At 50.3% G+C, this 68,620-nt stretch overlaps 4 protein-coding genes across 6 annotated transcripts; 1 reads left to right on the plus strand and 3 right to left on the minus strand.

The window, feature by feature from the left end:
* Positions 1 to 3,074: 3,074 nt before the first annotated feature.
* On the minus strand, positions 3,075 to 16,544 carry LOC103817491 (LON peptidase N-terminal domain and RING finger protein 1-like). Its single transcript, XM_018915508.3, has 12 exons — positions 16,142 to 16,544; positions 12,387 to 12,505; positions 11,866 to 11,988; positions 11,533 to 11,658; positions 10,747 to 10,882; positions 9,872 to 9,965; positions 8,635 to 8,749; positions 7,890 to 8,011; positions 7,329 to 7,487; positions 6,720 to 6,882; positions 6,488 to 6,634; positions 3,075 to 5,347 (listed from the first exon to the last, which is right to left on the minus strand). The coding sequence occupies exons 1-12, from the start codon at positions 16,503 to 16,505 to the stop codon at positions 5,150 to 5,152; spliced, it is 1,866 nt and encodes a 621-aa protein (XP_018771053.3). The 5' UTR covers positions 16,506 to 16,544; the 3' UTR covers positions 3,075 to 5,149.
* Positions 16,545 to 25,789: 9,245 nt separating this feature from the next.
* Positions 25,790 to 29,146, minus strand: LOC108962268 (glutamic acid-rich protein-like). 2 transcript variants are annotated; one of them, XM_050979803.1, is made up of 5 exons: positions 28,982 to 29,146; positions 26,800 to 26,878; positions 26,580 to 26,710; positions 26,079 to 26,132; positions 25,790 to 25,959 (listed from the first exon to the last, which is right to left on the minus strand). In XM_050979803.1, exons 2-5 carry the CDS (start codon positions 26,816 to 26,818, stop codon positions 25,915 to 25,917), a joined length of 249 nt encoding a protein of 82 aa, XP_050835760.1. In that variant the 5' UTR covers positions 26,819 to 26,878; positions 28,982 to 29,146; the 3' UTR covers positions 25,790 to 25,914. The 2 variants fall into 2 exon arrangements, with proteins under 2 accessions (XP_050835760.1, XP_050835759.1); XM_050979802.1 differs by having other exon boundaries at positions 26,079 to 26,135; positions 28,982 to 29,143.
* Positions 29,147 to 33,369: 4,223 nt separating this feature from the next.
* On the minus strand, positions 33,370 to 42,384 carry FAM114A2 (family with sequence similarity 114 member A2). Its single transcript, XM_030229409.2, has 14 exons — positions 42,245 to 42,384; positions 40,913 to 41,118; positions 40,603 to 40,699; positions 40,087 to 40,182; positions 39,684 to 39,796; positions 38,606 to 38,740; positions 38,280 to 38,438; positions 37,810 to 37,933; positions 36,762 to 36,841; positions 36,023 to 36,151; positions 35,669 to 35,808; positions 34,885 to 34,957; positions 34,291 to 34,344; positions 33,370 to 33,575 (listed from the first exon to the last, which is right to left on the minus strand). Exons 2-14 carry the CDS (start codon positions 41,114 to 41,116, stop codon positions 33,477 to 33,479), a joined length of 1,503 nt encoding a protein of 500 aa, XP_030085269.2. The 5' UTR covers positions 41,117 to 41,118; positions 42,245 to 42,384; the 3' UTR covers positions 33,370 to 33,476.
* MFAP3 (microfibril associated protein 3) lies at positions 42,301 to 52,781 on the plus strand. 2 transcript variants are annotated; one of them, XM_009091476.4, is made up of 3 exons: positions 42,301 to 42,431; positions 46,970 to 47,430; positions 48,790 to 52,781. In XM_009091476.4, exons 2-3 carry the CDS (start codon positions 47,151 to 47,153, stop codon positions 49,533 to 49,535), a joined length of 1,026 nt encoding a protein of 341 aa, XP_009089724.1. In that variant the 5' UTR covers positions 42,301 to 42,431; positions 46,970 to 47,150; the 3' UTR covers positions 49,536 to 52,781. The 2 variants fall into 2 exon arrangements, with proteins under 2 accessions (XP_009089724.1, XP_018771056.1); XM_018915511.3 differs by having other exon boundaries at positions 42,351 to 42,467.
* The last annotated feature ends 15,839 nt before the right edge of the window (positions 52,782 to 68,620 follow it).

Genomic DNA, 68,620 nt, shown 5'->3' on the forward strand with positions numbered 1-68,620 from the left:
GGGGGTTAATCCCTCCTCCAGGTGCTCCCAGGGGCTGAAAGGTGGCCCTGGATCAGGTGGTGTGGGAGGGCTGGGAGGCAGCCCCTTGTTGCTGTCCCAAATCCAGAGCTTCTCAGTTGCAGGTCGGTAGCATTGCTGGTGTGAGGGAGCTAAATGGGTGTGGAAAAGCCTTTGGAAAAAGGCTGTCACTGTAAATCAGTTTATTAATGGAGAAAATTACCAACAGTCATGCTAAGGCAGCTCCACCTGATGCATCATCCCAGATCTCCTGCTCCTGCTTGGATCAGGGCTTGGCTTTGCACAGTTCCCACGTGCAGCACAGCCAGGGAATGCCAGTGCAGCACCCCCAAAATGCCACTGCACAGGAGACAAAGGCATTTGTCCAGCTGCCACTTGATCTCTGCCCTGGGTCACCTTCAGCACCTGCCCAGGATCACCCTGCTCTGCTCTGAACAGGACAGGGGTGAATTTCACCCCCTGATGCAGCCTGGCCAGAGGAAGGGACAGCAGAATCATGAGATCCCAGACATTGTCATGGTGTGATTTTTGGGCTGGGCAGGGCCAGGAGTTGGACTCGATGTTCCTCATGGCTCTCCTCTAACTAAGGGTATTCAATGTTTCTCCAGGTGAATAGGCAGGTCCCACTCCAACTTCTTCAGCAGTGACTTTGAGTCACTTTTTTTTCATCACTTGTCATTTTCCAGCTTTGAATACATCCCGTGGGTGACTCTCTTGAAAGAGACAGCACATCTGTCTTCGTTGCTTTCCTTTGCTTTTTTATTTTTTTTTCTGAAAAAGCAGGAACAATACAACCCATCTTTCATTGCACCAACTGGTATTGCTAAAGGGTGGAAAAAATTAGGTGCTGTTTTTTTCCTTTTTCTTCCCACCTTCATTAACTTAACATGTACTGTGCTCCTCTTCCATTGCTAGAGAAGAAAATCTTGGCTTGAACAATCTTGTGTTGATTTTCCGTTCTCTCAAGTACTGGCTGGTCTAATTAGTTTGGAAATGCACCATTTGTTAAAGAAAGATGAGGCACAGTCTGACACCTGCTGTATTAATTATTTACCTCTTTATCTAATTGCCTGCCCACGCTGTTAGGTGAGGGAAGTTGTCACCCATGTCTCAATTTGAAGGTGTGGAGCAGGAAGGGAGGAAGTGGTGCTCTTGGGGAGGTCACATTTTGGGGTGGTGGAAGTGGGGCCAGTGCTAGCAGTGGTTTACACCTCAACTAAACCATGGCACCCAGTGCCACATCCAGTCCTTTTTTAAACACACCCAGGGATGGGGACTCCACCACCTCCCCAGGCAGAACATTCCAGAACTTTATCACTCTTTACATAAAAAACTTTTTCCTAATATCCAACCTATATTTCCCTTGACACAGCTTAAGACTGTGTCCTCTCCTTCTGTCAGTGGCCTGGAGAAAGAGACCAACCCAGCTGAGCACAGCCACCTTTGAGGAGCTGTGAGAGTGATGGGGGCACCCCTGAGTCTCCTTTTCTCCAGGCTGAGCACCCCCAGCTCCCTCAGGGCTTCCTCTCAGGGTTTGTGTTCCCAGCCCCTCTCCAGCCTCGCTGTCCCCTCTGGATGTGCTCAGTGTCCCAATGTCCTTCCCAAACTGAGGGCCCAGAGCTGGGCACAGCACTCCAGGTGTGCCTCAGCAGTGCCAGTGCAGGGGCAGAGTGACCTCCCTGTTCCTGCTGGCCACACCATTCCTGATCCAGGCCAGGAGCCCTTGGCCACCAGGACACACTGCTGGCTCGTGGGCTGTCACCATTGCCCCCAGTGCCTGGGCACTGATGATGGGGAGCAGGACACCCCCAGATGCCCCAGTGCCAGCTCCAGCCCCCAGAGAGCAAACTGGCTGGAGCAGGGAGAGGAGCCTGCAGCACAGACCCTGGGGAGCTGGAGATGGACTCACAGTGACCTGCACAGGGCCCCAGCTCTCCTGGGCTGATGGAGAGCTCAGGGCAGCCCGGCTGGGGCCAGGGCTGGGGGAGAAAAGCCAAGCTATGGCAAGAGCCAATGCTGCACATCCCCTCGGCTGTGCCTCCCTCCTCGCCCGCACTCAGCCTCTTCTGACATCTAGTGGGAGCCGGGCAGCACGGCAGAGGGATCCCGGGCAGCTCCTGGGCACACAGCATCCCTGCCAGCTCCAGCTCCTGGGCACACACCATCCCTGCCAGCTCCCGGGCACACACCATCCCTGCCAGCTCCTGGGCACACACCATCCCTGCCAGCTCCTGGGCACACACCATCCCTGCCAGCTCCTGGGCACACACCAACCACAGCTCACAGCTGGGCTTCAGGAGGGCACAGCTGCTTCTCTGGAGCATTGTTGGGGAGGAATTCAAGGTGTAACTCCTCATTAATGGGACAGCAGGGACACTGCTCTGAGGTGCGGGGTCTGTTTAGGGTTATCTGCCATCTCAGCCCACTTGAGCCCTCTCCCTCTCTGCTGCTGTCCCAGGAAAGGTGCCCAGCACAGCTGGGCAGTGCCCTTCTCGTCCTTGCTCTGGATGGCACCTTTGGGAAGCAGAGAGAAGAGGCAAGATGGGAGAAAGAGACAGCTGAGAGCTGTCCCTGCAGGACATCACCTTCCATCCAGGACCACCCTCTCACCTTAGATCCCATGCACACCTCCCTGGATCATCTCTCATCCCTAATGCCAGCTGCCAGGAGCTAACCTGCTCACAGCCCTCGGCCCACGGCTGCAAAGGCAGGACAGGGACAGATGCTGTCCTGGGGACATTATCTCCAGGGTCATCCCACACTGGCCAGCATCTCTACTGGACTCTTCTCCCACCCCATCCTTCCCCACAGCCTTTAGCTGCAATGACAGGCAGGAGCTCGTTCCTCGTGTCTTGTTTCAGACACATTCTGTGAGCAAAACCACCTTTTGTCTTCCCCTAGTTGTCATCTGCCCTGGCTGGACCGTGGTCACTGGGCCCACCTTGCTGTCTGAAGGCCAAGGTGTGACCTCTCCACGTGTCCCCAAATCTCCCTGGGGATGCCCAAGCACTTTTATTAACGAGCAGCTAAAAGTTAAACACCAGCAACAAAACAGCAACAACAACAAAGGTCTTTATTTCAATGACCTGAAAGAAAATGTCATTCCAAGAGCAAAGACAGTAATAAAAACCACAAACGTGCTCCAAGCAAACTGGAGCAATTTGCACGGATCCCTTCCCAAAGCAGCCAGGCAGAGGTGGCTCTGGGCCCTGGCTCCTCCCCAGTGTGACAGGGGATCTCCTGCATCCCCCCCTGCCAACCCCTTGCTGGAGAGACCCACAGGGACCTCTCAGCCCTGGGGAAACAGCAGCTCAGGGGCAGGGGAGTGGCGTGGGGTGGGGATGTCACAGGGTGAGCCCACATTGACCCTGGGGAAAAGAAAGGCACTTCCTGAATGTCAGTGTCACCCTGCCACCTGCCCTGGGACTGCAAAGCATCCCTCCATCACCTGCCCCAGCCCCTGCCAATCTGACATCCCAGGGATGTGGCTCCTTGGGAGTCATGGTGCTCCTGGGCCAGCGCAGTGGCTCAAAGGTGGAGGAGCAGACCCAGCTCTGAGCTGTCCTCAGCTGCCCTGTGCTCACAGAGGTTCCTGGGGAGCCAGCCCTGAACTCCTGACTGCTGCTCCAGGGAGGCACTTGGATGGACAGGAGGGACAGGGACTTCTCACTCCTGGAGACAGGACAGGGAAAGGTGGTGGCCCTGAGCAGGGACCTCTCTGGAGCCAGTGTCCCACCCAGGCTCAGCCCAGGAACACCTGCAGTAATGATCAGTGCCCTGATTTTCTCTCCCACACACGTCCAACAGCCCTCTGAGGGGGTGTGGTGCCTTTGAGAAATGCAGGGATAAAATTCCAGTAGCAGTGTTAATCCAACAACCAAGTGGATGTCACTCATACAACTGAACCCAAAGCCACTGCAATTGTGGATGAAAGACAAAAATCCCAAATCTTCAGGATTTCCATGGAGGCCTGGTCTGTCCAGAGAGTCTTTGCCCTGTGTCTAGAGACAAGCAGCAGCCAAGCACTCACTCCTCTGACATGTGGTTCCTGGCCTGGGTCACTGATCCTGCCCCCTCCCTGCCTCTCCAGAGATTTGGATCCCTTTGACTTCACTGTGTTCTTTTGGGGGATCCTGAACTATTCTGGGTCCCAAGTGCAAGGTCCAGCCTCAGCTGAGATCCTGATTTTCTCCTGAGGAAGCAGAAAGTTCACAACAAACACAGAACAGGGGGAAATTGCATTAGTCAAGGAACAGAAAGTCTCACAACAAAACTTCCAGACTTAACTCCCTTGTGCTATCATCTCCTCCCAGCCCCCAAGTCCAACCCTGTAACCTGAACCCAGCCAGGGTCGGGAACAGCAGCCTTCGGGTAGGGGGAAAGCACCAAAGCTGACAAAATTCCCCCTCCCACGGCAATTCCAGCACTGGAGCCAGCAGGGCAGGGAGTGGCTGGCAGCGTTCCCAGGAAGGGTCTGGCCAGCAAACAGCACAGCACCGAGCACAGCAGTGGGAAGGGGGTGTCTGGACCTGAGAGCATTCAAAGAGAACCATCTCCTCATCATGTGGCCATGGAGCTGGTTGGGAGCAAGACCATGAGTTTGAGATTGTTTAATTTAACCTTTCTTCTTGTTCAAACACAAAGCTGTAAGCAGTAGCAGAGCCGTCAGCGTCCTCCAAAGGAAGCCTTTGGAACTTCTCTGCTTCCCCAGTGCCACCCCTCCCCAGCCTCTAAATTTCCTGTGTGAATGAGGATCATCTACCAAAACCCCTAAGCTGTCCTTCAAAGTGGAAGAACCCAAACTGAGGCAATGCCTGCACTCAGTCCTCCCCCTAAGGAGAATCCTCCTCAGCGCAGAAGCCACTCAGCAATTGATTTTGGCTTTGGAGACACAGCCCAGCTCTGCAGCCCAGCATCCCCTTGGGTGGCATGGCACAGCAGCAGTGGCACCAAGCAGCTCCAGAGGTGGCACGGACGGCACAGTGTCGCTGCCAGCTGGGCACAGCACCCAGCTCATGGCTGAGGTCACTTTTTGGGGGATGGAGGGGAGGGGCTGAAACCACACTCAAACCCTGGAGAACAGACAGAGGAAGCCAAGGGCGGAGGTGAGTCCGAGGCGGGGCAGGGCCGCTCAGAGGCGGCGGCGGGGGCTGCGCTCGGGCAGGAGGTGGCGCGGCGGGGGCTGCTGCAGCAGCGCCGTCAGGACGCGCTGCAGCTGCGACAGGCGGGCCCGCAGCGACGTGCAGGAGAACAGGCTCAGCTGGTAGGACGGGTCCAGGGGCAGGATGGAGATGAGCCACCAGCACCACGTCGGGCCGTCTGCCGAAGCCTGGAGAGGAGAGAGGGAGAGACCCCCACGTCAGGAGCTGCGAGGTGGATACAGGGGTGGCCTCCAGGTAGCATCGCTGGTGGCAAAGAGTTGCTCTTGTCAGGATAGCAGCACCAGCTTTGGCCAGGTACTCATCTGAACAGCCCTTCTGTTGTCCAAGCTCAAAACTGCTGGACAAACAAATTCAATTTCCAGACAAGCATTCCCCAGGGAGCCCCCTGGCTCATCTGCATCTGCATCTCATCTGTAACTGGTAGAAAGTCTATCCTAAAGAGACAATGAAATATCTTGTGCATTTCCTTGTTTAAGCCAGTGCTTTTTGCAAACACAGGCCAAATCCTGCATGGCCAATGTTTTTGGGACATTGGCCATCACTTGAAGAGGTGAGGTGCAAGCCAGGCAGGCACAGCTGTTGGGCACTGCTTTTGTAAAGTGGCTTTTCTACAACCTGAGCCAAACTAAGACAGAAAAGCTCGATTCAGCTGAAGGAGGGTGAGCTGTTTTGTAATTCTTGAGCACATCATTAAAATGACTGCTGGCCAGGACAGCCTTAGTCTGGGACAAGCCAGCAAGAGTATATTTGTAACGATCCAGAGAGGAGACACTTTCTTAAAGGAGTGAAAATTAAATTTTGGGATTTTTTTTCCCCTTCAGAATCTGAATTTGTCAGAGCAGTATAATAAGCAAATTGGATCCTGTCCTTTTAGCTCCTTACCTCTGGCCAGCTATGGCTGTCTCCAAGGACCACAGTGAGAAAGGAGACTGCAGACTCAACAAGCTGCAGGGTTTGCCTCTTTGCCAATTTGTTTGGTTTCTTTTTCCCAAGAATTTTTCAAACATGCACAGTTCAGTTTCTCAGATCTCATTTAGGAGAAGACTCTGGGAAAAATTTTAGAACTCAGTGCTGATTTTAGTGCTCAGTTTCCAAGAACAGTTTAAAACCATAAAGAAACATCAAGCAGTTTTACAAAACAAACCCCTACCAACTGTCTGGATAAGAAATGCTGTAACAGGGGTGAAAAACTGGATTTTTTTTGTTCATCCAGGGGGGAAGCTGAGTAGGAAGCAGGGTGGTTGGTGCAGGAACAGCACTGCTCTGTTGATACTCTGTTTGGTGCATCCCATCCCTCTGGGCATTACCTGGATGTCCTCCTCCTTCTCTGGCAGTGGTCCATGCTGCATCAGAATGTGCCTGGAGGTGAGGTCCCCGTGCTCACAGAACCGCTGGGCCAGGCGATAGGTGCTCTCGTGCAGGCACTGCAGCTCCTGCAGCTCCTCCCCGGACACCTGAATGGAGCCAAGAGGGACACAGGTGTCCGTGGGGAGGATCTGTCCCACTGCAGCCCGGGGTTTTGGCCAGCCCTGCCCTCACCTTCCTGTCCTCCAGGAACTCGATGTCAGCGGTGTGGTAGCCGTCCCTGTGGCCGCGGCTCAGCACGCGGAACCGCTGCCGGCCGATGGTGTCCACCAAGGACCTGCCATCAGCCAGCAGCTCCACCTGACGGATCTCCAGCATGCAGCCGTAGTCAGCAAAGCTGCAGGGACACAGGGACAGAAAACAGGGGCTGAGCTGGGGTAATGGGTGGCAAGAGAGCTGCTTCTCCTAAAGGTACCGTCTCCAAAAGGCCCAGGAACAAGATGTCAGGGCAGGGGCAAATTCAGAGATTCAATCAAGTCTCCTCCTGGTGCTCACTAAGAGGAGCTGGAGGTCACAGCCAGAGAACCATGGAGCTCAGAGACATCCTGAGTCAGAAGCTGTTCCAAGAGTTGAATTGTATTTGACAGCTACCACTGGCTCTGTCCAGCTCCAGTGCTGGCCTCATTCCTTAATCCCATTTCACACTGCACTGTGGGGAAGACACCACCTCCCTGCTGGTTTTATCTGACAGGAAACCTTTCAGAACTGTATTTTAGACATTTGGGGCTGGAGCAGAGAGAGGCAAACCAGCTGGGGCAGGGGGAAGCTTGCCCAGGAGCTCACCTTTTCCCATTCTCATAGATGCACATGCCAAACCTCCTGGTGCCGCTCTCCTGGCACCGCCGGATCATCAGGCGGTACCGAGGCTCAAAGACGTGCAGAGGGCAGGGGATGCCAGGGAAGGACATCGTGCACACAAAGATGGGGATGTTCTTGGTCAGGCTGAGGGACAGAAGGAGAAACCACTGTGATGCCTCCCCAAGCAAATCCCATCCCTGCATCAGCTGCTCTGCCAAACCAGGTGTGTCCCTAAGCAAAAGAAGTGATGCTCCAGCACAGAGCAACACTGAAGTTCCACTTGGCTCACCAAGAGGCCAAGGACAGATTCTGCCCACAAAACAGCTCCTTGCAAAGATGGTCCTTCACCCCCAGGTGCCTCATGGGGCACATCCACACCCACATAGCACAGCTGCAATGTGGTCCTGGAGGTGGGACAGACATCACTTGAGCAGAACCAAGCCACAGCAGTGGTATGGGGTGTGGACATTCCTCTCAGAGCCCCTTCCAGTCCCCATGTGCACCCCCCCCCCCCCCACACACACACACAGAGCAGTCCCTGCTTACTTGGAGAGCTCTGCCATCTCTGCCCGGTGCAGCTCCCGGCGCTCAGCCAGCTGTGTGGGGAAGGTGGCCAGCATGATGTCCTGCAGCAGCACTGTGGGGCTGTACCTCCCAGCCTTCAGGTACTGAAAGGAATTAGACCCAAAAATAGGTTGGAGAAGAGCAGGGAGGAAGCCCTGAGGCCCTGCCGGACTCTAAATCATGCTCACTTTTATTGGAACTGAAGGTAATTTTAGACCAGAGAAAGTCAAGGATAAAACCTTTTGGGGGATGTTGAGCCATTGAGCAGGATGGGATGTCAGCTCCACCGAGACCTCCAGACACAGCTCAGAGCCAGGGCCCATCCAGCACAGCGTCCTGTCTCTGACAGTGATGCAGTCCTTGTATGACAACCTAATTTCCCTGATGGTCTCATCCAAATCCCTTTTCATTAAAGATTAAATCAAATCTCCAGGCTAGCAGGTTTTTCATCCATTTCCATTTTTTAAAGTCATTAGCATTTGCTTCTCTCTCTCTCTCCTGTTTACAATCACTAGATCACTGTGGCATCTTGTGGAAATGAATCTCTTGGTCTTAATTATCAACTGTCTGGTCATTCCCATGTGAGTGGAGCTGACACAGCCGTGCCAGGGAGCCGCCAATGTAAGAGCACTGCACCTCCCCAGCCCAGCCCTGGGCAGGCAGCCAGCAGCTGGAGCTGGTTCCCAGCTCTCCCCTGGGCTCCATCCCGTGGCATTCGTGCCCTCACCTCTCTCAGGCTCTGTTTGCAGAGGGGGCAGTTGGGCCGGTGGTCCAGGCAGCGTTCCAGGCACTCCTTGCAGAAGGTGTGACCACAGGGCGTCGTCACTGGCTCGAAGAACATCCTGCAAATGGTGATCAGAGTCAATGGAATGCAGGGAGCAACAAAGGGAAAGGAGCACAGATAAGTCTGGCAGAGTGAGACTTTAATTAGCCCTTTAATTAGAAAGTCTGGGCTTAGACTGCTGGGCTTGCACAATGATGTAAGATGAGAACTGTTCCAGTCCTGAGCTCTGCTCCCCCTCTCTGCAGGGTCTCCATGGAGTCCCAGCAAACCCCATCAGTACATACATGGCACTCCTTAGTCCTGCCAGGTCTGTGGTTCCCCAGACACCCACAGTGGTGTGTAATCCAAAGGGCAGTGACCTCCTTCTCCCCTTCTCCAGGAGCAGAGCCAGCAGCAAGCACTCAAGTTGCTCACAGGTAGCTCCACGGTCAGAAATTAAATTAATGTCTCGAGAAAGCCCTGACTCCTCCTAAAAACTGTTTTAGTCTTTCAGAAGACACCCAAATTCACATAATTCAGATCAGATGCAGCCTCAATTTCTCTCCCCCACGCACAGACCTGGAAAAAGCTGCCAGAAGGACCTTGACCAACTTGCACATCTGGCAGTGCAACACCCACCCAGCTCTCTGCCAGCAGCCACTTGCACAACTGCTCTGTGTCCTGGGACACACCAGGAATAACAGCCTGGTTTCAGCATGCCCTGTGGCAGTGCAACACCAGCTCAGAGCCAGCAGACAAACACAGGCTCTGTCCCATTCCCTTTTCCACCTGCACCAGGCAAAGAGCTCTGAAATGCTCCCCTCTAGGTCTGCAACATCCCCATCATGGAGGGAATTTCCCTGTGCAACACCTTCCTGTCCCAGCCTGCAGGTACAAAGGGCACCACTGCTTTTGGTCTTTGACCCCACACAACATCCCCAGCTCCACATCTCTGTCCCAAGGGATCCAGCCCCAGTGATGCTGCAGCCTGAGACAGGGTGATCTGAGCTCCTGCAGCCTAGCAGGATGTGCCATGGCCCTGCCTTCCCCTCTTATCTGTACCCAAACCTACATCTCAGCAGTTCTCAGGACTGAGCTTGCTATTAAGATGTGACGAAAGATGTACACCAGTAAACCAGCAAAAAAAACCCCAGCAAGTGCCAATTCTTCATTCTAGAAGCTCTCCTGCAGGAGAACTCACCGTATGCAGAGGGAGCACTCCAAGTCAGACATGCTCAGTGACTCCCCAAGGCATGGCTGGGTACACTTTGCTGCTGCTGTCTCCTCCTTGTTATCTAGTGGTAAAAGAGAAGACAATCCCCCATTTCAATATAGGAAATTAATCTTTGCATTCTGACCTCATTCTGAGGCATAACTGCCCCACAAAGTGCTTTGAAAGTGTCAAAGAAGAACAAGACCACTAAGAAATTCAACATAAACCCCTCTATTAACTCATCTGTGTCCATCCATAGCTGGTGTGTCAGTGGGTCTCATGATCCCATGGTAGGGGAAGGTGGTATCCCCTCCTTTTGCAGGCAGGGAAACTGAGGCACTGGGCAGTAAAGCAGCCCAAAAAGCTCCATGATGGAAGTCTCTGGAAACCTGCCATGAGCCATCACTGCTTTATGCAAACCCAGGGATGTGGCAGTCCCTTGGCTAAACACTGATGGCAAGTGAATGCTGATGGAGGTGCTGCTTGCCCAGCTCACGGCATGTCCTGTTCCCCACACGGAAATTCAATCTAAACCAAAACCCATCTAAACACATGGGAACCACAGAAAGCCTCTCCTCTCCACACAGGGAACAAGTGATGCCTGGCTTTAGCAAGAACGTGTCACCAAGCTGGAGGCAAAGGTTTGGTGTAAGTTCACCTGCTGACACAGGCAGATCAGGTGGATCCTCCCCACGTGCATGAGAAGCAGTGAATGTCCCAGCCAGAGCTGCCCCATCATGTGCCCCTGGGATATTTGTTTGTTGAGCTGGACACAGGGCAAATACCACATTCTCAGTGCCAAAATGGATTTCAAACAAGTAATTTGCATGACACAACACTGTGGTACCTGTGCTGACACTCACCCAACAGGCACTGGCCCTGAGTCCCTGCTGATGTCTCCAGTTCTGGCTGTTGTCCCAGCTGGGGAAGGGTGGTTCTGTCCTGGCTGTGCTCACACCCAGCACCCCCTTGGCCATCTGCCAGCTCTCCCTTCTCATCCTAGGCACAGCAAGATGAAATTGAGCCCAAACCCTCTTCTCCCTCTGAATGCACAGCCCCATCTGTCCCACCAAGCCCTGGGAGGTTTTCTGGTGTGTCACTGAACATTAACAGCATCCATCTGCAGGACAGCAGGAGAGTGAACTTCAAACATTGCTGCCCACCACATGGTTAAAACATGGTTCACTCTGTCCAGACTACCAACTGCTATTTGGGTGTATCTGAGCCCATCTTCTGAATTCCCTCCTCCCTCCAAGGCTGCTAAATTTGTTTATAGAAGGCAAAGAGGAAAGTAAAAGCTTCCTTAACAGCTGCTAATGGTCTGAACTATTCTCAAGTATGTCTTTTAGATGAAAAAAAATTGAAACTCACTTTTTGTTTTCCTTTTTTTATCCCCTGTATATAGTGAGATGAATAGAGAGACAAAGTCTCCTCTGTTTCCTGACTTCCCACAGCATCAGCCCTGATGACACCTGCTCTCCCACCCTCCACCAGCTGCAGATTCTTATCCCAGCACACAAGCAGGTAAGCATGGCTACATGTCCTGCACAACCTCCCCTTATCACGCCTCCTTTCCCATTACTGGGCAACTGGGATATCCCAGAGGGACATGAAGTCTCCCTGCAGACTCAGATATTGCAGGCTCTTACCTGAGCTTGTGTGGAGGATGGGAGCATTGGGCTCCCTCCATCGACCTGGGAACCAGCTGAGCTCAGGTGAGCATCACCCAGGTGTGCAGCCGTGCATGGCTGAGGAGCATCAGCTTCCATGATGATCTGCAAGGACAAAGCAAGGGATGGGGGATGCTAGGAAGAAAAAGCAAGGAGGTGGGAGGGCTTCAGGCTCCCTGTTTTCCCCAAAGCACCCTTCTGCTCACTGCAGGAGGTGTCTGTGCTGGCTGGGCATTCTCTGGAGTCCTTCAGAGGACAAGGACATCTCCCTGTGTGATGTGAGAGCAGAGGGACATGGCAGAGCCCACGCACCTTCTCCATCTCTCTCCGAGCCAGCTGGAAATGGGGACTGAGTGTCAGGCAGTGTTCCCACGCCAGCAGGGCTTCAGCTCTCTGCCCCATCTCCAGGAGCACCTTCCCTTTCCTGAAGAAGGCCTGCAGAGCAGAAAATACATGTGATGACTAGGAGACAGCGACCAGCAGAGCATGTGCCCCTTCAGCTCCCATGCCAGCCCCAGGGGAATGTCCCTTTGCCTCCTGCCTGCTCCCACCCCAAAGCACCTGGACACATCACTGCTCCCCGATCAGATCTGCCTAAAAACCCCAGGATTCTCCAAAGTGCAGCAGCTGCAAAAGCCAAGCCTAGGGAGAGTTGGAGAAGAAGTGAAGGATGGACACAGTGCCAGACCTCTGCTGTGAGAGCAGCACAGCACCTGCCACCTTGATTAGCAACCCAGTGGCTCTGCCAAGTGCATTTCTGAGCAGGATGAGCCCAATGGAGAATGCAGGAAAGGGGAAGCTGCTCCTGTGCAGCCCATGTGGACTTCACTCACCTCGTGCTGCCCAGGCTCAGCCCTGCACACAGCATCCAGGTCCTCCAGTGCCTGTGGGTACTGCCCCAGTGCCACCAGGGCCTCTGCCCGGCACAGCCGCAGCGAGCTGCACTCCAGGGCTGCAAAGAGAACGTGGGACATGAGCCCTGGTGGGGCTGGATCAGCCTGGGGACAGGCCACCACAGTGGGACAGTCCCTGTGCCACTGCCTCACATAGAGCACAGCCTGCAGTGCTCTTCATCAGGAGACACTGGCTTTGTAAGCCTCTGCAAGGAAGTTATTCCTCCTAAATACCCAGTTTTAAATTGTTTGAGGCTCTTCCCTTTGTTTTTATCCCCCATCTTCCCTAAAACACCCTCAGCCAAGAGGCCCCACCACTGCCTCAGGGCTCAGCCATGCTGGGATCTGGGCTTTCATCCATCTTTTTGGGATGTAGCAAAAAAAGCTCTACCATACACGTACAGGGCTGTGGCCAGGGCAGGCTCTGTGATGTGACTCACCCAGCAGAGTCACAATAACATGTTACCAAACAGGACTGCAGTGCTGGATACCTGAATTCCCAGACCAACCTGGCTGTCACTGCTCTCCTGGGGCAGAGGAGAAGCCAAAGGGGTGTAAGAATCTGCCTGCACCACATGACCCAGGGTTCCCACAGATGAGAAAAGGCTGAGATTCCCCCAAAAAAGAGGAAAAGAACTGAGAATCCAGTTCCTTGTCAGCAAGATGTCACTGCTGGGACATTAGGGTGCTGGGGGCGGGGGCACAGGTCCCACAGACATTGCTAGTCATGACACCAAGCATTACAAGCTCCTGCCTTTTCCTAAAAAACTGGCAATGAGATCCTCTTTTTTCCTGCCTTGGAAAACCACATAATGACCTTCCTTCCTATCAGCACAGCCAGTGGCAGAATTGGGTTGGGAGATGCTGGGGAGAGTGAGGAAGCAGCACCCCAAGAGCCCACACTCATGGAGTATCCAGGTGTGGCAATGTTTGTGGGTTTTGAAATGCAGAGATGCCCAGACCCACCCCGTTATATCACAGCTCAGGGAGGTGACCTACATCCAGAGCAGTGCTGGTATTCCAGCTCAGATAACAGGTCTGTGCATCCAGCCCTGCATCCCCCCAGCGCTGAGCATCAGCTCAAAGCTGCTGAGGGTTGGGGCTGGGGACTTGTTGCTTCTTGGTGCATCTGGGGAGGCCTCCAGTGTCACACAGGGCACTGGCTCCCAGTTCCCTGTGGGATGATGGCAGGTCTAGCACAGGTAACTCATGGTGACCCTGCAGGATGCTGGCACTGAGGCCAGCCTAGTACCATAAATTAGGCACCATTTGCAGGCACTGCTGTTGCATTGGCAAATGTGGTATGGGTAACATCACCTTGCTGAAGGGCCAGGAGCTCTCCCAGGGGCAAGCTGGGTCCCTGGGCCTTGCTGGCAGCTGATCAGCAGTCCCCAGGAAGCATCACTGTTGGTGATGTCTGTCCTGCACTTCCAAAGCCAGCAGCATTTCCTCCTGGCCCGGTTCAAACACGGTGCTGACACAGTTCTGCCAGCAAACTGCAGGTCAGGACTAGCAGCTCCATGAGAGCCGGGTGCAGGAAGCATCTGCCCTTTCCCTGTCACCCTGCCCAGGCATCCACCACTTCTTATCACAGAGGAGCAAACTCTGCCATGGCTATTGCCTCCTCATGCCCAGCATGGAGTACAGAGAGACTTTGCTCCCTGCCTGGTGTCACCCTAAGCCAGAGAGCAGCAGAGGCAGGCACAGCCACTCCTGCACCAAGAGCTGCACTGGCCATGCCGAGCTGTGCAGCACAGCATGGTCCCTGGGAGCTTCTTTTCCTTTATAATACTAGCCAAGACCTCAGGGATCGAGTGAGGAAACACAGGAATTTGCTGCTCAGTACCCCATCCCACAAGAACCCATCCCAGCCCCTCACAAGGTAGGGATGAGCAAATAGGTACAAAGTCTAGAGGTTTATTTTCCATGTGGGCAAACCCATTCAAACATTTGCACAGCCCCAGCAATAAAGAAACTGATTTGGCAAACAAAAAAAAAAAAAAAAAAAAACCAACAAACACCCCAGATGTGTAAAACAGGGCAATGAATTCTGCATTTCTCTGCTGCTGCAGTTATTTTTGATCTATGATATCATTACACACCGGGGCCATCAGCCAGCTGGCAGCCTCAGAGACTCACCAGCCTCCACGCTCCAGGCATGTCAGAGGGCCTCCTGTGCTACACATTACACTGCATTTTTCTGATGTTCACTCAGAAAGAATGAAGATAAAAAGTTGACAGTTTATTTCCACCCAAGCACAGCGAGCAGCTCTACAGGCTGGGCTGAGCAGGGCACTGCAAACTCACCTATCACACCACACTGAACCACAAATAAAACATCCCCATGGGTCAAACATTTATCAGTGCTTCTGTTCCAAAGTGAAAGGCAGCCCGTAAAAAAAAGCGTGCAGCTGAAAGCTGGCTGCAGGAGCTGGAAAACACATCCTGAAAGCACCACCCACGTGGCTGAGCCTGGCAGCCCCAGCAAGCAAAGGTTCACTGGAGCTGAGGCTGTGACTGCAATTTCCTTGTTGCCCTCAGCCAGACTTTCCTGTCTTTCGGGGAACAGAACGTGCAGGGAAGAGTGAGGGCAGAGTTTGCAATGTTTCCTCTTTATGCTAGCAAAGGATTTTTAAAGCAAAGGGTAATTGTACACCCCAACCAGGCAAAAGCCTGGCAAATGAGTACCGGAGGAGTGTGCATGTGCCTTTCCTGAGAAGGAGGGTGTGCAAAGAGACGGATGCCTCTGGAGGTTGCATAAAAGGACCAGTTTTCTGCTGCCAACACCAGGATCGACCGGTCCGCTCAGCCCTTCGTTTCCAGGCTTACCCTGGACCTCTGGCACTTGTCTCGCAGCAGGCGATGAATAAGAGCCTTCGCTGCGGGAGGAGAGCTCCGTGCTGTCATAGAAACGCCGCGGAGAAAAGAAATTCTGCCTCCGTCGCCCCAACCCCCTGCTCCAGACGCATTGTATAACCCCTTTTATTTACTTTCCAAGAAATCCACTTACAGCCACACATTAAAGCAGCTCAAACCCCACCTCCCCCCCCGGGCCCGATCCCGGCTCTGCAGGCAAATGTCTGGCCAGGGCCGGCTGCAGAAGGGGCCGGGCCGGGCGCTGACCTGCACGATGGGGCTGGCACAGGAGCTCTGCCAAGGCTGTGTCCTCGCCAGGCTCTGGGGGAGAGGACGTGTCCATCCCCGACTGGACGAGTCCCAACCGCTTTACATAATGGTCACCCCCTGGGCAGAGCTCTCTCTCTGACCCTGAAATACTGCCGGGCTGCAAGATGTGACTATCGGCTGCTCGTCCCTCCCCAGGAGCACGTGGCCGATGGGACACCGGCGGCGCGGCCAGGGCAGGGGACGAGCCGCGTGGTTTGTCGAGCGGCCCACGGCCCCCAGCACCTCGGGACATCCACGGATATGGAAGAAATGCCCAGCATCCCCCCTTCCCATCCCCATCCCCACCAGCTCTGCCTTACAACACTTCCAGCTTCCCACGTCTTCCCGCTCTGGACCGTGCAGGCTTGGAGCGCACTGAGCCGCAGGGACACGGTGACCTACATTGTCACCCACACTGGTACTCGCCTGCTGCAACAGCCCAGCCCGCGCATCCCAGTCTCTCGGGCTGGTCCCTGGCACCCCGCAGCCCACCATCCGCACTCCCAGCCCCCGAGCCCGGTGGTCCTTACCCAGCTCGACCCCTCTCTGCGCCATCCTCAGCGCCTCCCGCGCGTCCCCGCGGGCGAGGCGGTCGCGGACGCGCTCCTCCAGCCCTGCCAGCCGCAGCTCCCGCGGCACGCATCGCTCCAGGATCCCGCACAGCACCACGCTGCACCTCGCTGCCCCGATGCCCAGCAGCTCCAGCCGTTCCTGGCACAGCGGGCAGCGGGACGGCCCGGCCCCGCCGAGGCACGGCTTGCAGAAGGAGTGACCGCAGGACGCGGTCACCGGCTCCCAGAGGAGCAGGCGGCAGCAGGGGCAGCGCAGCAGGTCCAGCCCGAGGGGCTGCCCGGAGGGGCTCTCCCCGGGCGGAGGGGAGCTCGGGCCGCTCATGGCGGCGCTCGGGGGAGCTGTCCTCCCTAAAGCCGGCGGTGCCCGCACGCCCCGGCCGCCGCCGCGCCCCCGCGCATCGCCCCGCTCCGCCCCGCGCCGCTCCCGGCCCGGCGGAGGCTGCGGCTGCCGGCCCGGCCCGCCGGAGGGACCCGGGGCAGGCGCCGGTGGCGGGGCTGCCCGGCCACCATTGGCCACCGCCGGCCGCGCCGCCCCGCCCCGGCCGCGTTTCGTAACGCAGCCCGCGGTACCGGGGGCGCCGCGGCCGGCGAGGGGCGCGGGGAGCGGGAGACGGGCCCGGCTGGGTTGGTGTGCCGGCCCCCAGAGCCGGGTTGCAGGGGTGCCAGGGGGCTCCGCTGCCCGTCCCCGGCAGGCGGGGATGCTGGGGGGCCCCGGAGCGGCCGGGTACGAGCCGGACACCGGCTCTGGAGCCGTGAGCCGGGCGAGGAGAGCTCTGCACCAGATGGGCACGGGGGCGCAGGGTATCTGGGGTACCCCGAAGCAGGACCAGGATTCAGAGTGCTGGCGGTGTTTCGGGGAGCCCCAGAGTGCGGCCAGGGCAATTTGGAGCCACTCACGGTGCGGGCTCCTTGGAGTGTCCGGGAGGCTGTGGAGCAGGGCTGGGGCACAAGTCCTGGGGACACAGGGTGCTCCGTGGTGGGGACAGGAGGGTGGGAGGCTCCAGACCGGCTGGCACAGGATACCTGGGGTCCCTCAGCTGTCTGAGGCTCTCCAGAGTGGGAGTGGGGTGCCAGCTGTTGTGGTGCTCCAGAGCAGGGCAGGCTGGCGCCCGATGCCTGTTTGCATTACCCTCCACGGAAACCCATCATGTTTGGGGGCAAAGGGGAACTTCTCCAACGTACACGGGAAAACACATCTCTCTCAGATGCTCTGCTTACCCAGAACTGAATTAATTCAGACCCTGTATGTGGACAATCCCCTTCCCACTCACAGACCCCCAGGATTTACCCGGTGTCACAAGGGAGATGCATCCCCTCACCACAAGAGCAAAAAGCCAGCAGCTCTTGCACTGCAGGTGCTGAGGAAAACAGCTGAAATCTATCATTTCTGGAGCTTAGTAGATCAGGATGATGCACATTCCCCAAGGGCTCATTTGTGTGTCCCCAAAAACAACCCAACCCCACGCACACACTGTCAGGGCTACTCGGGGAGGGAGATCACCAGTGGGACGTCAGTGCTGGTGAAACCTGTGCCCCACTGAGGGAGTGGCTGGTGGAGGTTTGGGCTGTGGAGCAGGTTTTGTTTCCAAATCTCTTGCAATTACATTAAACGGCTCATAAGTGGTTTTAAAAGCTCAACAACTAAAGCATTTTATGTGGGCTTGATAGGCTTCATTGCTTCCTCCGTTATCTTTTTCAATGATACCTCCAGAGTGGAGAAATCTCAAGTGACATTTGGTAACACTGCCCTGAAAAGCTGAGCCTGGCATTAGGGGCAGTGGGAGCGTTGGAGTCTGTCTGGGACTCTGCCCAGCAGGAGACTTTTTCCATGTCCCCATCTGCAGGGTCAGTCTTTAGCTCCCCCCTTCCACCCCTGTCTCAGAGGACCTTGCACATCCCCTCCCCCAGCAGTTCTCCCATGGGTGTTTCTCAGGTGGACAAAGATCATTCACACCAGACACTCTCCTTTCATGGTTTAGTTCCCACCATGGCTCATTTTTCCACCAAAACTGGGCTACTGACTAATAAAACAAAGACTGACACCACAGAGTCTTCACCAGTTTTACCTGCAGTTTACCCCTCAAGAAGAGCACGTTCCTGGCTCGTGAGCCATGAAATGAGGGTGGTTTTAGCTACTACAGCCAACATTGCAGCAAAGTGCACAATAACCTGTTTGTGTGGCTCAGCCTGGGAGCAGCAGCCCTTTGCCAGGGGCAGCTGCTGTCAGGTGAGGAGCACAGCATCCTTCATCACCCCAGCCAGTTCCTGTGGGAGACACCAGGCTGTTCACATGGGACCTGCCTCATTCTTTCCCTCACCTCCTGATTCACTCCACAACCATGTGTGGGCTCTCCAGCGCCTCACAAGCAGATCAGACGTGCTGCTGCTTTGCATAATGCAGTTTAAAATCAATCAACCACGACACACGAGGCCATGGCAAACCAGGCTTCATTAGCACCAGTGTGCAAGAACATTTTGTTTTCTTCAATCTGTCCAGAGCTGAGCTGGTTCAGAACTCCGAATGCTTTCTCTTGTCACTCCCCTGTTTGTGCTGACTCAGTACATAACTGAAAAAGAAAAAAAAAAAACTTTTAAATGCCTAATGCTAACCATTCTGCTGGCCAGATGAGAACTTCACGTGTTGCATAACGCAGGACAGATCACACTGTGTGTAGGAACTATTTGCAAAGCAAAACAAGATTTTAAACAGGATTTTAAACTTTTTTTTTTTCAGTTTAGAGGTGGAAATATCCCAGGGTCAGTGCAGGGTGAGGAGTTCCAGGTGTTGCTGCAGCTCCTCCTCTGGCTCCCAGCCACACGTCCACTTGTGCTTCACCTCCAGCACAGCCTCATTAATGTGGTCCAGACTGCTGACAGCCCAGCACTGGGATCAGGGATTGCACACCAGCTGTGTTTGCTCATTTTTAGTGCATAAATATTTGTTGCAAGCATTGACACTTGTTTTTGACACATTAGGGTTTAAGGAGTGGCTCTGAGGTGACAGCACCTTCCCAGTGTTGCCTTTTTGTGGTTTTTTTGCCTGTGTGCCCCTGAGAGTGTCTTCAAAGGCACCATAAGCACATGTAAACAGGAACATGCACCCTGAATGTCATGACCCCTTTTCCACACTGCTATCCCTACTCTACCCACCAGTTTCCTCCAGCACCATCAGACCTGAAAGTCCTGTTGCACAGGGGTGAAACAAGTTCTGCCATTTCTAAACCCACACAAGGAGGAAAGCGTCGGAATCCCAGCCAAGGAGGAGGAGTGCTGCTACCAACCAGGGCCACTCTGGGCTCACAGTGGCATGTCCAAGTGCCAGGCAGCCTGCTGGGTGATCAGGCAAAGAGCCTCAGCACCTGTGCAGGCACACTTGTGCCCCAGCAGAGCTGCACCTGGATCCTGGCTGTCTGCAAGCCTCAAGAGTTGGCCTAAGGAATTATTTTTACACCTCAGTACATGCCTGTAACATGCAGGGAGTTATTTGCATCATCCCCCTTCCCCCCCACCCCAGCCCAAAGCCATCAACAAACACATCAGCTTCCTGGAATTTTTTCTTTCTTTCTTTACTTCATAGTATTTCTAGATCCAGGATGTTATTCAACCACCAGGTTTCCCCATTTGCTACATATGGTTCAAAGCCTTTCCTGGGAAGTGGAGCAAAAGGAAGTGGAAGCAGGTGGTGTGGGAGACTCTTTGTCCTGAGCTCATCTTTTATAACCTGCATCTTTGCTCTCAGATCTCTGTGTGCAGTTAGGGGAGCTGCTGCTGGTTTTCCCTGGGCAGAGGCAGGCAGATTGCCACAGTGCCCCATGAGGTTTGGGATTCCTGTTCTGCTCTGTGCTGATCAGGCACTGGGCAGGAAGCAATCATATGAATTACATGGTATTGTTCCCAAGTCCTGAAACTCTGCTGCTTGAGTGCTCAGAGGGGTCCTGACTCCCAGTACAGAGGATCAGATGTAAACAGGGTCAGGGAATTAAGAAAACTTTAGTATTTTTTCCTTCTGACTCATACAGGCTTTGCCTGGGGCAGCATCATTCCTAGAGAAATGAGCTGACTTTCACATGGACTGGTGGGACAGAGAGCTGCAAAGGAGCATTATCTCATTGTTCATGTAACTAGGCTTATGCCTGAACTCCTGGAAACTGGAGAGGCACAGCGGGAGAGCCCAGATTCGTATCTGGCTTATTTTAGACTCTTGAACCAAACATCCTGGCAAAGAGGCTGGCAGAACATTATCAGTCAGCCTTGCAAGTGAGTCCCACATAAAATAGATGGAGATGTCTTTTTCCACAGCATGGGCAGTCATGTACAAACTGCATACCCCAAGGAGAGAATACAAAACCAGGTCAGAGCTGTCCCCATTATCCTGGGGGGAAGCCCTGGGATGGGTGGCAAGACCATGGGCTGTGGTGCAGGGTGCTGTAAGCTTGCCTTGATGCCTTGCAGTTGTTTTATTGGTATTTTTATTGAAGCTGAAGATCCTCCATCTATAGGAGTTCCCAAGGAGGAGCCCAAAGTCAGCAGGGTTTGTTCAGCACCACCTAAGCCATGGATAACATAACAAAGTGACTAAAGGAGGAAAAGCCATAACAAGACAACTCCCTGAGGACACCTCTACATTGCAGCAAGGTCCACCACTTCCAAGAAGATTGGTGTCCTGAAGGAACTGCATCCCAGTGGGCCAGACCTGGAGGTCACATCATCCTCTTCATCTTCTGGCTGGGGAGAGCAGATTTGTAATGAGCCTTTACTGCAGGCTCAGACAGAAGCTGCCCACTTCACAAGCTGCTGTGTGTCCATGTGCCTGACCTGTGGCCCGGGGTGACACTTTGGTGGCCCGTCACTGCAGCTGGGGACTCGCCCTGCCCTGCCCCATTCTCTCACCAGCTCTCGTGGCCTTGGCTCCTTGCCTCAGCAAGAAGTGAGTACGTGCTGCCTCCCTCATTTCTTCCTTTTCCCCTTTTTCCTGTGCAGCTCCCAGCCACCTGGCAGAGATGCCAGCAGGGCTGGCGGGCACCCAGCGCTGCCAGAGGAGGCTGCCAGGGGCAGAGGGTGGGCTCTGCAGCTGGCACAGCCTGCTCTGCAGGGATGCCTCTGGGCTCTCAGGCCAGATCCAGGGGCTGACTTCCTCATCCCTTACCCTGGTCCTTATTCCTTCAGCTCCAGCATCTCCACCACCCCTGTGTGTCCTTGGTGAGGACAAAGAGCTCCTGCAAAGCCAGTGGCTCCATTCCATCCAAAAGCTCTCTCTGACCGTGGGGAGAAGGAAGCACCTGGAAGTCTCGAGCAGAAATGCAGATGGCTCTCAGGGTCTCCCTGCAGTTTCCCTTCCCCTCAGCCAGACAGAATGAAGCCCTAAACACACCCTGGGCTGGATTTCAGGCAGGATGAGCAGGGCCTGTGTCTCTCCCACAGTTATAAATAGCTGCCTGTGGGCCCCCGGCCTGTTTGCAGCAGTGGTGGCCTGGGCAGAGCTTTCTGCTCAAGGAGCAGACAAATATTTCTGGCTGTGCCTTTTTGTTCCACAGGCTGGCTGGCCTCCACCTCTGGTGCACTTTGAACAGCAGGTGAATCATGTTTGGGTAAGCCCGTCACCAGCTCCTCCTTTCATAACGCACAGACGTCACGGCCCTTAAAGAGGTCAGGTTGTTAGTGCTCGGAACATTTGTCACCCAGAAACCTGTCCTGGGGAATCTGCCAGAGCAAACTGAAGGTTTTCCTTTGCAAGAAGCCTGGCACCATTCCACCGTGGGTTTTAGGAAGTTATTGCAGTAAGGCTTGGGGAGTAAGGAGCCTGCTCAAACCTCTCTAGGATTCTGCATTTGGTCTCTCTTGTGAAAGACCAAATGCAGAATCCTAGAGAGGTTTGCAGAGGAGGGAAAGGTCCTGGGAAAGATGTGTATCCTTAGCATCATTTTTATGAAAACTAATCCCATGAATAAATCTCTGCTATAACTTTTAGCTGCTAATTAACGTAGCAAAGAGTCTTAATTTACAGATATTCCGAGTGAAGGGATAAGTTGTAAAAGGATGCATCATAAAGAGGAGCACGTCTGAGTGCTGTGCAGAAGACAGGAGCAGGGACTTCACCTTCCAAAACAGCCTTCACTTGTATGACTCCAGTTCCATTTGAGTTTCGCTTTTCTTTTTATTCAGCTCAAAAATAGAAGAGTGGTTTCATAGGAAACCTCTGCCCAGCACTCTGCAGAGATTAGCAGATCATAAGCAGGGCTGCAGGAATCAGCTTTTCTGGGAAAGTGAGGATTTTTAACTGTTCCCATTTTTTCGTGGAATGAAAAAGCAGCTTGAATTTTCCATGAAGAATGTCATTTGGGAACAGAGGAAAGATTTCGTTTTGATCTCTACGGTAGAGAGCCTTGTTTCCCTAATAGGACACTTTATATAATAAAGCCCCTAGATGCAAGATGAAAAGTCTCATCACAATATAAAGGCCCAACCTTTCTGTTCTGAAATTTTTGGCATTTATAGAAAAATGCCTTTATCTGGGGGCATCTCTGCATGAAATGGTATAGGAAACAATTCTTTCTCCACATCTAAACCCTCTTGGCATCTCTGCTGCCATGAGGCCCCAGACAGCCACATGCTGTGCAGGATCCCTGCAGACACCCCCAGATGCTGTGAGCAGGGGCAGCACAACCCCTCCTGCTCCCCAAGGACCAGCCAAAGTTATTATATAAATTTGTGTAAACAAGACTTGTTTAAGTAACTCCACGGCTGCCAGTTCCTCTTGCTGGTCTTCTTTTCCTACTCCGCCCCTCCAGAGCCTGGTGTGATGGGCATTTGGCCCAGCTCTGTGCTCCATGCTCCTCTCCCAGCCAGCTGAACTCACAGCAGCTCCAAGGAGCCTCTGGTTGAACCCTGCAGATGCTTCAAGCAGAGGAGGTGGTTAAAACCCGTGGGTGAAGTCAGAGCTCAGGCCCAGCAGAGCTTGGGCAGCTGCTGGCTGGCACCTCTGTGGGCAAACACTCGTCTCAGCACACCGAGGTCATGCTGGGGGATGTGTCCCTCAGGAGAGCTACTCAGCTGCTGTGACTGAAGGTCCTCAGCATCCCCAAGAGCCACATGCTCCACCTGCCTTTTGTCTCCTCCACTAAGTGTTTTTAGAGCCATAATCCCCGTGGCTGGCACGAATGTTTGTGCTCTATGCCCATTCATGCCACCTGGCTTCAAGCCAGGGCTGAGATGCAATGAGGAATTAGGGACACCAGGGAACATGAAATGGTTTTCACTTCCACAACTTTTGGGCAATCTTGGCCTTCTATGAAGGGAGGATAAGGGCACCTTGCAGGGCAAAGTGCTGAAGGCAGGATGGAGAAGCTCTGCTCCTGGAGAAGCCAGCTGGATGTTCACACAGCCAGTCCCTGGGTGTGTTTGGCTCTTTGCCCTTGTGCCACAGGGATCTGGCTGCACAAGCTGTATTGGCAGAGAGCTTGGTGCAGTGGCCTGAAGCAGGGACTGTAAAACAAGAGCAGCAGCAGGAAGACTTCACCTGGCTTGGTGCTCACCAGCACTGCAGGGAGTGCCCAGGGCTGGCCCTGAGCACGTGAAGATGCTGAGATTTGGGGCAGTGTGAGGACATGGCTGTGGGGTCAGCTGCAGACAGACATTTGCAGGCTCCCATTTTGGGAGTTGGAGCTTAAGGCACAGAGGACAATTTCAGGACTTTTAGATTAAATACCTGACAGCTGGAAAGCAGAATCCCACTCCCATGAGATGCAGCACCTCTCAGTTCCAACTGAGCATCTACAAGCAGGCTTCACCTCAGTCTGGCACACCATACTTGAAAGGTTTCCAACCTTTATCTTGAAAAGCAAAGGCAAGGCCTCTCCTTTTCATGTTCAAACATTGAATTTATTCCAAGATATTCCCATCCTTTAGTAGCATGGCCTGAGGGGACTGTAAAATTCTGCAACTCCATCTACTATTTGGAAGTAGTTTGTGTCTTGTGCAAGAGTCCTGTGTGCTTGCACAGAGGGAAAAATAAAATATGTAAAATAACTCCACACAGGATTATTTTGCATTAATGCACCCAAGGGTTCATGAAGCAATAAGGCAGTTAAAATCAATCCTTTCCTGCTGAAGCCAAACCAGCTCACTGAAGCCCAGCTTAGCTTTTGGGGTTGTTTGTTTTTCCCATCTTCGTATTTTCCCTTTAATCCTTGTGCTGGATAATGAAGACAACATTCCTCAGCATCTTTCCTGCTGTTTGTTGTGCTTATACAAGAGCTGGCTGCATTTGTTCCACAGAAAGAACATCCAAAGCCACATTCTGTGGTTTCAAGTAAAATCCTCCGCGGTGTTGACTTTTAATCTCGGGTTTGCCTGAAATCTGCATTACTCAAGAAAATACTCATAAAAATAGACTCCTTAAGGGAAACAAACCAAGGCAGCAACACAGCAGGGAGAGCTTATGCTCAAGTTTGCATTGAAGTTTTTATTGATGGTGAGGCTTCTGGGCTTGTCCTAATACTGCTGGCAGCAGCAGTGGGTTGGGCTGCTGGCCATGTGTTCCCCAGAGCCTTCTGCTGCCGGCGGGACCCTGCCAGCATCCAGGGTTCCCGGTGCACTCCCTGTTCCCGCTGCACTCCCTGTCCCCGGAGCGCTCCCTGTCCCCGGAGTGCTCCTTGATCCTGGAGCGCCCCTTGATCCTGGAGTGCTTCCTGTCCTTAGTGCTCTCCCTGTCCCCGGTGCCCTCTCTCTGTCCCCGATGTTCTCTCTGTCCCCGATGTTCTCTCCTTGTCCCCGATGCTCTCCCTGTCCCCGGTGCTCTCTCCTTGTCCCCGATGCTCTCCCTGTCCCCGCTGCTCTCCCTGTCCCCGGTGTTCTCTCCCTGTCCCCGGTGTTCTCTCCCTGACCCCAATGCTCTCCCTGTCCCCTATGCTCTCTCCCTGTCCCCGATGCTCTCCCTGACCCCAATGCTCTCCCTGTCCCCGATGCTCTCTCCCTGTCCCTTATCCTCTCCTTGTCCCCGATGCTCTCCCTGACCCCGGCGCGCTGCGGGAGCCTTACAAAACAGCCGAGCGTTATGAAACCCGTGGCCCAGCTGCCAGACGTCTCATTCCCGGTAGATGGCGGTGCCAGCTCATTTTTCCTAATTTTTCCCACTTGTTTTTTCTCCTGGCGCCGCGCCCGATGCCAGCCCTCGGCGGCTGCGGCGGGCTGGGGATGGATGAACAGGCGCGGCTCCTTCGCTGGGGTCAGCGCGGCAAAAAGAGAGAGGTTTGTCGGCTTCTTCCTCCCTATAACTGCTTTTCTTTGTTTTTGATAAATTTGAAATCAGTTTTAACAGCTCAGCACAGCTCCAGGCGTCTGTCCCTGCTCACGCTGCTCCATCCCACAAAAAACAGCGTGGAGGGCACAGGGAGATGCTGGTGATGCCAGATCTGGAGGGACTCTGCAGAGCCAGCAGACAGAGCCCACAGAGCCCCTGCATTTCTGCCCAGACTCTGTCACGGTCTTGTACAAAACCTGCTCGCCCAGGTCCCATTCCCCACCTATTATTGCCTTTCCTTGAGTGTTTCCTTTTGCAGGGGGACAGATAGCACTGGGTAGGCAGCGTGACTGGGTGAATAAACAGCATTTCTCTTTGAAGATCACAACATCTTTATTTGGCTAACAGTGGCCCAGTTGCTCTCCAGCCCAAGCTGCCATTTCCACCTCCTCAGCATGCCCAGGGCGTGCACTGCTGCTCCAGCACAGCAAGACTAATCCTTGTCTTCCTTCTCATCATCCTTGGCAATGCCTTGGTCCTGGGGCAGAAATAAAAGGGACAGCATGTGAGCGAGTGCTGAGTGTCCCATCCCAGGTATTTGGGAGCAGCCACGCTGGGGTTTGTAGGCGCAAACCCCACAGAGCTGGGTGAGGTTACCTCCTCCGAGTCACTGTCAGAGCTGCTGCTGCTCCTGTCCTCTTCCCCATCTCCCTGCTGGGGTGAAGAGAGAGGGAAAAGCATCACTGGGAACCCTGGGAATCCTGGCAGTTCAGAGTCAGGAGTCAGGGAGATTTCTGGTCCTGTGGGTATCTAGAGCCAGGCTTGGCACCACTGGTGCTGCTGTGGAACCACGTGTGACCATGGCAGCACAGAGCTCCCCAGAGCCAAGAGCACGGATTGCACAGTGTGTGCAGTGCAGGCAGCACCACTGCCCACACCAGCATCCCATTTGGAGAGAAAAAGGAGGGAGATCCAGGTAGGAATGCTGGGAGCAGAGACAGCTGTCTCTCAGTGGAAAAGCCATGGACACTGGGATTTTTAGGCTGTGGGCAGCATAGCTCCATCTGCTACAGGTGTGGGTTTGCCATGGGTCAGACGTGGCTTCCCTTTACAGCCAGGATGTCAATGGTTCTGCAGAAAACTCCACCATTCCCCTACCTTTTCTTCTTCCTTCTTCCTCCTCTTCTGCTTCTCCTTCTCCTTCTCTTTTTCTTCCTCAGTCTTTTCCTTCTCCTTTTCTTCCTTCTCTTTCTTGTCCTCCTCCTTCTCCTTATCTTCCCTCCCAAACCCTGCAGCAGGGCACAGAGGAAGGATCATTGCCAGCATTTCAGCACACACAAACCCTGCAGGTTCCCCTGGGCCCACACCAAGCACTCACATTTCAGGATTGTCGACATTTCAGCAAAGCCAAAGAGCTCTGGGGCACAAGACAGTCACACCTAGGGAACAGACAGGACCTGAAGGAGCAACGAGAGAGTGGAGGAAGGTGAGTTTTTCAGGGATGAAAATGCCTCCCTGGAAGATTCAGCTTTTACAGAGGCCCTGTGTAATTCCTACCCCCCAAAACAGCAGGGACAATCTGTGGATGACACAAAAACCAAAAGGACCAGAACTTGTGCCCACCCAGGCAGCCCCCTCTGCCCAGGAAAGCAGCAAGTGGAGAGGGATGGTGGCAGAGAAATCTCAGGGTAAGTGTGCAGGGAGATGTCCTAACCCCTCACCATGAGCAGGTGCAAATTACAGAAGTATTTCAATTTAAATGAGGAAGAAACAATCAAGAGCAGGTGTGGGGGCTCCTAGGAATCCCCAGCAGAAAGGACACTTTCCCTGAGGGACAGGGGGATGGCAGAGAGGGAGATGGAGACAGCAGCAAGCACAGAAGAAGCCAAGAGCAAGGGTAAGAATACTCCCAAGCATTGATTAGGTGCCTGAAAGGTGACAGATGAAAAGAAAGCAAAGGAAACAGCTTGGGTAAAAATAGGAGGCCCAAACAAAGGCTAAGAAATAGCCTGGGCAGGTCAAAGCCTCCCTCTCATACACAAACAGGGCAGCAGGAGTGAGGGGATGAGGTCCTTTCAGCTCACTGGGAAAAGCAGATCCTCCCCTGTGGCACCAGGTAATTAGGAAATAGTTTCTCATCCAGTCAATGTTGGAGGGAGGCAGAATATTAATGCTTCCTTTTAATGTTTTTTAGCCACGAAATGACATCATCTGGTTATTGGCCCTTTTGAAGGAGCCAGTTGCAGCCTCTGAGCCAATAACATTGATTTGTATTTTCTAGGCAGGATGCTAGAAAATACAATATTTGTATTTTCTCCCCAGGATGCTGCAGGGGAGCAGGAAGCAGTGGGGTTTGGGGTGGCACAGGGGGAGAGGGAGCTTGGATGGCAAGGAAAGGAGTGTGGGAAGTGACTGATAGAAGATGTAATCAGTGCAAAGTTAAAATCTAATTAATAATGAACAGCAATCTAATTCATCTCCGTAATTAAGAACTGCAACTACTAATTGAAAATAATCACATTTTAATCTGAAATCATTAAAAATAATCAAACATTAACAAAAGAAAAGGCAGCCCTGGGAAGGGACAGAAGGAGGTGCAGGTGATGCTCTGACCCTCACTAAGGCTGCCCCATGGCTCCCATGGTGTGCCCAGCCCCAAATCCATGAGGATTCCCCTGCCTTGAGCCTCCCCTGCCAGAGGGGAGCAGTTAGGGAAGGCAAGGGCCACAGATGGGTACAGATAGGGAAGGCACAGAGGTGGACATGGAGCTTTGCACTAGGAGATGGGAAACCAGACCAAAGTCCAGCAGCCAGGGCTGGGAAGGGATGGCTCCACCCCAACACAGGCCAAGAAATGCCTCTGGGGGGGGTTAAACCCCTTTAATCCCCCCCTGCACTGCTGCCTCGTTCCCTGGGGACCAACCCTGCTGATTTCCACAAGATGGGGTGGGCTCTGCAAGCCTTGTCTGGGGGTGCCAGCCAGCACCTGTGCAGCTCCTGCCATGGGTGCTGCCTCCATGCCAACCCTCAGCTTTTTCCCCTTCCATCCCACCCCGGACCAGCAGATCAGGTTTTGCCTGCTCCTCTGGAGCCTCACACTTCACACAGGCAGGTTTGCCTGCCCCAGATGAGCTGGTTTCCTAAAGCCCAGGCAGACAAACCAGCAAAACCCAGAGAGCAGCTGATGGTCCCCACAGAGCAGCTGCAATTGTCCACAGCCAAGCTGGGCAGGAGGTGCAGCTGGATCAGACCTCTGGCTAGCAGAGCAAACCTGTGTATTCACACCCTGCTAGGAGAAGCCTGGGTGGCCTTACCCCTCCCCAGGCACAAGCAGCTCACAGAGAGCCCACTCCCATCTCAGCCAGGGGACCCAAGTCCTTCCCACAAAGCTCAGGCCCCCATTGCCATCCCCAAGAACACATGGAGCTCGAGCTGCCCCAGGGGTGCTCCTGCTGCACCCTCATTCACAAAGGTCCTGCTCTGCTTCCCCAGCCTGTAAAACACACAGGGGAGTCTGTCAATCCCCTGCATGGCATAAGGGAGAAAGGGAAGGGCCTTACCTGGAGCTGAAAAAGAAGTGACCTCCTGGATGCCTGGCTGGCAGCAGCCGGGGCTCCGGCTATTTGAGTGTTGCGGTCTCCTCCCCAGTCCCACTTTTGGAGCAGAAAAACTGGCTCTGCCATCCGTCATGGACAGCACATGACACCGGAAACGTGACCTGTCCCACTGGTACCCACACCAGGCATTGCCTCCAGCACAGGCAGGAGCACAAAGACCTTTTGCAAGCAAGTCAGGGCAGCTCTGGAGACTGCAGACATCCATGGGAACCAGGCCTGGGTCCAGGAGAGCACTGGGGACTCAGTCTGGGAATGTGCTATGGTCAGGAACATGCTGGAAGGACAGAAAAGGGGCTTTGGGGGATGCCTACTGTGGATGGGAGGTGTCAGGCAGCTCCAGGAGGTCCAGGCAAGGCTGGACCAGGCAGAGCTCAGCACTCCCAGCTCCCTCCAAAGCTTGTCCTTGCTGCTGGCTTTCACTCCAACATATCATTAAGTAAATACCTGTCAGCAGAGAGCAGTTACCAGCACGTCTAAACACTTGCATAACGTGCCTTCCCTCTAATGCAATGCCCTCATTTCTAACAGCACCAGTAAGGGATAATAACAGTAACAATAGTGTCAGAAAGGGCTTGTGTACCCAGCTAATTTGTTTTCCCCACCTAATAAAAGGAATTAGCTCTCCCGTAAGATTTGTCCCATTTAACATCTTCAACTCTACAACAAAGTTGCTCCCACAATCATTTGACTTTCATTTACAGTAATTGCAGGGTGTGTGGAGCCCCCTCCAACAGAGTGAACCTAACTCTGGGTAACTCATGCAGGGAGCAAGCAGCTCTGCAGGAGTCACTTGTCCCAAAAAGCTGGCTATTTCTGCCCCAGACCTGCTCCACCACAGCCTGCACTGGCCTCAAACCCGGAGCAAGAATCCCATTGGCAGGTTTAGGTCAGAAATGGGGGATGAGTTTTAACGTCCAGGGCAGATAAACCCTGGAGCAGCTCAGCCAAGCTGGTGGCAGAGTCTCTGTCGCTGCCCAGTTTACAATCAGTATCCTGGTCTCTTACAGAGAGGCTTCAGCTCACACACAAATCACTCAGGGAGCTCCTGCTGCCAGCATTTGATTTTGGGATAAGCACTGGCAGCAATCCCATCTGTGCCAGCATGGCACAGCTGCCAGGGAATTTGAGATGATGGAGATGGGCACATGGAGCACCCTGAAAACAGATTCAGGGAGTTGGGATCTGTTTGGTGTTGGGACCAGCACAGGCATCGGACCCACGCCTCTGAGCAGCTCCTGCCACCTTAGGAGGATCCTGCCCCACAAATACCAAACTCAAACTTATTTTTAACTGGTGACCACATTGCTCACTCCCTGCTGGGCTCTCAGTCTCTGATGCCTCCAGCATCCTCCAGTGAGAACAGCCCAGGGGACAGCCCTGCCACTGATCTCTGGACACAGGGACACAAAGTGACACCCATGGAACCAGGATCATCCTGACCAGCAGGCTGGGCTGCAGCCAGCAGCATCTCCCTGCAGCAGGACAGCAGAGTGGCAGCCAGGGACACTTCTAGGTGCCAATCTCCAGACTGCACAGGCTCTGGTTTCACCCTGCAGTGCTCTTGAAGGAGGGAAAGCAGCCTGCTAGCCAGCACCCACAGCATCAGTGCATGGTAACCTCGAGCTGCTGTCACAGGAGACTCCCAGAAAACATGGACTAGCACAGTACAGGCCACTTTTGTCCCCTGTTTCTGTGCCAAGGAGCCTTGGACTACAGAACACCCATCTCTGCTTAGGTCACAAGATCACAGACCACTCTTTATTTTGGATTCAAAGAACACACCTGAGAAGGAAATGCCAGAGCCCTCCTCCTCCTGCCACAAGCTCCCCCATTCCTGCCTCTGAGTCAGACCCTTTAATTTGTGCTGTGGGTGGCCTGGGACAGGTGTCCCTTTAGTCAGGGCCACCAGTGGCCACATAGCTGCTACTTCTTCCAAACCAGGACAATTGCTCATCCTGCCATGGCTCCTGCTGCTACTGACCACGTGTGTGTTAGTAATGGCAATGGAGTCCCTGGGAAGGTGGCTGGCAAGGCCTGGGAGCACATCCCAAAGCCCACTGGGAAGCCCAAGCCTTTTTTGTGTTTTGAACCTTTCCACAGCAGCTGCCAGGAAGCAGCTTTTACAGCTGCCACTAGCAGAATCACTCCCAAGGAAAGAAAACAATTGTGGAAGGCTTTTTCTTTTTTTCCCCCTCCAAGTCACTGCCAGCATCTTAGCTGACTCTTATCTATTCTCAGCCACCTCTCACCTCCCCAAACACTACCAGAAGTGTTCAAATTACTGTCAGCTCTCATTAGGTTCACACAGAAGGCAAGGCCAAGCAGGAAGACCTCCAGACAGTTGGATGCTGAATTCTGATGAATCCTTTGGGTAGAAAGATTTCAGCAACTGTGGAACTGTTTTTGTTGTCTGTCTATTGCAGTCCTTGCACTGGTACACAAATGAAGCTGGTCCACGTTTGATTATTGGCTGCTAAAACAAAATCCAGGTGGCACATGACTAAAGGAATTACTGTCTGCATGTTAAAAAAAAATCACCTCATTTCCTTTAATTATTAAACTACTCTACACTAAAGCACTGCAGGTCAGTAGAATTTATCTGCAAAAAAGCAGCTGCTGCTTCATAAAACTCCATTACCTTTATTTCTTCTCTTCTGACATTTCTGTATATTTTGGCTTTTTGGCAGGAGCAAAGCTGCCTTTTTGCACTGACACAGAAACTGGGAGTTCATCTGTGGGAGCTCTCACTCCCCAGCCTGGGTTCAGAGTACTATTTCCTGCCATGAGAAAAATCCCAGCTGTCCTGGCCCCAGAGCTGCACCCAGCTCTGCCCCAAAAAACACAATCAGGGCTGAGAAAAAAACCCAGAGTTCTTTTATTTCATTTGTGCCCACTACTACCTTGATAGCTTTTAACTGAAACGGTTGTCAAAACAAATCCTTTATTTAATAATGCTGTCAACCAAAAGAAAAAAAAAATACAAATTTTATTGTAGTGCAGATTTTTTTACCCTGGACACACTCCTTTCAAGTCCAGTTTTAAGATGCCAGAAAAAGCTTTCCCTTTTAAGATCTGATCAGTCTAACCATGACTAAGGCAGGGTTTTTTCCATATATATATATAAAATCAGAGCATTAGCCAAAGGTATTCTAGTACAAAAAACACTTCTCTACTGCACAACTAGAGCAATGTTCTAAACCTTTACTATAGCAGAGATGTGCAAGACCTGCTAAAACCCAGAGGATTTTCAAAAGGGGTTTTGACCATCATTGCTACCAATGAGCAAGTGCAGAGGCAGGTGTGACACTCAGTCACCTCTGATTAGCTATTATGGACTTCTTGAAATTCCATTTTAGCTGTGCATTTCTGCTCTTGTGATTCCAACAGAGGCTGCTGCCTTCCCATGAGCAGGCTCAAAAGATAAAGGAACAAAGCAGGGAACTTGCACAGCACAAAGAAACAGATCCCATACGTGGAGCAGATTCTGAGGCAAATTAGGACTCCTACTAACAGAACCAAATTGATGCCTCTCTCCCTACTTTAATAGATACGTTCCAAGAAGGAGCATTGCATTATAGTGTTTTTCCACAGAAAGAGAAGACAAGCAGTATGTGAGTCTGTGACAGTCTGACATGTCAAGCTGCACTGAAAAATGGGAATCCTCCTGCTGAATTCTCTCATTAAAGTGCCCAAACACGAATCAATCCCTTTTAGTCAGTTCTCATTTATTGCTATAAAGCCAAGTACCTGCATTCTCAGGGCCAGATCAGCATTTTCCCAGCTCGTGCTGAAGCAAGCACAGCATGAGAGAATGAGAAACAGCCCCCTGGTGAGAGTCCCTGTCCCACATCCCTGAGTCAGTACAGACATCTTCAGGAAGCTGAGCTTCTCTTCAGCAACAGCTTGATCAGGAATTCTCTCTGCTCTATTCTGCCCAGTCTAGGAACTGCAAGGTTCATAATCACAAAAATCTGCCTCTTCTTGCACCTCCTATCTAATATTCACTTCAACAGGAATGCAGAGCTATCAGGAACCCAATTATGTCTGACTTAAAAATCACACCATGATTTTAGCTAACTAACTAGCCAGCTGCTACTCTTCTCTTCAGCACTGGAGAAGCTCTCTGGACTGTGAACACAAAGAGCTTGTTAACACATACAGCAGAGAGATTTCAGTGAAAAGATACTGACAGTCTATGAAACAGAGAAGCAATCTGCACTTTAAGTCTGTCACGTTGTCCACCAGCCTGGACTATGCTAATCACATCTCTCAGTGTGCTGTAAGAGCTGTCATTGCCAGACTGCACTTAATCACCATTCTTGCAGCAGCAGTGAGCAGAGTTCATCTTTTTCCCTTTAATAAGAGCCATTACATCATTCTCCAGCATGGAAACTACGAACTGGGAAGGTCAAAAAGTTCTTAATTAGAAGGATTTTTATTACTGTGATAGTTCCGTTCTAGCCTCAATAAGAGAGATCTGCAGTACAGGCAGCAAGAGCTGGAAGGCATCTTGGATATAGGAAGCACTGTTTGAAGCCTGTGAAAACAAAAATCAAAATACACACATGAACAGCCATGCTACCAATCAGCTTTACTCACCACATACTCATTTCAAACAGCATTGATTATTGCACAGAAAAAAACTGAAGCCTAGTGCTTGCTGGATTTTAAAAGCTTCATTCTAGAAATCAATTTTATGTCAAGTTTTTGAGGGCCTTTATGCCAGTAGGCAAAAAAAAACCAAATGGCTTAAAGACTGCCAAACAAGATCAGTTCCAATCCAAATGCAGGATATTGTTCTCAGTAAGAGAAGAGTTTTTAAGTGAAGCATGCTGTGGCAGGAAGGAAGAACACATGAACTTGAAACACCCCTTTCCTACCACACCTCAGAGCTCTGAAAACTTGAGAACCAATTTAACACTAAGGAAGTGTTAGGACTCTTGTATGCTAATTTCTGAACTTGTCTAAGATTTGACTTTGGACATTTAAATTCTAAAAATCCAGACTGCTGAATTTAATATGTGTCTCCTGACCCATCATAACTGTAAGCTGACACTCACTCCTCACTAAGTAACTCATCTTTCGTGCAAATCTACAGGCATTTATCAAAACTTTCAAGTTATTAGACAGGTAGGCACAATTTTAGACCATGGGTTAGAGAATTTGGCATGTGTAAGGATCCTAAAGTAGGAAGAACCAGCACATCTATTTTTAAAGTATTAGCTTAAAGTTTTAACGTTAGCATAACTGACCTCCAAAAACACTCCAGTGATTAAGGGATTAAGCACATCTGCTTTCTCTTTGACCTGCAGAGATCAGACATATATTATCCTGATTGAAAATTTGATCACATTTCTTCAAGCAAGATAAAGCTAAGCCCTCAGTAAGTTTAAAAGCACCACTGCTCCCTTACCTAGAGGAAAGCTAAGCCACAAGTTTAGCAGCCTTGTAGCATGCAAATAAGAACAAAGAAACCTGCATGTGCACAGCACAGGTCGGGTATGAATACACATCTCATCTTCAAATGAACTGGGGACAAGTGGGGAATGTAGAAATGATGATACCATCTTCAGGAACACCCAAGAGCTTTGGAAAATCCACAACAGGCTCACAAACCTTATTTGCCTCCTTAGCACTGAGAGCATCAGTTCCCACCCCCACTCTGTGGCAGGCTCTCAAAAGCTCAGATGCCACAGTTTGAGGAACTCTGGCCTAAAAGATCAGTTTACAAGTTAAAAACTGCATGTGTAAACATGCAAAAAACAAAAAGCAGTTCCTGACAAAGATCCCAAGGCTGTTATCAAATAAGCACATCTCATTCCTAAGAACTGTGGTGTAACTCTTACCCCTGCAGTTGTTAAGCATGTTGTGAACTCTTTAGAGAAAGCTGACAGTTCTTTACACAGCATGATAGTCAATCTGTGGAAGAAGACAGGGAAAACAATGGGGTAAACACAGTCCTCAAGATTAGGTTTCTTTCAGCTCTAAAACATAAACTCCCTGTTTCTATGCTTACTAAATTAAATTAAACCAAAATTGATATAAATGGTGTATGAAGATTCAGAAGTCTCCCAAATAAAATAGAGAGGTAAAAAATGGGGAGATAAATAATTAAAGCAGAAGATCTTAAAGAGCACTCAGAGGACACACATCCATTCCAGAGGGAACAGTACTAACTTGCCTATTTTTACAGGCAAGTGTCATGTTCTGAATTAGAAAGTACTGCACATTTCAGACACATGCCACATCTCCTGTGCAGTAATTTTGCCATCTCATTTACCAAGCATACTAAATGATTAACAAAGAGGTAATCAGGAATCACTTTTGTGCACCTGTTTTGTCATGTTTTAAATCTCTGCCTACTGACTAGCACAAGCTTAATGCAAATATTCTTCTAGACTACACAAAGCTTTCAAGAAGAGTTTCCTCTTTCTTATCAAGAAATGCCTTTAAGCTGGAAAGAGACAGCTGAGTTCTGCTGGAAGATAATGATGCCACCCATCACAAATTTGCCCAATTCCCAAATTTAAACACCTGTGCAGAATTCAAGAGCCCTGCATTGCATGGATTTCCAAAGAATTATCAGACAGTTTAATTATATGCTATCCATTTACTGAGAGATGCACTTACTGTGACAGGGACTTGGCTCTGTCTGTGGCTGTCACCTCCTGTTTCTGACCATAGAGAAACAAAGCTGCAGTTTTGTGAAACATTTCAATGGAGCAGGCTGTCAGTTCTGCCAGGCTTCTTATGGCAAATGCATGAATATCCTGCAAGAGTGACAAAAATTCTGCATACAACACAAAAACTAGCAGCTTTTATCATTTTAAACAAGTCAATCACACAACATACTATCACTGTCCTTTCAGAGCTCAGAACCCACACAAAAATAGAAACCCATAAACTCTGTGAGTCACAACTGTAATTCAGCAGCCAGACAAACACTCTGCAGGCAGATAGTCTTTTCCTTGATTACCCAGTTACCTCTACTGACTTCTTAGCATCCTGGTCACCATCTCTGGATTCTACTTCTTGGTTTTCTTCATTTTCTTTTTCCTCTTTAGGAAGACTGCTGTTGAATTGTGCTACCCACACATGAGCAGATGTCCTCACCTGGAACAAGAAGTGCCATAATATTTTATGACTGGAATGAAGCCTCCCTGCACACCACAAGACTATGGAGTATTGGCCCTCTCCAGAAGAAAGAAGCAGCTACAACTCCTTTTGAGCTTCTGAGAAGAACCAGGGCAAATGATCCCAGTGCCTTCAGGATTTTGCAAAAGTTTGGCTGCACTGATGCAGTTGAGGGCATTTGTTTCTCTAGCACCAGGGGCTGGAGTTTACCAACAAGACCAAACTATCAGAGGTGCTTTAAAAACATGTCTGCAGAATGCTGCTGCCACTTGGTGGATCTGAAGGGTAGTGAAATGATGGCAAAAAAGATGAATCTTCCTCACACCAGCTCCAAACATAGTAAAATGAGGAGCTTTGTACCAAGAGCAGGCCTTCAGTTCATGACTGTAGGTTTTTCCACCGTGGTGGCTGAAGGCTCACATGATTCTGCCCCTTAAGTTAAAGGCCCATCTCCTTTGCCTCCCATTGCCAAAAGATCTAAAATATGGCCTGTTTTCATGCATTTGATATCTTCACAAGCAAAGCAGGTGAAGAGAAGCCCTTCCTCTGAGGAAACTCTCCAGCTTTTAGAATATGGAAAATAACTCACCATGATCACTTTGTCTGGCGTGGAGGAGATGTGCAGTTCTGAAAACAACTCTGTCACTTCTTTTGTGAACTCTTCATCTCCTAAAGGACAGGAAAGGTTAAAAAATCCACACAAAGGACAGATTCAGGAATAAGCAGCACTTCAGTGCACAACTAGTCCTGCACAAGTCTGTCAACTGTTTCCTTTATTTCTCTTTGAATCATCACCTCAGGCAAGAATGCATCAAACCCAGTCTTTTCAAATACAATTTCTAAGGTAAGTTCTGCAAAGGTGGAGACATCAGTGCCTGAAGGTTAGTTCCTGCTTTCTCAATTCTGGTTTTGTAGCTAAGGTAACTCCTTTTTTTTTTTTTTTTTTTTTTTTTTTTACAGGCAGCCTTTTTTAACACACTAACTTGCACATCACCTTGGAGAGTCTGAAATATCACTTAGAGCCTATGGTTCTCCTATTATATATGGCACAGCAGATGTGAGATCCATTATGTGCAAATATAAAAGACACATTAAATGTTGAATGATAGCAAGTGCAGGTGTATAAGCCCTCCCTGATGAGCATTTAGGTAAAAGCAATGCAAGAAATTTACATTTAAATCCATGTAATTCTCAAGAATCAGGGCTCTTGTGTGCGAAGGTACCTCTGAATCTTTTGCTCTGTGTGGCTAACTCTCATTTAAAAAACAAATAAAAAGGCTTTTTGCTCTCCCACATGTTGGACAACTCTGTTCACAGTTTTCCCCTCCTGGTCAAGGAAACCCACTTTCTCTCTGAATTAGCATCTTGGCTCAGGGTCACTTGTATGAACTGCCCATGAGTCAAACAACTCTAACCCTGCCCTGGCAAGAAATCGTTCCTGCCACAGAATTACTGCACAGCTTCTCAGAGGTGAAGGGTGCTGCTACCTGTCAAGCCCTTGGACAGAGATGGCTTTAGGATTAAACATCCAGCTAAAGAATAATTTAAATTTGGCATCATGCCCATTGCTGCTGATCAGGGCTGGCTGGTTCTAAACTAGGACCAGCTTCTCTTCTCAGAACCTGGGGCTCTCTTACCCTTCTTTTCTTCCTCTTCTTCTTCAAAGAATTCAGGCAAAGAAAATGCTTCTTTGAGTTGTTCCATTTCCTCCTTCAGTGTGTCCAACTTCTCTCCAGAGAGGGTATTCAGAACTGCTTTCACCTGGTTAAGGGCAGCACAGCCAAAGAGAGAATCATTAAATCTATCCAAAGGATGGAAAATGCAGGCCAAGGTAGCAAACCAGCAGGTGTGAGGAGAGTAACTTGTGAGAAGTTGGAGGAACTGAACTGCAGGAACTGAGGCTGGGAATGGCTTTAGGAGCTAAGGACAGCACAAACAGCTCCCAAGGTAAACACCAGATCCTAATGCAAGGATCAAAGTGAAGTTCTGTAATCATTTTACAGCAAGTTCTGAGCACTTGATTTTACATGTATATACATATATTTCTAATCTTTTTTCCCTGCTCAGCTGAACTCAAAATAGAAAGCAAAATGCTCAAGGCCATTACCTTTGATTCACTCTCTCTGGAAAGCATCTCTAAGGCCTCCAGATGCGAAAGACCCTGAAACTCATCAAACAGTAACCCATAATGGGCTTTCTTCTCAGTAGCCATGGTAACCTCGGTAGCTGTCTGCTGCTCTTCTTTCTCCTTTGCTTCTCGTAAGACCTGAAAAAGAAAAGCAGAGGCCTCGTGACAGTGCCAGGAGATAAGAGAATAGAGGAGGAGAAGGCTTTTGGCTCAATAGCAAAAAATGGTTGCTTAATGACAGGACCACAAAAGAAGGGAGAAGAGATGAGAGAAACCAATGAGGTGCTGATAGGGAAGTGCTGTACCTGAGATAATGTAGAGGTTCTGTTTATTAGGCCCTTTGTTTTTTTGAATCCAGGGTCTCCCTCAGCTATTACATCCATTGTCTTTTTGCCGATGAATTCCAAGGCATCCAGACCTCCACTAATAACACTTTTACCCTAGGAATCAGATTTGGATAAAGACAGCACATAAAACTCAGAGAAGATTACCCACTGGAAGAAATTGAATTGGGAGGGTTTTATCAGCAATCTTACACTGGGCACTCACATAAAAGCCAAATTGGTCCTTGTCACCCTAAATTCAACCCTAATCATCACAAAGAGAGCAGCAGGCCATGGAAAGAGCCACAACACATTATCACCCAAGAGCTTATTACAGCACCCAGACAGCTGCAGCAATCTGATGGGAAATACATTTTTTTAGTTTGTGAACAAGCTGGCTCTCAGCACGTTACAGAATTCAGTGAGAAAACACCAGACCTGTGGATTTTGACTGCTAACTTTTGTTTGAGCCTTAAAAGCAAAAAACAGAAGCCAGCTTTCCATCTGCAGCTCTTTCAGATTCCCAGGCAAATTGACAAGACAGCAGATCACAAAAGCAGTTTCTAAGGGTAATGGCTTCCTTTGAAGTGCATTTCTCCTGGTCACAGGAGCAAGCTGATTTCCAAGTGAACTGGGCTAGTTTCACATAGGTTTTTTGAAGAGGAGAATGAATTTCATCTCTTGTTCTGTGGAAATCAGTGGAAATACACCAGGAATGAGTCTGACCCTGCATTTAGCTGACTACTCCAAAGGAAAGGCAGAGATGACAGAGTACAGAGGTGACATGCACAGAAATGCACGCTCTGCACAATCCACCATTAGGATTTTTTTGTCAGGTACCAACATTCAATACAGAACTATCAAAATTCATAACATCTTTCACATTAGGTGCCAGTAGAAGCAAGGCCCAGAATAATGGTTTTCTGAAGGTTGCAAGAGGTTATCACCATGCATCCTACAAATGTCAAAATTAAGTTTCTTCTTACAATGTTTCAGATCAAAGGCCAAAACCCCAAAGATCCCTTAAACCCATCTCCTCCTGCATTCCCAACTCACTCACTGTGCTTTGGACAGCAGTAGAGATGGTTGATAAAACTTCAAGAGCCCCAGCAATAGGGAAGGAGCTGCCATCATCAGCTGCATCAGCGTTGCTGGCAGCAGGATTCTCACTTCCTGCATTAGAAGGCAGAAAATTAACTTCCTGACTTCCAAAAAAAAAAGATCCTGTCAGCCACATAGAGGAGAAAATCAACAGACACCAAATATCAGCTAGGAGGAAGCTACAATTCAGATTATGTTCCTCCCTACTTTTCAGAGCTAACAGAACTAAGCAAGAGAGTATTATTTAAATTATTTTATTATCAGTCTCAAGGTGCAAGGTGCAGAGTAAGGTGATGTTATTTTGGGTCTCATTATGTTGTGAAAAACATTGCAGGGCTGTTCATTTGCAGTACAAAACTAACCTCTCACACCATCTTTAGACTCTGAAGAGATTTCACTAGGACTGGGGATCCCAAGGGTTGTTTCTGCTTTTTCTATGACATTTGAAATACCTTGACCTAGAGAAGACAGAAATCAGAACAGAAACAGGATTAGAGCTGCATATTCTTTTTTATTATTTCTTCTTTTCAAAGCAGTTTAACCAGCATTAAAACCTTCTTCTACCCAGTTCACCTACCAATGTAATGAACAAAGGTTTCATCTTAGCTTTTAAATAAAGTTGCAAATACTGGCAGAATACTAGTTTAAAATACACAAACGCCTTAAAAACCTGAGAGTAATTCTGCCTGTGCATATCTCCTTAATCTCACTGTACCTTTTGGTACAAGCTTTTCCCATTACTTGAACAATTCTCTTGACATTTTTCCAATAATGGCTGCTATAACTGAAATCCTCTTCTCTAGAAACAAGTTCTAAAGCACCAGCTTGAGACACAAAACATGATTAAAATATTTATCAAATACCAGAAAGAGCCTTACCTACAGTAGCTACGGTAGCAGACGCAGTTGACAGAAGAGATTTCCCCCAGCTTCCCCAGTAGCCCCACCCTGTCTGAACTGCAGGAGGATCTGAGACCTTTAATGAAGAAAAACACAAGACTGATGCAGGCATTATGGTGAGGAAAGGAACACAAGCAGACTGTGACATGTGACTTTTGTGCAGCTTTTTCATTTCAGAGAACAGCAATGTGAATTTTCAGAACGGAGTGGGGCTTATGCTCAGAGTTCTCCTGTGCTCAAAGCCATGAAATGTGAAGTCCCATCTTTCCAAGCAAGTACAGGAACTTACCTTGATGGTTTCACCTGCAGGCTTCTCTGTGACAGCAGGCTGGCTTGGGGGCTTGGGTTCAGGTCTTTTTCGAGTCACAGGCACAGTCTCTTGTTGTCTCCCTTCACTGCTCTCAGAGCAGCCCAGTTCCTCTGTCTTCTGTTCATTTTCAGCTTTGTAAGAGGTTTCATCTTTCAGATTTTCACCACTGTCTTCCTCAGACATGACTACAAACATCCATAGAAAGCAAAGCACACAAAATAATCGCTCCGTCGTACTTTGACATTAGTTCAAGAGCATCACGTTGGTGTTTTAAATAATCAAACACAACAGTGTTGCCAACCTACCCACATGTGTGTACACCAAATTACGTCTGACTCAAAAATAGCATACTTGGAAGTTTAAAGTCCCACAGGGACACGTGGCTTTATCTAACTGACACACCCTCTCCACAGGAAAATAAACCGGTTTGCTAACTCTAAAAAACAAATGAAGGTACAAAAGGGACTCAGATAATTAAATCCATTACACGTCCCACCAAAATAAAAGTGAAAACTCCCATTGCTTGGGATGGCTGGGATGGCTTGAGGAGTGTAGGAGACAAATGTGGACAGCAGTCAGAGAGGCAGGAAGGCAGCGACTGGGTCACTCCTGTCCTTGGGGATAAGCACTGCAGGGCACGAACATCCCCCAAGAGCTGCGGCAAGCTCCGGCTGCCCCCGCAGCCGCCCCAGCCCCGCGCACCGGGGTCGGGAAGCCGGGAGCGGGGCTGTCCCGCTGCTCTCGGGGCCCGCCTGTCAGCCCAGCCGTCCCGGCTCCTCTGGCAGCAGCTGCGGCTCAAGTGACTTGCAGGGCCAGGCAGGGACAAGCCGAGACCCCCCGTGTCCCGGGATCATACTGGGGTGACACTGCTGTGTCCCCAGCCAGGCGCTCACTGATGCAATCGGGGCAGCTGTCCCCGCCACGGGGCAGCGATGGCTTCAAGCGAAGGAAGGCGACAGCTCCGGGTGCGGGCTGGGGACAGCCACCCCATCTGCCGGCACCCTCCACAGCGACTGCCGCGACCCCCGGGTCACCCCCGGCACCGTCCCCACCCCGCAGCCCTGGAGGCCTCCCTGTGCCTCCGCTTCCCCGGGAGACCCCCAGAGTCCCATGTCCCCCACACGGGGCTGCCCCAATTGGCACTCCCAGTTCCCTAAGCCTCCCCGTGGGGCTCCTGCCGCACAGGGAGCCCGCCAGGTGCCCGCACCACCCCGCCGTGGTCCCGCCTGCCCCACAGCGGTCCCCCAACGCCCGTTTCCCCGCGGGGCTCGCTGTGCCCCGCAGAGCCCCGGACCCTGCGCCGTCCCTCACCGTCGGCGGTCGGCGCGGCCCCCGCGGCTCCGGGCGGACCCAGACCAGCGAGGCCGGCGCAGAGCGGCCCCGGCGCTGCCCCGGAAGCGGCCTCGGCTCGGGGAAGCGCGTCCGGGCGGCGGGGCCGGCGGCGGCGGCGGAGCTGCGGGACGGGCCGGGCCGGGCCGGGCAGGGCACCCTCGTCCCGGTGAGAGCGGCGGTACCGCCAGGTTCACCTGGCAAGGTCGGGGTCGGAGGGCAGCGGCGGAGGGGGAGGCCGCGGGGCCGTGTCCCGCCTCGCTGTTTCGGCGTGGACATAAGGGAATAGGGGCAGTAGGGGCAGGTTTGGAGGGCAGCGAAAGCGGCGGAGGGCCTCGAGAGGAAGCCACAGGAGGAGTGGCTGAGGTCACTTCGTCTGGTCAGTCCGGAGAACGGGAGACTGCGGGCAGAGCTCATCGGGGTCTGCTGCTCCTCCCGAGGGACAGCGGAGGGACAGCTCGGATCCCTGCTCTGTGTGACAGTGACAGCACCCAGGGAACAGCTGGAGCTGTGTTAGGGGAGGTTTAGGCTGGAAATCAGGGAAAGGTTTTCCCCCAGAGGGTGCTGGGCACTGCCCAGGCTCCCCAAGGAACGGGCAGGGCCCGAGGCTGCCCGAGCTCCAGGGGCGTTTGGACAGCACTGGCGGCACGGGGTGGGACTGTTGGGGTGTCCTGAGCACGGCCAGGAGTTGGACTGGATGAACTTTGTGGTTTTCTTCCAACTCGGAATATTCTGTTTGTGTTTGTGGCATGACGTCATTCCCCAGTGACACCACTTCGCATGACATCACCCCCTCCGTGGCCCAGTGCCCTCGGCTGCAGTGCGGTCATGTCGCGTGTCCTGAGTCCCACTGCCACCGCCCGCTGGGACCAGGGCTTTTCCACGAGTGAACTGGGAGCATACAGGGGCTGCGAGGTCAGGGTGATGTTAAGTGAAACTTTGTGCCTGGTCGTTTTTAGCTGACAGGACAAAAAAACCTGTGTTGGTGCACAGCCGATGCCGTGTGGTGGCGAGTTAGCCGGTGACAGGTGTCAGACAGCCAAGGGATAAGCACAGCAAAACACCGTGTCCTGTCGGGCAGCCAAGGGATGTGCACGGGAAAACAACAAATCCCATCAGGCTGCAGTGAGGCTGGCCCTGGGGTGCTGTGGATTTTCCCCTTAGGTTGGTTTTTGGGCTGGTGGGTGCTGCCACTGCCCCGCAGAGCTTTGGCTGGTGCCAGCAGAGGGTGAGCCCTCCCTGCAGCCTCTCCCATGCTGCGGCTCCCAGAATGGCTCTTGTCAATGGCTGTGTTCATAAACTTCCCAAGAGTTCCTGTCTGCAGGGCTCTGCCAAATGCGTCTCTCTGGTTTGACAGAGGGTCAGAGGGGGCTTGCAAATGGTATTTCTGCAAGACATCAGCAGCCTGTGCTCTGTCAGGTGTGTCTCGGTTTATTGCCTCACGTTACTCCAGGTATGAAGTGATCTAAGCAGTGAATGTAAAACCATATAACTTGCAACCTCTTGGGCCCCAATTTTGCAGTGCCATATAAATGTGTGTAATTTTAAGTACTATCAGTGCTTCCACTGACCTCAGTGGGACTACTTAGAGTGCTCTAAGTTAGACACAAACACACTTCTTCAGGGTAGGAGCCAAGGATGACTCATACAAGCACATGCATCACAGATTTTTATCTTTCCACTGCTATTTGTTGTTACAACTTATGGTTTAATAAAGGTTAAATGTGTTGAGTTCAGCTTCAGGTTCAGTTGTAAAGTAGCCAGTTTCTATTCTGGCACATTTCATCTTGATTGAGTTTAACACTTTGTTGAAGAATTGTGATGTTGGCACTGATCACGCTTTATCCTTTTTGGGTCCTTTAGCAGCTGTTTTGCATAAGTGCAATGGATGAAGAATGTGGATTTTGCAAATCATTTTATTGTTCCCAGCACTCGGTAGTGAGAGATCATTGTCTGCTTAGCAATAATGGCTTTTCCAAAAGACAAACAATTTCTAATAAATCAGACCTCGAAGAATTTAATAGTAAAATTAAATGACCCATCACCAATGGTTTATGCATTATGCAGGCTCAGTGCAAGGATAGAGGAGAGCATATGCAATTACTGAAGATAATTATTCTTATGAGGGAGAATGTTGCTGAGTATTTCTTGTGTTAAATAAATGAGTGAGATTCCTAATGTCATTTAGGAACAGACGTCAGAGACGCTTGGAAACCTTAACAATTCAAATTTAATAATTTAAAATTACAATGGCACAGGCAAAGTACAAGAGGCACTGGGATTATTCTCTAATAAATCTAAAGTATCAGTTGGGATGTTATTATTTTAGAAGACTGGAAGTTATAATGTGCCTGTGATTCAAGGGTGAAGATGAGGGTTTGTGTTTGCTGCAGAGCTGTGGTCTGTTTTAATTGCATCAGACACTGTGAAGTCAAGTCTGATGCATGCAAAAATGCATTTTTAGCTGAAGGCAGCTGGGCCATGGGGTGATGTCTGCTGAAGGTCTGGGACCACAGCACCTCACTTTCCACCACAAGCTGTGACAGACCTTTAAAGCAACCCAAATGTCAGTGGTCCACAAAGCACTACCAGTCCACAGCCTGTGTGTGTGGGGTCTGCATAAGGTTGCCAAAGCAAGCAGGTCAGCGTCAGGAGCCTTTTGCTGGTTCTGAAACAGTCTGAAAATACCAGGGGTCTAAAAATGGAAGGTTAAAACCACTCCCTCAAACAGAAGAATAGTTGCTGATCAACAGCAGCCTTAGTATTTTTTATTTTTCAGACCTGTGCTGTCGCTGTGGATGGGATGCTCTTTTTCAGAGGCAGCAGGACTCAGTAATGCTTTCCCTGAAGAGTGGCTGGTGAAAAACAGGAATGAAAGAGGCCTTGGTAGTGGTTTTAACTGTTTAGCTGTGGGAAAGTAGCTCCTCCAGCACAATGGTATAATTGAGTTCTCTGCACTAGTCTCATCTTAAATGAAAGGACAAGAGGCATGATAGAAAGCAGAGTGGGGCCAATGATTTAAAAAAAAGAGAAGGAGGCAGATGAAGGGATTGCTGTTTACAGAGAAACAAGTAGGGAGCCTGTTTTCCAGTTTCTCTTGCAGGATTCAGTGGGTGAGTTGGTTAGTCAAGCTTGAAGGAGAGTTGGACACAGCTGTCTTCTTTGCCTTCTTTGTTAAACTGGTTTTGGCAATAGCTGCAACAAAAATGGAAATGGGTCAGATAGCACATTTCTCATCAGATGTCAAGCCTGGAATCTGGTTTGACCTTCGACAAATTAACTTTCACTGCAAAAAATTCCCAGTCTGGATAGCATCAGCAGAATTCCCCCTTTTGAATATGCTTAGTTTGTCTCTGATGAAATCACCTGGTTTTATGCATGTTACATTATTTTTCAGAAGTGCTTTAGATAGTTTTGACTGGTAATTCTAGAAGGATGAAGTGTCTGCATTATTTATTAAGTCAATGGGTCCCTTTGTGTTGTGATATTTATGAAATTCCCTTCCAATAACATCTGTTATTTGTAGAAGAAAAGATGATAAATTTGAAGTCACACAGTGATATGAAGAGAGATATTTTTTAGGTAATATTTGTGCTTGTGGCTTCTGTACTTCGTAAATGTTTTTTTAAGGCTCTGGAGCTGTCTAGATGGAATCATAACTTCAGGGAGCACATATTGGATTAGAAATTTTCTTGAATCAAGCTTCCAGGAAAATTGATTACATATTGTCTCTTATCAGTGTCATCTCATTTTGTTACAAGTTGGTTTTATTCTGGCTTGTGTGCAAAAGACAGAAAATTTGTTGTATCCTAATGTCTTAAAATATCTTTTGTGCACATTAATTTGAAGAGTGTCTGTCCCTAGACAAAACAATTTTTTCACATTTCTATGAAGTTTGGGTGGAGAAGACAGTGAAGAATATATGACTGCTGAGATGCAGCATAAACTAAAAGATTTTCAGCAGGAGCTCATTGTAAAACAAAGAATAACAGGGAGCAGACTTAGAAAATGCAGCAGCAACAAGAGACATTGCAAAAAAGGAAATATGTGTAAACATCAGTGTCCTGCTGATCAGAAAGGGACTTCCTCTTCTGGCTGTAGATAACAACCAGGAGACTTTTCCCAAGTAATTAAACCATATTATATAATATTTAGACGTCTAATATCAATTGTGCCCCTAAAATCAAGTAAGTAGATGTAAATGCTAAAAATCAGATGTGCGTGTGTGCACTTTGCTTTTTTTCTGGGTAGTAAATGAAAGACTGGCTTTGGAAAACCAGGGCTTAAAAGCACTTTAATATTGGTAGAGAGGGAGGCAGAAATTACATCCTCTTTCTTGCTTTTCTTCCTCTATTAAGAAAGCACTTTTTCTCTGGTAACAAATGCAGAACCCACTTTTAAAGATAATTGTGCATTCTGAGTAGTCTGAACAATTTGTTCTTTTTGTAAAACCTTTTTCCCCTTAATGATTATTGTTCCAGAGATTATTTATTTGGTTGGGAAGATGAACATCTAGTGGTCTGGAGGTTGTGCTAATGCCTTCTTACCCTCATTTTATCACTGTGTTCTGAGCAAAGCTCTGATTTGGAACTCTCAGCTGACAGTTTATATTATGATATTTGAAATCTGTTTATTGGAAATTAAATTTGAATTCACGGTAACTTTGTGGTCATTAATAAACTTCTTGTTTGGTTTTTTTTTTTCCAGTTTTCCTTCCAGTTTCCACTTCATATATTGATGGTCTTGAAAGTGCATTTGGATCCCAGGCATTTTCCATCACAGAACAAATCAAGAGCTCCTCTCCTGTCTCAGAGCAATACAGACAGCTTAATATCATATGACCTCATTTCTCCAAATTAAATGAAAGAAGAATTTTCACTAGCTTTCCATGAAGCTCAGCTATTGCCTGTTAATTTTGACTGTTAGTGCTGGTCTTTCAGCTGGATTCACAGTGGAAAATGTAGCTTTTAACAGGACAGTTGCTTTTAGGTCTTTCAATGCATCACTTCATGCAGTGTCTCAAGCTTTAATAAGTTCTCCAGCACACCATGATATCATAGCCAAAGAGGGGAGCAGTGTTTTAATTGAATGTAAACTGAACATCAGCCAGTATGAACATATCTTTTGGTATAACTCCAGAGGACACCTGCTTGAACAGAAAGATGAAGGTGAGTTTTCCTGCTGTTTTTTATCCATCATTATTCCCCTTTTAAACAGTATTGGAAAACCCCTGGGACTTTATTATAATTTTCTCTTCCTATCCTCCTGTTTTTACAATTGGAAGATAAGAAGAGAGTAAAACAAAGTCCTTTGCCCTCTGAAATGTTGCATGGGAATTACACCTGAGTACTTCTGTTCCATCCTGCTTTGGTGCCCCACAGAATGATGTTGTTCAAGAGTCCTCCCAGTGTTCCATACAGAAAAAATGAATCTTCTTCTTACCCAATACTAACTGATGGATTTATTTATTGCTCTGGTTGAAATTATATTTTTCCAAATGCATGAGGTAAACACAGTTCTCCACAACTTGCAACCTTTTGAGATGGCAGTTGGTGCTTTAATTTTGTTAGAGGATATGTTTTAAAACATACTTAGTAGATTTATTTTTTGGTTTATGCACCATTGAGACTGTGGAACGTAACACAATATGTAATGGCCAATGCTGGAATTCATGCTATTTAACCCTTTTGAACTGAAGTGGAATGTATTTTCCTAGCTATTGGCTCTTGTAGTTCTATCCTTGCAGTTTTTAACTTAAAAAATGTTTTAGAGATACATGTGTTTTTCTCTATTAGTATTAATGAAGGTCATCGAACTAATTGATAGGATCTTGTTGGAGACCATCTTTCTGCCTTAAGTATTCAGTAACCTTTTTGTAGTTATAATGCCATCTGGAGATTAGTTCAAAGTAGAGTAATTAGAAGAATAAGTTATGAAAACAGTTCAAAGCAGAGTAATTAGAAGGAATGAGTTATGAAAACAGTTTTCCCCCTAAGTTATAAATGCACAGCAAATGCTGTATAAAGCTTCTTGTATTGATTTCTCTTTTACTTGCGTTTTGCATGTCAGCACTGCATGCTCAGCAGAAAACTGTCTCAAGAAAATTCTGGGTTCTTTTGCCAACAGAGCCATTTACAGACTGATCTTTTTCATGGGTCGCTTGACTTTTGACTCTGAATGTATGGAAAATTAGACTTTATAGAGGACAGTCTTTTAACACAGGGTGAGAAGCCCTAGTTAAGAATAAGGATTCCTATCAGAAAGAACCAGAAGCACACTGAAAAGTGCAGATGAGAGAAGGGAGTAAAAATAGTGTAGCAAGCATACAGAATAATTTACCATTAAGCAGTATGAGGGGTAAGTGGGTTATGGCTTTCTGTGTCACAAGCATGAAAAGGACATTTCAGTCCTTGGTGTACTGTTACTATGCTACAAGTGGACTGCTCACTGCCAAGTTTTGACTCCTGATGATGTTTACCCTGGGATTTTTGTTTCACGAGCTCTGTTTATTTCTTGCCCTTCTGCAGATGACCGGTGGAGGATTGCTGATAATTCCCTCAACATCACAAAGGTCAGCTTTGCCGACCGGGGCCGGTACACGTGTGCAGGCATTAATCATAACGAGACCTTGTACTACTCAGTCACCCTGAGGGTTATCTTCACCTCAGGGGACATGAGCATCTACTACATGATTGTGTGCCTCGTTGCCTTTGCCATCACCCTCATTTTGAACATCACCCGCCTGTGCATGATGAGCAGCCACCTCCGCAAAACGGAGAAGGCCATCAACGAGTTCTTCCGCACGGAAGGGGCCGAGAAGCTGCAGAAGGCTTTCGAGATAGCCAAGCGCATCCCCATCATCACATCTGCCAAAACGCTCGAGCTGGCCAAAGTCACTCAGTTTAAGACCATGGAGTTTGCTCGGTACATCGAAGAGCTCGCCAGGAGCATTCCCCTCCCGCCTCTGATCCTTAACTGCAGGGCGTTCATGGAGGAGATCTTTGAGGCCGTGCGGGTGGACGACCCCGACGAGGTGGGCAAGGAGGAGAAGCAGCCCCCCGGCTGCGGGGCGCCGGCCGCGCTGTTCCCCAGCAGCGCGCCCATCAAGCGCAGCCATTCCCCGGCCGGCGACTCGGACGATGGCTCCCTGAGCGAGCAGGGCCAGGAGATCGCCGTGCAGGTGTCCATCCACCCCCAGTGCCAAGGGCACGGCCTCGACACCGTGTCCCACGGCAGCTGCCACTCTGTGCCCGCTGAGGAAGGCACCTGCTGAGCACAGTGAGCCACGGCTCAGGGGATCCAAGGGCACTGTGAGAAAAGGATCTGCAAACAAGCTGCCTCATCCCATGTGCACAAGAGTTTTCCACATTGCGAGGTGCCGCAACTAGTTTGCGGTGTGTATTTTCTGTCTGTGTTGATTTAGCAATTTCAGCCTGCTAGAAAAGGCATGTAGAGGCTAGAAAGGCTAGAAAAGGTTTGGAATATTGTGCAGGGGCTTTTCTTTCTAAAGCAGGCTTGCTATATTTAAAATAGTTACAAAACAGGAATTCTTTGTCCTTGGCTCCTTGGTAGCGTTTGATACTTCAGATCTGTCTGAGAAGTGACCAAGCTGAGCAGTACAACTTGCAATAAAAACTTTTCCTTTGTGAGCTCCTTCTTTATTCACAAAGTTGAACTGAAATTCCTTTGAATCAGTGGTGTTGTCCTGATGAATTGAGTTCTGTGCTCTTTTTGAGTTGCCTCTTGGTGCGTGTAGCCCATCAGAACCACGGTGAGCTTGAACAAATCTGTTTTGTGTCACATACTTGTGTTGCTATCAAAATGTACTGTACTTAGAAAAGAATAGTGCCAGGATCTGCTGCTGGATTAAATGAATTGTTGTAGTTTCAAAGCAGCTTAGAGAACAACCAGGAGGTCTTAAGTTTTCTGTGCATTTGCAGGAAACTTGTGGGTATTCTAAAAGCTTGTTGCTTAAACTTGGTGCTGATTGCCAAAGCGCCTTACCCTGGTCCTGTCCCACAGAATGGAGCAGTGACAGCGCTTCTGGCACTGCCTGGCTTCTCATTATGCTGATTTCACTCACTGTAGAAAATCCAAAGTTTTATATTGTGTTTGACATTGTGGCGAGAAAAGGATGACAGTAATCACATCGTGGCAAAACTAAGGAATGAATTCATCATCTACAGACAGGTGTCTGAGGCACATCTTCCTGAACAGCATTACAATAAAGCAGGTGAAAAGTAGTGACACTGAGTCGCTCTGCTCTGGCTGGTCCTGTCAGAAGGCAGTGGCAGAGAGAGTGGGGGCTGGCTGAGCTGTTTGCCAGCCACTGCTTGCAGGAGGGGAGTGACTCACTGATGGAGCCCAGCCTCGTGTGCTGCAGAGGTGGCAGAAGGGAGCTGCAGCTGCTGACATATGTGCACAAGTACTTCACCAAGGATCTCGCACCTGGCTTCCTCAGCTGTAGAGATCCAGCCTCCAGGAATCAGAGTGCAGACAAGAATCTACTTTCTTCTTCCACTCTTTGGTGCTGTTTTGTTTTTTTTTTCTCCTTAACATTTGTATCACTTAAATAGCATTTTATATCCTGTTGAGATTTAGTAGATGTAAAGCTTGTAAGCACTCCACATATTAATTTCTTACAACTACTGGAAGCATATTGCCATATAATTTTAACAGCTTGGCAACAGGAGTGCCATTTAATTTCACACAACTCTTTTTTCTTTCCTTATTATTATAGAAATGTCAGTTGAACAAGTGATTCTGGAGGACTGCTCAGGATTCTTAAGAGGATTTGACTTACATTTACATGAGTAGAGGTGGAAAACAAGCAGGCACAGTGGTAATAGCAGGGTGGGGCTGTCTGTGGTAATGCATGCTCAGAAAGAAGGGGCTGAATGAATTACAGTTACCATATCAGAGACAGGGAAATGCCAGCATCTAGTACCATTTTAAACAACCTTCTGGGGAAATTCCTGCAGTCAGCCACCAGTTAAATCACCCTAGTTGCCTTTGGCCTGTCAGGTAAGAGTAGTGTTAGTCAGGAAGGAGATTGCTAGCCTTGATTACAGTAACATTCCCACCAGCTTGGTGCCATTTCCAAGACTGTAGCAAACTTTTTCTGTTTCAGGGGAATAAAACCTGTTCATACTTTGAGTAGCTGCCTAAACAGTGACTTCTTTTTTTTGCTTCCATGGTTTGATGGCACTTTATGTCCGGGTGAAAAATTTGTATAGTTTTGTGTAAACTGTCCGGTTTCTTTTTTGAGGTTATCAGTGTTAAAAGATACTCTCTGGATAAATACCTATTTCTCTTAGAAGAAGGAAGCTGCTGGCTTCACTTCTGTGCTACAGTGGGTTCTGCAGGTTTGTTGCACATATGTAAGGGGAGATTTGAGAGTTTGCAACCAACTGGTTGAAAGAGGTGAAGGCCACAAGAGAGAATGGTTTTTTTCAATCTCCTTTGTGCCACAGGCCATCAGAATGTACCTGCACCTGCCTTATTTCCCTATAAACAGCTCTCCTTGCTTCCCTGGAACTGTTGCATGATATGCAGCATATGGATGTGTTACCCCTAAATACACACACAGTGAGAGATGACACTACAAAATCTAAAGTATTTAATTGCTTCCTAAGAAGCAGTTATGATTGACAGATGTCACATCAGAAGTGGCAGCAGAATGACACTGGCGGTGTGTCAGGAGACCTGTTTCAAGACTGATTTGATCTCTTTTTTGATTTTTATACTTTCTTTATATAGCTCCAGGTTCTTACTGAGCAGTTACCTGGTGTCTTCATACGTCCTATTGCTGGTTGAGAGGAAAGAGTGACCGTGCATAAAGGTCCTCAGAAATGCAGTTGCAATGTCAATTGCTGGATAGCAAAGCTGAGAGTTTTCCTGAATTACTACAGTATTTTGTTCCTTACATGAATTTCAGTCCTGGAAAGGAGGTTGTTTTGTAAGGATTTCAGTATATCAGGAGTACCTTCTGAATTGAGGAGCTGATCCTACTCCCACTGAATTCAATTAGAGAGGATTTGGAGCTCTGTGCATTTTACAGGATTTTTATGTATCTGAAAGCAAGGACAGAGGTGATGTTAAATGGTAAAATTGATTTCCAGAGAATGAAATTTGACACCAGTTTCCAAACAACTTGTGAACTATTCTTGTTACCCTGAGACTAGATGTGTGCACTTAATGTCTTTGATGAATCTAATTGAACATTAACATTGAAAGTGTTTCTCTCTTAACTCTTTATAGGATGAGGAGAATCTACAGTGGTTTCCTTGCTTTAAACTAAAGTCTCTGACAATCAGAAGGCTATTCTATCTCTTCTTTGTGACTTATTTTAAAAAATATAAAATCTACTTGTTATCCAAGAGTACATAAAACTAACTTTGTAGTGATTATTTGTATTACCTGGATTGTAATGTAACTGTTTAATGTAACCACATAGGATTTCATACTTTCATAAAATGAATTGGTAGATTTGCAAAATAAATTGAAAAGAAAAACCTTCTTCTGCTGGAATTTTCTGTTTTACAAGTGAGGAGTGCCTGTCTCTCTAAGGTTATGTAGCAGCTGCATTGAGCTCAGCAGAATGTTGTTAATCAGCCTGACAGAGGTTATTGGGATATTCAGTCATCTGAAGGACCATTCCTGCTATGACATCTTTAGATCTTTTTTTTTTTTTTTTTTTTTTTTTGTCTCACAGTCTTCAACAGCATATAATAATTGTTCCCAGCTGCATATACAAACAGATACAGACCTGAAATTATTTCAGGAAGACCCTTGTTTACTTCTTTGTTTCACATTGTGTGTGTGACCTTCACCCACAAATCTGTTTTATTTGTTCTTACCTTTTTCACATGCTGGTACTATTCTATATTGTAAGCACCTTTCTTTTTGTAATTCCTCACCCCAAACACCAAAAATCCACCTTGCTGAGAAGCCCTCTGTAGTGCCTTCCATGGGCGTGTGCAAGTGTGAATGAGAGCAGAATTCACCCAGACTGCTTTTAAAGAAGAGTCTCTGGTTGCCAGTCTCTGCACAAGGCAGATAATGGCATTACAGCTGAATATTTGGGGATTTTCCCATGAGAATCAGCTGCCTAAAGGAAGAATTATTGGACCCATACGCCTCAGGCTAGGTCAATACTGAGTCAGCATCTGCTTTCTATCTCCTTGTTGTGAGAGATGCATTAATGATAACAGTTCAGTTTTTTAAAGCTCCTGTAACCCGATCCTTCATGATCCTGTCCACAGAGAACAAATTCATCTGCATCCATTTAGAGCACTTTTCCATCTGGTAACAACAGATCATTGAAAAGGGAGCTGCATTAAGGATGATTGTACTTTAATTTTAGGTGCACACCTTAAAAAATACATTTTTTCTCAATGTTACAGCACTTCTGTGAGTGAAGTCTCCAGCTGGAGACGCCGTGGTGTCATTCAGCTCAGGCAAGTTACAGCTTTATCGACTTCCCTTCAGCCAGGTCATTTCACACCAGCTGAGTCTCTTTCCTCTCCTCTTTTTTTAATTGGATAGCAGCTCATTCAGATGTCTCCAAATACTGCCAGCTTTTTTGCATGTGGAAGTGAGAATTACACCATCATTCAAAAAAAAAAAATCATTCTGCTAGATGCTAAAATATCAAAAAAGCCCTAAAAGCTGGGAAGTTGTTCTTTATCCCTGCTAAAACAGTACCTATTCTTTGGTCATGCCTGGCTGCCAATGAGCGCAGTAATGCTGAGCAATTAGGCCTTTCATTTGCGTTAGGCTAATTAATTGTTTGCACAGTGCCCTGAATATGGAATCATTTTCCTTTTGGAAAGAATAAAAGGATTAGAATGGCTTTATCCCAAGTTGCTCTGAACGTCTTTTATTTATTTAATGGGAGGAAAATCCTCTGCTGCCCCAAACGCAAACCACACACTCGAGCATTACGGCTGCTCAGGGGCAGCAGTGGGGATGTGAACACACACACATATGTCCATCCAGATGGGATCTGGGGGTGCTGCCGCCTGGCAATGAGTGTGCAGAGGCTGGAGCCATGTCTGTGTGCTGCAGGGTTTGGATGTCAGCACTGCCAGGGGCTGCAGAGGGATGGGCATCCCTGCATTCAGCTGCCTACAGCAGCACGGTCAGTGAGAGCTGTGGTGGTGCTGGGAGGGCAGAGCTCTGCGACTGGACACTCTCTGAACAGGTTTGTACTGAGTAGAAGGGACCCAGTGGATAAAATATTGCAGAGGCTATTGCCATCTCTTCTTTATGTTTGCCCCATTCAGTGCTTCTTTGTGCTACCATATTATTAAGTATATATTTCATGTTAAATGGTTCTACAAACGTGCAAGAAGCCATTTCACTGGAAAGTGAAGGAACATAGTCAGCTCTAAGTGCAAGGCAGAGGCTTCCACTGAGGGGGTTGGAGGTAACTGGCTGGAGTTCCTCCTGCCTTCCTACAAGGAGAGCTCCCTGCTCTCCTGAAAGACCTGTTATAGGCCATCTGCAAGAGCTGAAAGTGAAAATTCTGTCCCGTCCTACTTTCTCTTCCTCTGAAGATCAGGAGGCTGAGAACAGCCCTGGGTTTGAAGGGAGCATGAGAGGACACCTAGGACGTGTTCTCTGCCACAGATGTCCATCCTGGCTTAAAAACAGCTGCTGGCAGAGACGTCGCATCTCCCAGGCAATCTGTTCTCCTGCTAAACCCTCCAGACTACTGGAAAGATTTCCCTAATATCTGCCACAAAGCATCTCTTAATGCATCACCCATCTCATCCTGTCCATGCCTACTGCTCCTACATCTGCAGCCCAAATCAGGGCCACCCCAAACAGGCAGGACAGGAACTGGAGGGCACCACAAATCATGCTTGGCTCCATGTGCCTGCCTTGTCTGGAGAAATCCTTCTGTGTTTGGCCTAAGCTGGTAGAATTTAACTGGAACTCAAACTCCTTTTGTTTATTTAATGCCTGGATGTCTGAGTGATGCTTCTTGGGCTTTGGACCTTCTTGCCATCTGTGCTGGGTGATGGAAATGTCCCTGACCCCAGAGCTGTTCATATCAAAGGAGTAGCTCTGTTTTTCTGGGTGCAGTAGTCTCATGATAGCTTTGCATTTGTATGTGGTAGGGGAATGGAAAGCATCTACTACAAAACACATGAGCCTGTCCCACAACTATCTCAACAGATTTTCAGCATTTCACTCACTTTCTCTCCTTGGTGTCTTCACTTTAGTGCATGGAAGTATTCAGAAGTATCTTGCCTGGACAATGGGAGAATCCCAAGTTATTTTTTCTTTTCTCTTGTGAGTTTTTCTCAAGCTTAACTCTCCTAAATAATGACTAGGGAGGGAGACATTGGACCAGAACAGACATGAAGGAGTTTGGACAACTGTCCTAAATTAGAGGACAGGTTTGCTTTGGAAATCCTATATGCATCACACTCTGTTACAGAAAGTTGGCCTTAACAGCAAATCTCTTACAGCAGGGTGTCACTTCACTTCCACAGATTACTTGAAATGCTTTATTAATTCGATGACCTTGTGGGCTCTCAGGAAAAGCCATTTCTCAGTGTTTTGTGGAAAGAGAACTTCTCTGAGCTAAAGGGACTGTTTTGTTGCTCAGATTTATTGCTTGGCTGACTTAATTCACCATTCAAACACGATGATTTTTAGCTGCTGGGCAGTGGGCCTTGCAATGTTGAAACTAATTAACTGCTAGAACTCTTCTGAGCAAGGCTGTTTTCTTACTGGGTTTTGGGGCTTTTTTTTTTAGTCCACAGAAATAAAGCAAACACCATCCTTGGAGCACAGGGTTGCATGGATGTGGTTTCAGCACAGACACAGCCCCATGCTGGATGACTCTGTGTCACAAAGGAAGAAAGGCTGCCAGCTGTCCCTGCTGCCAGCTTTCCCCACTGCTGGCGTGACAGCACACAAAGGTAAGAGGAGAAAAGAGACAACATCTGAAGACAGAAGAGAGGAGGGGTGCCATAGTCGTGACTAAGGGAGAACTCAGAGAACAGCAAGAGAGGTCTCCACTCCCTAGCCCTGGATTCACAGCCTGGATCAAAGACCTGAGCTGTGGATCTGGCTGGCAGGCCAAGGTCAATGGCTCTGCAGCTGGGAGTCCTCCCACCTCTCTCCCCTTCCTTTATCTTCACCACTGCTGTTGCAGACTGTATTTCTGACAGAGCCTTGAACCTCGTAGCTCAGATAGCTCTAAAGAGCTGCAGTTCCTGCCAGCAGGACCACATCAAAGCCTTGAGAGGGAGGACAAGGGAGGGAAGAATGCACCTGGCTGCAGGACATTACCAGCTGTTATCCCATCAGGGACTTCTGCTCATCAAAATTCTGTCTGGGAAAACTTTATAACCCCTGCAACGTTTCCTGGTGATGTCGAAAGATGGCATAAAAAGGTCTAGAAGGTCAAGCAGAGACAAATTCAGTGTCTGTGTGCTCCTTCCTACTGTGTTTTTGCAAAGCACTTCTGCCCTGCTCCTTGCTCTGAGGGCAAGTGAAATATAAATGGCTGCTGCTCACTGAAAGCAGGGAATCCCTCACTGGCTCCAGGGAGCTCCCCATCTCTCTTTGTTCCTGACAGTTTGATCACCTTTATCATCATTTTTAAATGCAAACCTGCAAATACCATTTGTGGTCATAGAGAATGGCACAACTCTCTTGACATGCCTCAACCACAGTGACCTTCCTCCACTGGCAGCAGGGAGCACAGGCCAGCCCCTCTTCCTCCTATGAGTTTGGGCTGGGAGTGTCAGCCCCAGCTGCCAATTCACCTCTATCTCATTGTCTTCTTCCCTGCATCTCAATTCCAATGTTTCCAGGATTTCCAGCCTTCTTCTGAAGCCCCACAGCCTTGTTGCTCATTCCTCCAGCACAGAAGTTTGGAGCAGCACTCCTGGGTGTGCGATCAAGGCAATCTTATGTCACTTGACTTGCTCTGAGCAAAGGGGGAAGTGCAGAGGAGCAGCAGCATGTGGGAGAGGAGATCTCTGCTCCCGTGGGTGCTGGTGGAGCTCACCTGGCCTGGAGCTCCAAAAGGACCATGGGGTTTTCTGCCTGCTCATTCTCTAGGTGAAGCTCTCATCTCAGCAGCCAAGGCTTTCTTCTGTGCAGCTGAAAGGGAACCTGGGTCAAGGTTTTTATGTGCCAAGCAGAATCCAAACATGAGAACACGCAGGTGAGCTCAGAGCCAGCGTCTGGGCTGACAGTGGCAGGAGGGGCAGCACCGTGCTGGGGACCAGGGAAACGTGGCTAACCAAGGGGATGGGATGGGATGGGATGGGATGCGATGCGATGCGATGCGATGCGATGCGGTGGGATGTGGTGGGATGCGGTGGGATGCGATAGGATGCGATGGGATGCGGTGGGATGCGGTGGGATCCCTCTCCATGCCGTTACTGGGCGATAGGGACACACGGCAGCCAGGCAGCATCCCCGGGGCAGGGCCGGGCAGGAGCTGCTCGCCTGGAGCCCCGCGAAGCCCCGCTAGAGGCAGCTCTTGGTTTGCTGTGAGCGCGGAGCAGCAGCGGAGCGCTGTGCCCGGAGCCGGGGGGCCGCTCCTGCCGGCCCTCCCTCGGCCGGGTTCCTGCAGCACGCTCAGCAGCCGCTGCTCTCCACATTCAGCGGGTTAAAGCCCAAAGGAGCCCCCGTGGGAGCCAGCCTGAGCCCAAAGGAGGAGGGGTTGCAGGGACATGAGGGGCTCAAGGGGCAGCGATATCCGAAGGAGAAGGTTGGAATTTGAGGTGCGTACCCCGCTCCTGCCGGCACCGAGAGCAATTCCCACCCTGGCATCCTGCAGCGAGCTGACAGCCGGCAAGGAGCGGATTTGATTTGTCCTTTTTTCCTCTGTAGATTACCAGATCCAGCTCCGACTGAAGTATTTAGTTATCACAGCGACTTAATTGCAAGGGGAAACATTTCCTGGCCATGACCGGGGTGCCCGCCTTGGCTCGCTGGGTGTTCCCTGGCCCGGCGGATGGCAGGAGCAGCCTGGCACGGCACAGCCTGGCACGGCACAGCCGGCACGGAGAGGGACAGCCACAGCCCTGCCACCAGCCCTGCCAGACGGACGATACCTGCAGTGGTGCCCCTGCCTGCTGCGTGCCCTGGGGGGCTCTGGAGAGGCCGGATTCCCCCGCCCACCCTCCGCTTGGCACAGGCAGCACTGGCAGTGCCGGCTGCCAGGCCAGTCCTCGGTGGCCAGGAGGTCCCTGGGGCCACCCACCCCTCTCTATCGCATCGGGTTTAGCCCGGGTGAATTCCAGCCTTGCTCTTTTCATTTCAGAGCTGCAGGAGACGCGGCTTATGGTCACCTTAAAGGAATAAACGATGCATAAAAATATTTGATCAATTAAGCCAAATGATTTGGCAAGCGACGGCTCCCGCTGTACCCATCCTCCTCACAATTGTCTCATTATCCAGCCCTAAATCAAGCTGTGACAGCTTTTTTTGGCTTGGAGGGGAGAGGGAGGGAAGGAGGGAGCTGCTTTCCAGTGCTCACCTCCAGAAGAGAAAGGCTGAGCAGGGAGCGGGTCACTGAGTCGCGGAGAGCATCCTCCGCCCTACCCGCTGCCGCTCCTCGGTAATGGGAGCGCGGGGCCGGGAGCGGGATGCGAGCCCCGCTCCCGGGATGCGGGGAGCACAGCGGGATGCGAGCCCCGCTCCCGGGATGCGGGGAGCACAGCGGGATGCGAGCCCCGCTCCCGGGATGCGGGGAGCACAGCGGGATGCGAGCCCCGCTCCGGGATGCGGGGAGCACAGCGGGATGCGAGCCCCGCTCCCGGGATGCGGGGAGCACAGCGGGATGCGAGCCCCGCTCCCGGGATGCTGGGAGCACAGCGGGATGCGAGCCCCGCTCCCGGGATGCGGGGAGCACAGCGGGATGCGAGCCCCGCTCCCGGGATGCGGGGAGAACAGCGGGATGCGAGCCCCGCTCCCGGGATGCGGGAGAACAGCGGGATGCGAGCCCCGCTCCCGGGATGCGGGGAGAACAGCGGGATGCGAGCCCCGCTCCCGGGATGCGGGGAGCACAGCGGGATGCGAGCCCCGCTCCCGGGATGCGGGGAGCACAGCGGGATGCGAGCCCCGCTCCCGGGATGCGGGGAGCACAGCGGGATGCGAGCCCGGGGCTGCGGCTCCACCCCGGCTGCGCCTGGGACCGGAGCTGCCCCCAAGTGCCTTTCCCAAAGCCTCGGGCCTGGTGGCTTGCTGATGCTCTGAAGCATCCCGAGAAGGGGACCCAGCTCATCGGTGGGGCAGGAAGGTCCCCAGGGATGGGCTCTCCACCCTTCTCAGGCACCAAAATAAAGGGGCTTGGATGCTGCTGGCTCCCGTTCCTGCTGTGTGCAACAAGTGTCTGCAGAGGCTCCTCTTGCCTCAGCTGGGACAAAAGGCACTTGGAGCCCTCACTTACAGGCACACCTGCACTGTGGTAATCACATCAGCCCCTCTTCACAAAAAAACCCATAAGGGATTGCATCTAGAGGTTCTAGAGCAGGTCCCAGAGGGACTCTGTGTGTGTGAGCCCCAGACAGCAAATGTGGAGTCTTTCACTATCTGTTAGTCAAGAGAGAAGCAAAATCTCTCTCATTGGGAGCCTCAGGGTTTCATAGGCCCTAAAGAAATCACCTGAGGACCTGTCTCTTGCATCCTCAGCACCATGGAGCATCCCTCACCCCTCACACAGGGAAGCCTCTCTCAGGGAGAGTCCTCCTTTTCCTCTGTCCTCCCTAGGTGACACCTTGCATACTGTGCCAGACCTGTGTGATTCCCCAAGTCTGCTAAAATAATTAATGTAAACCAATTAATATTCTTTTATTAATAAATTAATAAAGACTCATTGATTCACTCTGCTGGGACAGTGAAACAGCTGCACACTCATCTGCTCATGCAAGCACAGCCAGGCAGACAGGGCATCCCCTCATGCTGCCTGCCCTGCACAGAGACAGCCCAAAACCAGACCTTTCCACCCAAGAAAATGTTCAACCCAGAAAGAATAAAGAGGGGACCCCGTGGAGCAAACACAGACCCTGCACACAGAACTGCTCTGGGTGAAGTCAACAAAAAATGTGTCATTTTCTCCTGCCAACAGCAGCCAGGCAGGGCAGGGCCAGGCAGGGCAGGGATGCTGGATCTGGTGGGCAGCCTGGGACCTTGCTGGGACCTTGCTGGTGCCAGGACCTGCTGTGCTGCTGCAGCCACCACCAGATGGGCTCTGAGCAGCTCTTGTGGGTGCCATGTTCAATCCACACTGTTTAGTTTTGTTGCCTTTTTAATGCTGTCAAAACATGAGATGCTCCTGCTGCTTTCACAGCCTTGCTAATTGGCTGCAAGGAGCAGATTTCTGTTCACATTACAGTTACTTTTGAACTTTGAACTTGCTTTTAAAATCCAATTCCTGTGAGGTTTTTGTCTCAACCCCTTGCAGTGCTGTGAAGCAGCACAAGCAACAGCTCACTCCCACAGTGCTTTTTGGAGGACCAAGGGCAGTTCTCACACCCTGCAGGGATCCTACAAGGGATTTTCTGCTCTCATGCTCTCACTGTGGGCTTCCCCCAGACTCTGGCATCCCTGGAAACAGAGGACTGAGGAGCACATGTCAATCCATCACCTGGAAAATGCAAGCAAGACCCTCTCTGGGGAGCACTTCTTGGGCTGAACCTCCAGCAGATGCTGTGGTATTTTCAAGCTTTCCCACTCCCACCTCCCTTCTCCATGCCCCAGTGACAGCTCTTTCCCCGATGAGCTCTTGGATCACAGAGGTGCAGGCAGCCCCTGGTTCTGGGTGCTAAGTGAAGCACTGCACGAGTCACAGTGACCCTGTGCCCCTGCCTGGCCTCCACCACCCCTGCCCAGCCACCTCTGCAGCTCAGGTGCTCTCAGCCTGTTTTCCAGCTCTGCCAAAGCCAGGAACAGTTTGAGCTGCGCAGCAGGGCTGCAGCCTTGCTGATGGTGCAGGATGCCTGGCAGGCTCTGGTTTTCCTTAGATGAGGTTAAACAGGAGCTCTGGGAAATCCCAATGAATCCAGCAGCAGCAGGAGCAGGGCTGGTGATCTGAGACACCTCCAGGCTGAAAATGCAAGCCCCTCCAGGAAGACTGGGGATATGGAATGGGAAAACCACATTACAAGCCTGGCTTTTCAGCAGAAGTGATGAGAGGAGGAGTGGGGGAGCTGGAGAAAACCCCTTGGCCCCTCTCTGGTCACCCCTGAGCCTGCACTCATGGCAAGCCAGGCAATGCCCACGTGTGCAGGGCCAGGAGGACCAGCCCAGGCTGGTGCCTGCACTAACACACACTCTCAGCTCCAGTGGCTGCCAAGACCCTGCTGCTCAGCCAAATGAGCCTGAGTTTGCAAGGAGATATTTGCCAGAGCAGAAAATGTTGTTCTCCAGCACATCCTTCACTCAACAGATGTTCCAGGTCCTGCTAAGCTGTGGAAAGACTGACCAAGAGTCCCTGATGGGTGCAGATGGTTTCAGCTCCACTAGCCATCAATAACAACCCAAAATTCTCTCACCAACATGGGCCACAAAACCAACCTGCTGCTGGGCCAGGGGCCAGAGCCAGCACTGGAGGCTGCTGGGCATGGGGAAGGAGAAGCTGGAGCTGCATGAAAATTCATGGCAGAAGCATCCACGATGGGAGCAGTTGGAGCAACAATTGGGGGTTTCTACATTGCTTGGTAATTTCAGATCACAGATGGAAATCCAAGAGAAGCATCTCGTAAATCACACAGTCTGTGGCTTTCCCCTTTTCCCCTGCTGTGTTATGATGGAAAATTGCAGTTGGTGTTTCCAAAAGCCATGAAATACCGTGCAGGCCCTGGCAGGTTCACATCCAGCTGAAGCAAACTCCACTCCTGCATGCAGCTTGCCTCCAAAAGGGTCACTGAACCCGACAGCTGTGTTTTGCTGACTGGAATTTGCACCTTTCCCCAGCTCATTGGGCTGCTCTCACCTCTTTCCCATCAGCATTGATTTAGAGTTGGTTGTGTGCCAGCCTTGCACCCCTTGAACACCACTGAAACCAGAGGATTTCTGATAGAAGACAAGGAAAAAGGCATGAACAGGTGGCTTTTAGAGGAAAAAGAAAGGGATTTTTTTAAATATGATTCTGCAATAGAAAGGGAGAAGATGAAGACTCTGTTAAAAAATTACCATGCAGCACTGAGCAAGAGAAGATATTTGGGCCCAGAAGTTTTTTCTGCTGCTGCCTTCCTCCATGGCCAGGATAAAACACAGGGAGTGACACAGCAAAGACACAGACAGCACTTGGTGCCATGGCTCAGCCTGCAGAGCCACACTCTCCATCTGCTCAGGGGCAAATTGTCACCAGCACAGTGTAAATTGTCACCATCCTGCCCCTGATGCTTCCCTGCTGCCTCCCACCCCTCTCTGAGCCCAGGGGCTGTCCCTTACCCACAGGGCTCAGGATGAGCATTGTCCCATGGACTGGGAACAGCAGCATCTTCGTGCCACAGCCCTGGACACACTGGAGTTGAGGCTGTGTCCCCTTGATTACCCTGGAGCTATGCTAATGGCTTTCTATTTTAATTACATGGAAGTCTAAACGTGCTGCAGGGTCTGGCTGAGGCTGCATGGCACAGAGCAAGGCCTCTGCATCACTGATAGTCTGATTTTTTTTTTTTTTTTTTTTTTTTTTTTTTTTTTTTTTTTTTTTTTGCATAATAAAGGTAAAGTGACACTGGGGACATGTGTCCTTTATGGTCTGAGGTCAGCTGCCTGTGGGTCCTGAGAGCTGGGAGAGGGAGGGGAGAGGGAGGGGAGGAAGGCAAAGTAAACAGATAAATCCCTGGAACATATGGCCTGTGCTCGGTATCTTTACGCATGAGGCACCCCACTTAATAAAAGTTTAGGATGGAAAAGCCAAATAAAATTGATAATCTGCCCAGGGAGGGTGATTCAGATGAAGCAAGCACATTACAAGGGGGTGACTGATTTACAATTTTCTTCTATTTGCGGTTTTATGACTATTACAGTTATTCTTGTGAATATAATTCATTACTGTGCTATTATTCCCAGAAGTGAAAATCAAAGGTTTATCAGCCGACAGCAGCAAGCATGAAATACTGCCCCAGCACACAGCTCTGTGCTGGAATCACAGCTCAAAACCAGATGAGAAGGCAGAAGCCAAGTGCTCACCTCTCCCCATCCCCAGGTCCCTCCTGGGACACAGCCAGGGGCAGGCAGCCCAAAGCCAGCAGGGCAGGGAAGGGCAGTGAGCCTGTGTGACCAACATCTCATCCTCCAAAAGGTGATGGACACAGCAGTGGCTCAGTTATTAGGAAAAAAGGAACCTTGGTGAGTGCTGACAGGGCAGGCACAGGCAGGGGGGATCCCCAGGAGCTGGACCCCAAAGGGATCAGGCATGCTGCCTCTCCTGGGGCATGGCAGGCTCCCAGGGGTGGCTTGGGCACAGCAGCCCACTGTGCTGCCAGGCTCTGATGAGACCAAGACAGCAGGACCTGGAGCCAGAAAGAGGGCAGGGTTTTGTTTGGACTAACAGCTCTGGGTGGGAGAAATGGACTGAACCAGGGGTTATCCAATATAAAAGCAGTGAGGACAGTACTGAAATGGACCTGAGGTTGCTGCTCAGTGGACAGCTGATTCTGTAAAGCATCACTCCTGTGGTGTGGTTTCTCCAGCAGCAGCTGAAGCCCAGCCCCAGCCAGCTGCTGGTACAGCTTGATGGCACAGCCCTCCCCAGCTGCATCCTGTGGGTTTTTAGGCTTTGTCACTCCTGCATGCCAGCCTCAGCTGTGAAAACCAAGAGAAGTCTCTTCCAGCCTCCTTTTTCTCATCTTTTCAACAAGTTTTTGTCTGAAGAGCCACACTTTGCTTTCCCCATGAGAGAACCTCATCCCAAAGGCTTTTTTGCAGCACTCCAGATGTGCCTGACATTCTGCTCCAGCACCAAGAGACAGCAGCCCTTGATTAAAAAACCTTCAGAAACTGATGGCAAAGAGCCCTGCACAGCACAGAGACCCTGAAATGATCCCTGAGGAGAGGAGAGGAGAGGAGAGGAGAGGAGAGGAGAGGAGAGGGAGAGGAGAGGAGAGGAGAGGAGAGGAGAGGAGAGGAGAGGAGAGGAGAGGAGACGGAGAGGAGAGGAGAGGCAGGAGGAGAGGAGAGGAGAGGAGAGGAGAGGAGAGGAGAGGATGAGGAGAGGCGAGGAGCTGGAGAGGAGAGGAGAGGAGGAGGAGAGGAGCGGAGAGGAGAGGACGAGGAGCGGAGAGGAGAGCGAGAGCGGAGGAGAGGAGAGGAGAGGAGAGGAGAGGAGAGGAGAGGAGAGGAGAGGAGAGGAGAGGAGAGGAGAGGGAGCCCAAAATTAGTGTTTCAGAGCCAGAATAAAGTTCTCTTCAGCCCAACATCCCAGTGCTGGTTCTGGAAGTGGATGGATGTTGGAGAGAACAGTCTGGAGGGACTTTTTCCTGGCATCCTCCCATCTGGGTCCCAGAGCTTGTCTTGATGCTTAATAGCTCTTGATGGATTTTTTTTTCTTCCTAGAATTTGTCTAATCACTTTCTGAAGCCTTGTAAAGTTTTGGCATGTCCAGCATCATCTTGTAATTAGTCTCCAGCTGAAGGACACGCTGTGGGTGGAGGTTTGTGTGCTTTCAAAGGCTCAGTCTGTGACACTGGGACCTGAGTCACGTCTGAGGGTGGGAAATACAAACACAGAGGCCAGGAGTTTACTCCTCATCACCACCAAGTGCCCCAGTGGGAAAAGAGTCTCTGAAGTCTGAGACTGTGTTCAGACTTAAGAGGAAATAAAACCAATTCCAGCTGTGTTGTCAGAGTTTGCCCTCAGCTCTCTGCTGTCTCCCTAGAAGATGTGCCACTCCCTAGAAGTGGGAAAACAAGGCACCAGGATGAGCCACAGTTGCTGTTTAACCACTTTAGAGCAGGGAAAAGCCCAAAGCCCAGACTTTAACCAACATGGCCCACTGCACTGGGGTGAGCTGTGCCTCTGGCTGCCTCCCAGGTGAAGCACATGTCAAGTGCTCTGCAGGGAAGGGCAGTCTGGAGAGGGCAAGAGCTGCCATGGAGAAATGTCACCAGCCCAGCAAAGCTCAATGACAGCCCCTCAGACTGGCAGTGCCAGCTCAGGCTGCTCTCCCCATGCCATGGCCACAGCCAAGCACCAGGCTGGGCTGTCCTTGGCTTCCCCAGCTCTGCTGGCACAGTGCCTTACAGCCAGACATGCACAAAACAAATCCCATTAAGCTGCAAACTGCATGAAGTGAAGAAAATCAGCTGCAGCAATAAGTGGGAACTGTCCCTGCTGGAGGCTGGGGACAGGGTGCAATGGGGCCCCCAAAGTGCCCAGCAAGGACACAGCTCCAGACTGAGCTGATGGCACATGTGTGGCCGAGGGACTTGAGCACTGTGGTTAATTGTGATGAGCAATAAAATTCCAGCTGGGGATGAAGGTCCCAGTGCCTGCCAATTAGTGCTGGCATCCTGAAGACAGGCTGTAATGGGATTATTGAACCAGTCCTATTATGCACTAAAGTGTTCAGGAAAGCTTGCCACAGTGCCTGGAGAGCTGCTGGGAGCAGCGTGCACACGGCTCCTGCTGGGGAGGGATGGAACCAGGCACCCACCCACACCCACCCTCCCCACCAAAGACAGGCACTTCTCTTCCTCCCTGCTAAAGCATTCATCGTGCCAAAGGGGTTTGAGTCCGTGAATCTGGGCAGTGACCACAATTTTGCTGTTTAAAATAAAAACAGATTTGTTTTCTCTCTTGAATGACAAACCCAAAGAAGCTGCATCAGACCCCAGCTGAGAGCACTTCAGAGGCAGTGCTGGTGCAAGAAGCTGTTTGCTCGGCCATCTCGTGTAATGGCAGGTATTTGTGATTTGGAGCTTTTTCCTTGGCACCCCTGATGAGATTTCATGTTTATAGCATTACAGTTCAGGGTGTGAGGATGGGCTCAGCCTGCCAAAGGAGCCACTTGCTGCCTCCAGCTCACAGAAGACATTTGGAGCTGGTGGGCTCACCATGGCAGATGATGCAGGAAGCTTCCTGCAGCCTCCTCATCTCAGCAGCTGCTGGAAATACAGGACCCTCTGGCTGTGCTTGCTGCAAATGGAGAGATCTCTCTTGGATGCAGAAGAGACCAGAAGTGCTGTTTAGATGACAGCAGCACTGGCAAAGCCAGGACATGGAGAGGTGCAGATGTGTCTGCTGTGAGTGCTGCCTCCCCCAGTGCCTCCCAGGGGGGAGGCAAAGGCAGGGACCACATCTGGGTGTGTGCCAGTCCCACAGCCCACACAGTGCCATCCTCCACCCCTCCTGGAGCTCTGAGGACACTGATCATCCTAGAGAGCCCCTGGGCTGATCTGGAGCTGAAGTCTCTGAATTGTCACACCATTCCCATGTCCCCTCAGTGCCATCAATCACTGCTTCGGGGTGACAGGCCAAAATGGGGTTCCATTTGTCAGGCCAAAGAGATGAACCAATTCTGCCCTGAGAGAGGTCATCTCCTGACCAAGGCTCACTCAGAAACAGCTCCTTCCCTGGAGCAAGGACCTGGCTGCCAAAGAGCTCTTCACCTCCTCAGTGCAGGGATCCAGCCCCTCCTCTTGCCCCCATCCCCTCGGCAGTGCTGCTCCTGCAGGACCTGGGGACAGGAGCCCAGGCAAGCCAGGGGTGGTGCCTGTCCTGGGCAGGACCACCACCATAGCAGCAGATTCCAGAATTGAATCAGACAACATTTATTAGGCAATAAAGGCTCAGAGAAAGTGGAAAATGAGTGAAGTGGGAGAGGATGGGTTCTGGGTTGTGTCTGCAGGAGGAATTAGCAGGACATGGTTTACAGAGATGAAAAGCCTTTTGATTATTAGAGCAATATTTAGTGGCTGCAGGAGAGGAAATGCTGCTGCTTTCCCCCTGCTAAACTCAGAGCCAGGACTCCTTCAGCCGACCCAGGGGAGTGCAGGCACCACAGCTGAGACTGCATCATCCAGGGAAAAGGTGGGAAAGGTCCTGCTGCCACATCAAGGCTGCTCTGCCCACCCTGAGCTGCAGCCAGCCACTCTTTAAAGAGCTTCAGCAGGGTCTCTGTTTTATCTCCAGCCCAGAAGGAGCTTTGCTTTTCTGCCTGGCAGCCTAGGCACGAGGTGCCTTGAGGTTGGGATTTATTTCAACCTTTATCATCCTGGACAGACATCCCCAGGCTCCTGGGAAGGTCTGTATGAGCTGTTTGACTTCAGCCAGCTCAGCCAAGGTGGTGGGCACATCTCTGAGCCCAAACTGATGCAGGGAGAGCCCTGGGAGCTGCCTGTGACCCACAACTGCCCTGCTGTCCCCACGAGGCCAAGCAACAGTGACAGCCCACAGCCACACTCCAAAGTGACTCTGGATCCATCATTTCCAGTGCATTAATTCCTACTCATTATTGATCACCTTGTAACACACTGGGACTGTGCTGTGCTCCAGCAGCCCTGAGTTATGGAGCCATCAGTGTCTGAGTGCAGGAGAGGAGCAGGAACAGGAGAGGAGAGAGGAGAGAGGAGAGAGGAGAGAGGAGAGAGGAGAGAGGAGAGAGGAGAGAGGAGAGAGGAGAGAAGGAGAAGAGGACAGAGGACAGAGACAGAGGAGAGAGGACAGAGGAGAGAGAGAGGAGGGAGAGAGGAGAGATGAGAGGAGAGAGGAAGAAGGAGAGGAGCGAGGAAAGGACGAGAGGAGAGAGGAGAGCGCCGAGCAGAGGATGCAGCAGGTCGAGGAGAGAGAAAGGAGAGCAGGATATAGGAGAGAGGATAGAGGAGAGAGGAGAGAGGAGAGGAGAGCTCATCAGTTTGCAATCCTAACACATCCATTGACTCACCTGCTCCTAACAGAGCATAACATGCTGAACACAGCTGGTCACTAGAGTGGATTCACAGAAGCACAGCCCTTTGTTCATGCACCCCCGAGGTACCTGGGAGCAAGAGAGGAGAAAAGTCCAGGGCATATCAGTTGTTTATGTTCTTGAAGATTTTAGGGTTAGCAACCAGGCTTTATCCTGAGTCACAGGTGCCCTGCAGGGTCCCCTTGGTACTCTCAGCAGCCTTTGCTGCCTCACTGAACATGCAGGCAGCAAGGGGACAGGGGAAGGCTCAGTGCTGGGAAAATAATGCTTTGATTTCTTAAAAATTAGATGCTCAAGGGCTCAGCTCACACTTGGGACTCGGGTACAAGAGCTGCACAGCAGGGGTGGCAAGCACTTCTGCATATACCAGGGATGCCAAACACAGACAAGGACAACAAGGACACCCAGTGAGATGAGGGGCTTGAGGTGAGCTGCCCAGAAAACACTGTCAGTTGCAATGTTGA

Source organism: Serinus canaria, chromosome 13 (assembly GCF_022539315.1).
Source record: "Serinus canaria isolate serCan28SL12 chromosome 13, serCan2020, whole genome shotgun sequence".
Taxonomy (NCBI): Eukaryota; Metazoa; Chordata; class Aves; order Passeriformes; family Fringillidae; genus Serinus; species Serinus canaria.

Excerpts from the sequence above, each read along its gene's own strand:
- LOC103817491 (XM_018915508.3), bottom strand. The coding sequence starts at position 16,505 with ATGAGCGGCCCGAGCTCCCCTCCGCCCGGGGAGAGCCCCTCCGGGCAG. Across the intron at positions 8,012-8,634 it reads GCAAACAGAGCCTGAGAGAG|TACCTGAAGGCTGGGAGGTA; the intron begins GTGAGGGCACGA and ends AATTCCTTTCAG. Across the intron at positions 5,348-6,487 it reads AGAAGGAGGAGGACATCCAG|GCTTCGGCAGACGGCCCGAC; the intron begins GTAATGCCCAGA and ends TCTCCTCTCCAG.
- LOC108962268 (XM_050979802.1), bottom strand. Across the intron at positions 26,136-26,579 it reads GGAAGAAGGAAGAAGAAAAG|CAGGGAGATGGGGAAGAGGA; the intron begins GTAGGGGAATGG and ends TCTTCACCCCAG. Across the intron at positions 25,960-26,078 it reads CTGACAGTGACTCGGAGGAG|GACCAAGGCATTGCCAAGGA; the intron begins GTAACCTCACCC and ends TTTCTGCCCCAG.
- FAM114A2 (XM_030229409.2), bottom strand. The coding sequence starts at position 41,116 with ATGTCTGAGGAAGACAGTGGTGAAAATCTGAAAGATGAAACCTCTTAC. Across the intron at positions 39,797-40,086 it reads GTCTAAAGATGGTGTGAGAG|GAAGTGAGAATCCTGCTGCC; the intron begins GTTAGTTTTGTA and ends CTTCTAATGCAG. Across the intron at positions 36,842-37,809 it reads AGAAGAGGAAGAAAAGAAGG|GAGATGAAGAGTTCACAAAA; the intron begins GTAAGAGAGCCC and ends CCTGTCCTTTAG.
- MFAP3 (XM_009091476.4), top strand. The coding sequence starts at position 47,151 with ATGAAGCTCAGCTATTGCCTGTTAATTTTGACTGTTAGTGCTGGTCTT. Across the intron at positions 47,431-48,789 it reads GCTTGAACAGAAAGATGAAG|ATGACCGGTGGAGGATTGCT; the intron begins GTGAGTTTTCCT and ends GCCCTTCTGCAG.